The following is a 72089-nucleotide window of genomic DNA, read 5'->3' on the forward strand; positions in this document are numbered from 1 at the left end:
ATGGATGTCTTACAAAGGTCAGAAAAGAAATATTTCTCTGAAGTACAGCATTGTTCAATTACGCACCATCACGTAGTGGTCACTACCAGAGGCAGGGACTTCTGGCAAATCCTACCATGACTTCCAGCGCTCCCTATCTTCCTCCGCTCAGTGCACAATGGTCTTCATATGATTCTCAGCCTACAAAAGCCTAAATATGGAATCCTGATCTTTAAAATGTAGCAAAGCTACTGTTTCCCAAAGCTGGAAATTCCAAATAATCTGCACAGTTTCTTAAGCAAAAGTTAAGCTATTTGTATTTTTCTAAAATAACCCCACATTCCACAGACAGGGCCAAATCCCACACCAGCTCTACATTCAGGAGTCCTTCACTACATGGCTTGGAATCAGTTCTGGATCACAACTATAATTCATACTAATTAACATGGGGATGTCACCAGTCTTACAGAGGAAAGAAAGCTTTGATTCAAACTATGAGTGTTTTCCATAGAGATAATGTAGATGCAGTGTAGGGTCCTTGTAGCTCTGTATGAGACTAAGTGGTTTCTGATCCCAAAAGTTCAGCTGAATCTGTTCTTTATTTTCTATGTGGATTAGTGCCCCTCCCTCTAAAGTTTGGGGTTTGAATAGTTGAACTGAAACTCCGTTAACAGCATTAGTTCTCATGTGGTTTCAAGCAGGAGCCATTCAACACTGGGCACATTACACATTATTGTCACACAATAATAAAGTAGCCCAAGTTTGAGGACTTCATGAATTCTTTCTTTGCTTGAATTGGGAGTTTGCAGTAGAACCTCAGACCATGTGTGTTTAATATGATTTTGGGTTTTCTAATGAATGGTTTTGTACAGGTCAGATCACATCCTTTTATTTATATATGTAGCAGTTAAAAAAACAACCCATTAGGAAGTCCAGACTATAAGGAAACTGAACATTTATACTAAGTGCTGATGAAAGATGAGCTTATTTAAAACTGTACTGCAGTTTAAATTCCCTCCCCCACAAATAACCAACCAACCAAAGCAACTTAATATTAAATAGAATATATTATATTACCCTTTTATTATTGACGTAACTTGAACAGGATTTTATTGTCATCAGATGTGCCTATCACAAGGCTCTAGAGATCTTTACAACATAAAAATTAAAAATGAGACAATACAACAGCTCCTCTATATTAACTAAAGCAAACAAATCCAAAAAGCCTAGCACCTCCTCAGTGATACCTGTGTAAATAGTTTGCTCTGGAAGTAAGTATGCTTCTCTGTCATACCAAAAGACAGAATGAAATCCAGAATGGAACACCCTACTTCTACTCTCAAAATATATAAATTTGCAATAGGATCCATGTGTGTAGATAGGACTAGATGGTCAGGAGACTGTGAACTGTCAGCTGACGCATTCCAACCGACCTCAGCAGCTGAGGTAAGGCAGGGGGAAGGGAGGGAAGCAGGGCTGGAGCTGGAGGAAGTGAAACAGTCCTTAATTTATCCAGGACTGAAAAGCCAATAGAGTTCTGTTGATCAAAATCCCCATCCCCTTTGATTTCACCCAGAAATGAACTGGAACCTTGTGTCATTTTTAATGCAAATTTGATGTGCACCAAGAGAGACACTCAGTAAATGGACCGCCACATTCAGCACTAGCTAACTAGAGTGATGTTCAAATGACAGTGACGCTATCTCTAATAAAAAAAAAAGTGCATTCCTGTTCTATTCTGCCACTATTAATAAGCCACATAGTAATCTGTGCTTTAATTAAAGGAACTGAGTTTGTGGCTCCAACTTAAATATAAACCCTGAAATTAGACACCCAAACGGCAGAAAATTCAGAACTTTACCCTTTTCTTTTGTGCCTATGTAGTATATTTCAACATAAGTTGTATGCCCATACACCCATTGTTTTGAAGCCTAGGCATATCCAATTTGGTGAGGGATGGAATTTTAGGCTTACATCTGAAATTCCTGACCTTATTAGTTTCAGACAGAACCATACTTAATGGTATTTTGAAGATAATCAAGTTATTTTTTCATAGTTTATATATATATTTCAATATTTTTGGAGCCTTCTAAGCAATGTTTTTCTTGCTGGTGTCCGTCCCCCCCCCTTTTTTTTTGATCAACACTAATTTCTCCCCACATTTGCCATGTTTTATATGACTAATTTTTGTCTAATTTCAAGATATTCCATCCCAAAAACCTGACAATGTCAAACACACTTCAGGGAGCAACATTTGTTAGTTAACTCTTGATGAGGTCATGTTTTTATTGTTCCTACAAAAAGTAGTTATTTTAAAAATTAGTAAATGGTTAGCAGATTTAAATACAAGTTATATAATTAGAATCAGGAGTATTTTCCATACCCAGATTTAAAAACAGGCTGTGTGTATTATATTTTATGGTTTTGTTTTGCTTCTCTGGTGAGCTTTTTGTCCAAGGACAAGCGCAGTATAGTCTAAATATCCGACAGTGCTGTCTCTGTGGAAGAATACATCCTGCATTTGTAGAGAAATGTTGGACTCTATAAACTAACAGATCTTCCACATCTCTAACTTATATGATCTATATTTTTGGACTTCCGGCCTGACTTTTGATGTGGCCTACAGACCTCCCAAAAGCCCTTGGTTTTACATGACTGTCCCACTTTGACCTACACAATCCCCTGTGCACATTGAAGAACCTCCTGTCCTAGGGGGCTGGCTAAGCTCAACTCCTTAATTGAAGGCATAGGGACCTGGCCCCTGGTGCATGGGGTTGCAGCGCTGATCATTCAAATGTGGGTGATCAGGCCAAATTCGAGTGAGTGGGACTGCAACCCCAGGCAGTGGGGTCAGGCGGTAATGCCCAGAGCAGGGATTTGAGGCTGCCAGCCCTGCAGGAGCTGGGGCTACAGGGTGAGTGTGGGGCAAGCTCGCTCTGCAACTCCTACCCCGCAAGGCTTTCCCAGCCCCCAGGGTCAGCATCCCCCCCCTACAGTGGGAGCATCATCCATCCTGCCTTAGCCACTTGATACGGGGGGAGGTTAGCGGCTTCCTTAAAAAAAAAAAAACACCCGGCGAAGCGCTCCTTTCTGGGAGTCAAGGAGCCGAGCAGGAGCCGGTCGCAGGCTAGCAACGTGCAGCACCCTGGCTGAACCGCCCCTGCGGACTCGACGCGCTTTTCACCCGGCTACAGCCCCCAGCCTTGCGAGCAGAGGCTGCAAGGGGCCCAGCCGCGCAGGTTCGAGCCCACCGCCAGCCAGCCGGCCGGCGAGCGGAGCCGGCCCCAGCGCGCGGGGCCACTTGCCGCGGCGGACGCTCCGGTGTGGGCCCTTCACAACCGAACCGGACCGGACGCTGCGGAGGCCAAGACTCCAGCTCCCCAGGTCTACCCCCGCCCCGAGCCGCGGGCGGCAGCCCGGAGCGGGCCGAGATAGGGAGGGAACTAGACCGGCCCCGCCGGCGCGCCGCCGTCACAGCTTGCCACGACAGCTCGCCGGCCCCGCCCCGCCCCGCGGCGCGTGCGTGCGGCCGCATCCTCAGAGTGGGGGGGAAAGGGGGGAAGGCCCCTCCATTTGATTGACATCCCGCGGCAGCCTAAGAGCGGAGAGGGCTGCCACAGGCAGGGGACGTAGAGGGCGACGCTGACCAACCAGGAGCCGGCACGGGGCGGCCGGATTGACTCCCGGGTCACAATATGTCCGTTCCCTTAAAGGGCCCGCCGGCTGGTTGTTGTGCTGCAGGGGAGAGTCGGGGTTCGCCTTTGGCTGGCGGGCTGGCGGCGGCGGCGGGGTCCCTTTAAACGATGAGCGTGGGCAGCGCGCGACCATGCAATGGCGGTCGCTGGTGCTGGGCCTGCTGCTGCTGAGGCTGGGGCTCCACGGGCTGCTGTGGCTGGTGTCCGCGCTGGGGCCCGGCCTGGGCTTCCACCACCGCTTCCCCTTCGCCCTCCCGCCGCGCGGGGCCCCGGACCCGCCCTGGCTCGCGCGGGCCGCCGGCGGGGAGGCGCGGGCCGCGGGGCGCTGCGGGCGCGCCCACTGGGGCTGCCTGCTCCGGGGAGGCGGCTGCGGCGGCGGCGGCGGCCCGGCCGGGGGCGATGAGTACGAGAAGCGCTACAGCGGCGCCTTCCCCCCGCAGCTGCGGGCCCAGCTCCGCGACGCGGCGCGCGGCATGTTCGCCTTCGGCTACGACAACTACATGCGGCACGCGTTCCCGCAGGACGAGCTGAACCCCGTGCACTGCCGCGGCCGGGGCCCCGACCGCGCCGACCCGTGAGTGGCGGGCGGGGGGGGGGGTTCGGTGACGAGGCGGGGGGCTGGGGGAGAGGAAAGATGTGGTTGGGGGAGCAGGGGGGTGGTTTGGCTGGGGGCGTTGGTGCGGGTTGCTGGCAGGGTGGGGGCTTGGTGTGGAGGTGGGTGGTTAGGGGAGGGAAGAGAGGGCGAGGGTGGGAGGGGGCTGGCAGGAGGGGGGGGGTTGGTGAGGAGGCGTGGGGGCTTTAAGATGGGGTGAGGGGGGGAAGAGGGGGACTGGCAGGATGGGGATTTGGTGACAAGGTGGGGGCTTTAAGATGGGGGTTCGGGGAGCAGGGGGGCTGGCAGGGAGGTGGTTTGGATGGGAGGGGGTTTGCTGTGCATTACTGGCAGGATAGGGGCTTGGTGAGGAGCAGGGGGCTGTCAAGATGGTGGCGGGGGGTGGCAGGTGGGGCTTTGGGGAGCAGCAAAGCCTGTCCAGAGGTGAGGGAGAGGGAGCTGCTTGGAGAGACCTGGCCATGGATACCTGGTTCATTTCCCTGGCCCTTGGTGGATGTGGCTGCCTAGGGCCCAGCTGGGTTATGCACACCCTCTGCCCAAAACATGCAGAGCCTAAGGATGCTGTCATCTTTACGTGGTGCCTTTTGTGTTGAAGAATTGCAGTCCCTTTACAAACTGTACCCAAGCATTGCTTCATTGCTCATGGACATGCAGCCATCTCTGGGGTGCAGCATGGCGGTAGCTCCAGAGTGCAGAGCAGTGCAACAAGCTAACTTCTCTACTATGGCTCCTTGCTCTAGTTGCACCTATCAGTAACTACTGAAGAGCATCCTCTGTTTCTCTGTGCATTTCTTCATATTCTTATTGTTGCTCTAATATGTATGTTCCTGTTGTGGTATCTCTGTCTCTCCTAGTGTATATCTGTAGATGAAGACGTGTACAGTAGCAGCCTGCCAGCCTATGTAGTTTAACTAGACGCCCCAATAACTCCAGGAAGTGTTTAGTGTTAAACCAGTCGAAGTCCAAGGCCACCCTCCCCTTTACACCTATCTGCAGGTTGTTCAGGAGGTGAGCATTAATTCTATCCCATCTGTTTTAAAGAATAGTTGTAATCAGAGAATTGATTGTAGAAATTAAAGTTGGCAGTGCAGAGAAGTGAAGTACCCAGCTCCTAAACTTTTATAGGGAACTGTGTGTGACTTGCATTGACTATCATGGGCATAGGACAGCTAAATCCCCTAATAATGCTTTTAAATTCTAGGATTATGCCTCTTGAGTCACTTATGTTCAGCTTTCTGTAAGAAAACACAGCAAGCATTGCTATAACTGCCAAAGAGCAAACTATAACTTTTAAAAATCTTGTGTCCAGTCAAGTTATGATAAATGGCATCTTTTCAGCTTTGTATTTCCCTTCTCCACCCAATACCATGTTAGAATGTTAAAGAGCAATAATTCAGTAATATAGAAAAATACTTCTAGGTAATTTCTGACCCAAGTCCTTTACCTCGGTGTACATTACTTTTGTGTGTATGGAAGCGAGCGGATCACTTGATTACATGCTCTGTTCAGGTTTCAGAGTGGTAGCCTTGTTAATCTGTATCAGCAAAAACAACGAGTCCTTGTGGCACCTTAGAGACTAACAAATTAATTTGGGCATAAGCTTTCATGGGCTAAAGCCCACTTCATCAGATGCATGAAGTGAAAAATACAGTAAGCACTAATATATATCACAGCCCATGAAAAGATGGGAGTTGCCTTACCAAGCTGGGGGGTGGAGGGGGTCAGTGCTAACGAAGCCAATTCAATTAAGGTGGAAGTGGCCTATTCTCAATAGTTGACAAGAAGGGTGAATATCAGGAGAGGGGAAATTACTTTTTGTAGTGACCCATCCATCCACTGCAAAAAGTAATTTCCCCTCTCTTGATATTCATCCTTCTTGTCAACTATTGAGAATAGGCTACTTCCACTTTAATTGAATTGGCCTCATGAGCACTGACCCCCCACTTGGTAAGGCAACTCCAATCTTTTTATGGGCTGTGATATCTATATAGTGCTTACTGTATTTTTCACTCCATGCATCTGATGAAGTGGGTTTTAGCCCACGAAAGCTTATGCCAGGATTAATTTGTTAGTCTCTAAGGTGCCACCAGGACTCCTCGTTGTTTATGTTCTGTTCATTTCATCTGGGGCACCTAGCATTGGCCATTGTTGGAAGACTGGGCAAGATGGACCTTTGGTCCGACCCAGTATGGTCCTTCTTATGTAATAGTGAGGTTTGGTTCACCTGTTTTTAAGGCTAGTGACTTGGACAATAATTTCCTTCTTTTAATGTAGTTGAATGAACTTGTATATGTGGTCTTGATTAAAAAAAAAAAAATCCTCAACTGTTGTGAATCCAAATAGAATTATATCATGGTCCAGGTATCTTGTGATATATGTAGAGAAATGGCTTGGCTTTCAGCATTGTTTCCACTCTCAGATGTGTGCTTGTAAGGACATTATTAGTTTTTGCAAGCAGAATGTACACTTTAGTAGCACTAGCTGGTAATACTGCAAATGCTTATGTTGTTGAGTTAACATTAGATGTTATTGTTTCAGTTCCCTTAAAAGCAGCCTTAAAAAAGTGAGACTTCTTTTTCAATTAAATTTTCTAACTTTCATGCTGTAAATGGCAAAGTCTGTTTTTGTTTGGATTTTTCTATGTGGGGGGAGAGGGGGATTTGAATTGAGAATGAGTGAGGAATTTGACCTGTTAGACCTGAAGTGAGGCAAGTGTACTACCAGAAAGGATTTTTTTTTTTTTTTAAATGCTCTTCTCCTCTACAGACATCGGTAGCCTCCTTTTTGATACTGCATTTTAGTAGCATTGAGTGTTGAAACAAACATGAAGGTAAAGCCACAGGAAGCACTTGGGTACATGAAAGTTCATCTCTGTACATTTTTGAAGCTGAAAGTAGGGGTTTTTTTGGTGCAGGATATTTTTATTAGCAAGTATAGATTTACAACTATATGTATAACTTACTGGCATCCACTGCCCAGAGACATTTGGCCAACTTAAAAAACAAAAAGAAGTCACAAAAAGGTCAGCCTGTCAAGTAAATTGCAGAGCAAAATATGCAACATCCTCGCTCTACATATGATAACCAAATCAACCTTATATAAAACTATATAAAAGCTCTTAGCTTTTGTCTTGAAGAATGGCAGTCACAGGTCATCAATGGATAATCCCAAAGAGCCACTTCAGCAAATACCTTAAAAACATAAACCTAGGCCATTGCTTAGAATTGTCACTGAGTTCTAGCTTTGAGAAATGAGAACAAATTAACATTCTCTTATTCTAGAGAGAGCGGTGTTCAATCGGACATATTTTTCTTTAGAAATAGCTATTCACTGATGGCAGAAAAGAGCTAAAGCAGCTGTGCTATGAAATCTACATAGAATATTTAGGACTGCTCGGGGCAAGAATCACGTTCAGATTTCAGAAAATTTGTGCTGATAGTAGCAAGATAGCCATGGATGTTTTACTGTTGCTATTACTATGTCAGAGATCCTCTCTGGATGAAGGAAAGCCTCTGTTCACCAGCTTTGTGCAGGTTTCTTTCTGGTACTTTTGTAGTTTCTCAGCTTGTAGATGTTTGCATGCCTGTATGCTTTCTTGTATGCACAGCAAATAGCAAATGTGTGCAATGTGCTCTGTAAAGTCTCAGTTCCTACTGTTGATTTAAAACCCTGGAATGATGCCACACTTTAGATTAGCTGCCTGATTGAAAGCCCATTGAAGTCTGGACTCTGAAGAATTGTAGTCTTTTAAAAAGAAAGCTGATAAATTTTTAAAGAAATAACTTTAGAGACTTGTCATTCTTTATAATGAATAAAGACACATTTGTAGTTGCAACAGATACACTTACCCAAACAACTTCATTTCAACTGTGTATGTGTGTTACCTGTTTACGTGGTAGAGGTTTTACTAGTATAACAGGCCTGCATTTAATTCTTCTTCCTTACATAAGCTGAACATTTGGTCTCGAATGCAATACTTCCCTACCCCAGCCCCCACTTTTTTTATTTAAAATAACAATTCCAGATTTGATAAAGATATAACAAATGTGTCCATCTGACCTGTATATAATTTATGGTTCTGCTCACGTCTGACATACTTTCTGCACAGACAGTATCTTTTTTTAATTATATATATATATATATATATATATATATATATATATATATATATATATATAATTTCTTATACATAACTTAAGAAAACAGTTGATGAAGTTTGTTTTATTAAAATAAATATGAACTATTCTCAGCTGCCCCTCTACCTGGCTGTGACAAGCAAGCTACTTTTTATAGGTGTAAGGAGCTCAGATCAAGTGTAAGTAGTCTTTTGGCCTATCCAAGGCCACGATCAAGTGTCTTGATATTTTTGGTCTTTTGGCCTTGAGATGAAAACCTTGTCTGTTTTCTCTTGAAGTGAAAAAATTATCTAAGTTAAGTGAAATGGATGGCGGCAACAAACTAATCCTGTCGCCCATGTTTATTTTAATAGAACAAATAGTTCACTGTGAAAAGGCTGCACAATGAATACACTATTTTAAAAAAAAAAGACATTTACACTTGAAGTCAATAGAGAAGATGGAAGTGACATGCTAGACTTGAAAAAACAGTTTGAACTCCATCATGACTTTCTCTAGGCCCTTGGCACAAAAAAAGAAAAAAGTTGAGTAAATTCACTGTATTGTAGCCTGGAGAGAGCCTAGGCTACAATAATGCATCAGAAGCACCTTCAAATATATCGGCTTGAGTCCTGAAGAGGAGTAAGAGGCCTTTGTAACCTGTTGAAAAGTACTTTTTTGCCAGTCAAGACAGGGTCATAGGGCTCAGTTTTACCCCCATGGGAATCCAAAGCAAACTCCTTAGCAGCATCAGACCCTTACACTCCCCCAAGGTAATGTTTTATATGCGTGGAAATAATTAAATACCCAAATACATATGATAGTACTTAGATTGGCAGCTTATTCTCAGACTTTATTAACAGAGGGTGGTGCCTGGTTAAATGTTTTTAAGATTTATCTTCTAGTATGGTGATTGTAACTAGATAATTCTATCAAGTAACATTTAACTGTATTTGTTTCAGTTCAAATCTGAATATCAATGATGTCTTGGGAAACTACTCTCTAACTCTGATTGATGCACTGGATACCCTAGCGGTGAGTTGTCAAAATATAAAAGTAAATATCTTCAAATTATTAGCAGAAGGTAAGAATCCACAAATTGCAGTGGCTTAAGTATTTTCCAAGAGGACATGGATGGTGACTGGAGTTGCTTTTTGGAGGGAGGGAGGAAGGCAAGTGGCAGGGTGGAGAGGCGAGCGCACTCATTATGGAAAAGTCTAAAGGAGATTAACGGAATCTTTAAGCTCTTGTCCAGGCCGCAGTTGTTGATTGTGTTAGAGGTAATTTTTGATTGCAATAGTGCTGTAAAGCATTCTCAAGCTGTGCAGACACTACATATGTTAAATGGACAAAGCTCAATAATTTTTAAAATTGCAGATTTTTGAATCAACCTAAATAGATAGAAATCACCAGGAGAGAAAAGGGCAACATAGGAAATTGAAAAGAACAAACTGAATTTTGCAAATTGAGTTAAATTTGTTTTAATGCATCTGGGTAGTGTTGTCAAAGATGAGTCTCTTTGCTAATTAAAACCTGATGGCAGTGTCTTAACTGGGGTCAGAGGGACTGCCTGAAAAAGAGTAAAATCAGTTGGGGAGGAGGCTTGAGGGGAGAGAGACTCAAGACACTCTTGGAATACATGGTTCTCTTCCTGGCTTGGTTCCTTCACTATCCCAAGCTCCTGGGCCTTGATCCAATAAGTTTGGATCACTTTTTGTATGTCTCCTCTTCCATTGACTCCTATATCAGGCCTACTCTACCCTTAAAAGTTAGGTCAACATAGCTATGCTGTGCAGGGGTGTGAAAAATCCAGAATTCTTCCGTTGACCTAGTTGACCTCTTGGAAACAGAAAAACCCCTTCCATTGCTGTAGAAAGCCTCTATGCTATGGTGCTACGGTGCTGTTGCTCTGCCACAGTATGACCCACAATGTAGACATGGCCTCATTCTATATCTGCTTGAATGTAAGAAACATTGTTACATGTTGACCACTTGCACATACCTTTTCCCCCCCTCTTCCCACCCTTCCTTTGTTTAAATATAATACGTGATTGTGTTCTGTGTACCTTCTTGGACATCAGGCTACACTTTTACATGGTAGGCTTTTTCTCTTAACCAAAATTTTATATTTACTTCTGTGAAGAGTTTTCAAACTTTATGAAGTCCTGAGTACAGAAGGAAGAGTACTTTGCTGATTTGATACAATTTTAAATAGCCTTTCCATAGTCTCATTTTTTGCATTGCAAGATCAGGTTGGTTGTTTTAAACTGGATGCCTTGGAACGCAGTCAGATAATTACCATTTGTCTACAGCTATTGGGTGGACAATGTCTTCTGCAAATGAATTCTACAGTTGCATGGTTTTCTTCTATATACTGTCTTTCCTGAAAGATCACAATGTATTTTTGAAAACTAAAGCACTTCCTAATCACTAAAATGCATACGTATCTCTGTGGTGAAAAACTGCAGCTGTCTGATGGAACACAGCAATGGTTTAGAGAACTTAAAGCAGGAAATGAGGTGAAAAATGTTTTTTAACTGAAATGGTGGAGGGGACCTTAAAGTGCACTTACCAAAGCTTGAATCTGGCTTTCAAAAAAATGAATGTTGACATTTCTGATTTTGGTTTTAAACATAGTGTTACGGCATATTTAATGGCCACAGGTCCACTTGTGTTTTTAGTTTCCTCTCATTTCCAGCAGTATGTTGCTGTTCAGGGCCACACTAGAGCATTGGCTCAATACTGGTAGAAGAGTGCCACCTACTGAATATCCATGGGCTTTTTCCGTAGCACCTGTAGGCCGTTTTCCCGTTGAGGTCTTCAACCAACTACTAAGCCTGCTTAACTTGAAATATCATGTTACGCCCTTATTCACAAGACTCGGCTTTCTTCTGAGATTCAAACCTTTTCCTTTAGGCGGTTCTTGAAGACAGAGACTTCCTCAATGCACAGCTACAAGCCAGCCTCCTCATGCAGTAGCAGCACTCATTCTGAATACTGGCTAGTCCAGAGGTGGGCAGTCTACAGCCTGCGGGCCACATCCGGCCCACGGGGCCATCCTGCCCGGCCTCTGAGCTCCTGTCTGGAGAGGCTAGTCCCCAGGCCCTCCCCCACAGTGATGCCGCCACGCAGGTGCAGCTGGCTGCGTCTGGGCAGCGGGGCTGTGAGCTCCTGTCGCTCTGAGTGGCATGGTAAGGGGGTGGCGGGGTAGGGGGTCCTGAGGGTCCCGGGGAGCAGTCGGGACAGGGAGCGGTTGGATGGGGCAGAGGTTCTGGGGGCAGTCGGGGAACCGGGGGGGAGGGGGGTTGGATGGGGGGTCCCAGGGGGCCTGTCAGAGGGTGGGGGTGTGGATAAGGGGTGGGGCAGTCAGGGAGCAGGGGGGTTAGATGGGTTGGGGGCTCTGAGGGGGGCGGGAAGTGGGTGGGGGCGGATAAGGGACAGGGGCCCGGCTGTTTGGGGGGGCACAGCCTTCCCTACCTGGCTCTCCATACACTTTCGCACCGCAATGTGGCCCTCGGGCCAAAAAGTTTGCCCACCCTTGGGCTAGCCCCACTGTAACTCACTCGTGCCCACGTGCTATTCTTAAAGGGGCAGCTCCCATTTCTCTTATTACATAATTTATTTCACCATTAACAAAATATATCATAACAAATATAAATCAATACGATTACTAAACACAAACCATATTCTGTTTCTAAAATATCTATTCCAAGGGCCCCACAGGGTGGCACAGCTGCTAAAATAGATCCCATGTCGCTGTCACAACACTAATGCAGCTGTGTTAAGGAAGTGGAGTATGTGGATGTCCCCTTCCTCATCCTGCTAGTGGTTCGCAGTAGCCTCTAATGGCAGCATTAATATATTAAAAATGCAGTTGCTGCAGTCTGCGATACGTGTAAGACAGATTTTCTGAGTCCTTAGTCAAACACGCCTTTGGTTGTCAACACCTTTTGACTTGGTCAAGAGCACCCCAAATAACGCATTGGGTACTTCCCTAACAGAACCTATGACACTCCTTTCTTCTTTTTTTAAAGGAGCAGGTTCTAGAGCTACGTGTGTGAAGCTGGAAGTTAAGTGGGGGAGGGAGGAAAACAAGCTCTGTTTATCTTCATAGAAAACAAGTTCTGAGCTGGACTTGAGGCTTCATGGAAGGGCTGAATTCACCTCTCACCCTGGAATACATCTGGAGTAACTTCCATGATCTTAATGGAGTTACACCAGTGTGAGAGTTTGGTTTTAAAACCCTTGGTGTCAGTGTACGTGGTTGTGGCTGAAAGAACTTTATTTTATATGTTTTGTCGACTCTTGAGCTTCTGCAGGAAATGTGGCTGTTTTTATGTTTCCCTCTACATAGAAAAAATTCCTCTAACTTCCTGTCACTAATGTTGTTGAAACCAGCAATATATCTACATCTACTTGCAGGTGTAGTTAGCACAGATCTTGCTAGCATTGGGTAAAGTAAGCCAAGCATTGCTTGTATTGTATTATACAAACTGTAAGAAATGCATAACGGATCCTTAAAAACTAAACGAAGGCATATGAGTATCAACACACATGAGCGTAAATGAACAAAACGGTGCAGTAAATCTCAGTGCAGGCGACAGAATTCCAGATCCAGGGCGAGCCCGTCATCCCCCTGGCAGAGGGGCAGGCCTGCCAACACCTCGGCACACTGACGGGTTTCCGTGTCCGACAGACACCTGAGGACACTATCCAAGAGATCCTACAGGATGCTTCCAAGAGATCCTACAGGATGCTGCCAAGATCGACACCTCACTGCTACCACCGTGGCAAAAGATAAACGCCCTGAACACCTTCCTGATCCCCCGTATCTCGTTCGTCCTAAGGGGATCCTCCATGGCAAAGGTACCCCTCAACAAGGCAGACAAGATCATCAGGCAGCTGGTGAAGAAGTGGTTATTCCTTCCCCAGAGAGCCAGCAACGAGCTGGTCTATATCACCCACAGGCATGGCGGTGCCAATGTCCCCCGCATGGGTGACCTGTGTGACATCGTGGTGATCACCCACGCCTTCCGCCTGCTGACGTGTCCCGACACCATGGTAAGGAGCATCGCAGCAAAAGCCCTCCATGATGCAACACAAAAGCGGATCGGTAGAGCCCCCTCCAGCCAAGACACCGCCAACTTCCTGAGCGGTTCCCTGGATGGCGAATTTGGCCGAGACGGGGGCAACATCACTTCACTGTGGTCCCGCGCCCGCAATGCCACGCGCCGCCTGGGGAAGCGCATCGGCTGCCGCTGGGAGTGGTGCGAGGAGCACCAAGAGCTGGGAGTCCTGGTGCCGCAGATCAGGTCTGAGGACAACACCATCGTCACCCCGAGCGCCAGGGGCCTGCTGGAGAGGACCCTGAAAGCAGCCATCCACTCGCTATACATAGAAGCCCTGAAGCATAAGCCGGACCAGGGAAAAGCCTTCGAACTGACCAGCAAGTGGGACGCCAGCAACCACTTCCTCGCTGGGGGCGGCTTCACCCGCTTCACCGACTGGCGGTTCATCCACCGCGCCCGGCTCAACTGCGGCCTGCTCAACGGAGCCGTCTGCCATGGGAACCGAGACAAGCGTTGCAGGAAGTGCGGCTACTCCAACGAGACCCTGCCCCACGTCCTGTGCAGCTGCAAGCCCCACTCCAGAGCCTGGCAGCTGCGCCACAACGCCATCCAGAACTGCCTGGTGAAAGCCATCGCACCGCACCTGGGGGAGGTCGCCGTGAACTGCGCCATCCCCGGTACCGACAGCCCGCTGCGACCCAACGAGGTTGTCACTGACGAAGCCCAGAAAAAGATCATTCTCGTCGACATCATGGTCCCCTTCAAGAACAGGACCCCGGCCTTCCGAGAAGCCTGAGCTCGGAAACTGGAAAAATACGCCCCTCTGGCCAACACCCTGAGAGCGAAGGGCTACGCGGTGCAGCTGGACGCCCTGATCGTCGGAGTCCTGAGCGCTTGGGACCCCTGCAACGAGCGTGTGCTGTGGACCAGCGGGATCGGTAGATGCTACACGCGCTCATGCGGCGCCTCATGGTCTCGGACACCATCCGATGGTCCAGGGACATCTACATCGAGCACATCACCAGCCATCGACAGTACCAGGAGGAGTGAGCCGGTACAACATTGTGCACCCACTGTGGGAAAAAGACTGAGAGACTTTCCCCATTGGACCGTATGAACTGGAACCATAAACCCACTGAGCATTAAATCCCACCAAATGAGGGTAGACCCATCCACACCATCGTATCCACTCACTATACTCCGCACCTGAACATAGCCGTTATGTGGATAACTTACCCCCATATCTCAATGTCTGTACTCTGACCGGTTAAACTTTTACCTCCAGTCGGGGAGATGGCAGATTATTATGTAATCCTTACTCCATCAGCTCCTAAATCGAATTTTGCACCCCTTGATAATCTGTACTTTATCCCCTGACAATCAGAAACTTCTATGCTTGAACTCTGTACTGTTTCTTATTTCAGCATTATCTTAATAAAATTTTTAAAAAGGGCCAAAATGTGTTCTAGATACCCTTTCGTACTTCCAGCACTACAACTACTTAGTGAAGTATTCTTGGCTTGTGTAATGAGATAAGTTTCAAAAAGGTGTTGTACAGGGGAAAGGGGACAAGTTAGTGTTTATAAATAGAAACACTGACTATGAATATCAAAGCCACTATTCTCTACCCAGATGACTGACCTTTGTGGCTTAAAATAAAAACTGCATGAATTCTTTTTTCCTCTGTGCAATAAGCTGATAGACCCCTCTATGTTCTTTAATATTATTCTTCAATGTTAAAGGTAATGGGAAATTCTTCAGAGTTCCAGAAGGCGGTGAAGTTAGTGATTGACACAGTCTCATTTGACACAGACTCTACTGTTCAAGTCTTTGAGGCAACAATCAGGTATGTGGTCATAAATATCTGATTAAGTAACCGAGGTTTTACATGTGTGTGGGAATGATTCAGAGAGGTTTCTTTGCTCAAGAAGAAACTTACTGGTCCCAAAAACTTCATTGCTTCCTAATTGTTCACTAGGCATCCTTAGTCTCAGAGTGACTAGAAGGTGTACTCAGTGAACTATCTTTCAAGTGACGCTATTGTTTCTTTAAGTGTCGGGTAAAACAAAAGGCAGGTGTGCTGTAGAGATCACTTTTTAAGGTAGTCTTTCTTTTAACTGTTCTTCTTATTGAATAACTTTTAATGCTGCTTGCTTAGTCATTTCAAACTGCAAGACACTCTTTGGACAGCTGAACACTTTTTTGGAGAGTTTATTCAGTGTATTGATATAAAATATGTTGTTGCGCTCCCTAAAAAGGGGTTTCTGTCAATATACTGTAGACAGGCTTGGCATAACTGAAATCCCCACATCAAAGTAACACTCCAGTATAACTGAAGTTCAGCAGTGCCATTTGCTGTAATCTATAATCTGCAAACCGTGCAAATGAAAAGAAAAATAATTTCCTGTCATAAATATAAAGGGATGGGTAAACCCCTTTAAAATCCCTCCTGGGCAGTGGAAAAACCCTTTCACCTGTAAAGGGTTAAGAAGCTAGGATAACCTCGCTGGCACCTGACCAAAATGACCAATGAGGAGACAAGATACTTTCAAAGCTGGAGTGGGGGAGAAACAAAGGGGCTGGGTCTGTCTGTGTGATGCTTTTGTGGGGGACAGAACAGGAATGGAGTCTTAGAACTTAGTAAGTAATCTAGCTAGATATGTGTTAGATTCTGTTTGTTTAAATGGCTGATAAAATAAGCTGTGCTGAATGGAATGGATATTCCTATCTTTTTGTGTTTTTTTGTAACTTAAGGTTTTGCCTAGAGGGATTCTCTGTTTTGAATCTAATTACCCTGTAAGGTATTTACCATCCTGATTTTACAGAAGTGATTCTTTTTACTTTTTCTTCTATTAAAATTCTTCTTTTTAAGAAACTGAATGCTTTTTCATTGTTAAGATCCAAGGGTTTGGGTCTGTGGTCACTTATGCAAATTGGTGAGGATTTTTATCAAACCTTCCCTAGGAAGGGGGGTGCAAGGTTTTGGTGAAGATTTTGGGGGGGAAAGATGTTTCCAAACGGGCTCTTTCCTAGAAAATAAAACCGGTTAGACGTTTGGTGGTGGTGGTGGCAGCAGCGAAAGTCCAGGGGCAAAAGGTAAAATAGTTTGTACCTTGGGGAAGTTTTAACTTAAGCTGGTAAAAGTAAGCTTAGGAGGTTTTCGTGCAGGTCCCCACATCTGTACCCCAGAGTTCAGAGTGGGGAAGGAACCTTGACATTTCCCAACGCTACAATTCCTCTCTTCTCTCGTTTTGTTTCTTCTCCCAGACATTTGAAAAATATGTGCTGTGCAGGATGTCCTAAATATTACCTAGTTGGGACCAATGGATTGATATTGACTACTATCTTACACAAAATCAGAATAAAAATTAATTTTGGTATAACTGGTATTTCAGGCAAGGTCTCACATGGGTTAAGTTTGGATATTTTTGTCCTCATTTATAATTCCATTACAATCTCATTTTATTGTGTCTTCTCTTGAGTGAATTAACATTGTGGGAAGACACATTCTGCTCTCTAACCTGCTTTTAAAAAAATCTTTTAAAAAAAACCTTTTGATGTGGTGCATAGCCCTGTTTCATTTGATCTTGCAGATGTTGACACTGTATCAAGGTGGAGCTGTACTAACAGAAGAGCAAAAGTCCCTACCTAATCAAATTCTGAGGGAGGGAGTTCTAGGGCTCTTTCCAAGAGTGCAAGCTCTCCATTCCTTATGCTTGGTCTGTGAATCCCAAATGAGGCTCTGCAGCCCAGGACTGAAGTTATTCCTTTTTCCTTCTGCACTGTATACTTTGACTTTAATGGTGCAGGAATGTGGGGGGGCCGGGTGGGTTGTGTGTATGCGTGTGAGAGAGAAAGGATGCCACCTTCTTCCCCCCAACTCATTACAGCTTTGCAGTGGGTTACGTCCTCTCTGAATCACTCCTCTTTTCAACATATGAAATAGTCCTTCACCTCTCTCACTGATGCTTCCTTTTTGAAGCTTATTAAAAGGCACTATGTGCCAAGATTCTTATAAATGTTCTCCCAGTTTAACTAAATCTGTTGGTATAGTAAAACTAAAGAGAAAATTCACGTATTGTGAATGGAGATGTTGAGATAACTGCATCCAGTCTTAGCTAACTGAAATTCAATAAGACAGCTATGGTAGGACCTTCAGACCGATGGAGTTTTACCAGTGTTTTTTGGAGCATTAGGTATTGGCCACACTGCAAGAGGCAGGATATTAGAGGTCATATTGCGAATTCTGTAGATTTATTTTTTTAAGGTTCTGCAATCTCTTTTCCAATAGGGTTTTGGGAAGTCTGCTTTCTGCCCACATAATAATTACAGATACCAAGCAACCCTTTGGTGACATGACCATTAAAGATTATGATGATGAACTCTTACATATGGCTCGTGACCTGGCAGTGAGGCTGCTACCTGCCTTTGAGAACACCAAAACAGGAATTCCCTATCCTCGGGTAGGTGTGATACAATCTATATTGATATACGGGGGTAACTTCCTTCTACTTGTCTTTGTAAGGAACTGCAACTTCTACTTTTTACAGTAGTGAACTTTTTCTTTTGTCTGAAAGGTACAGCTCTTGGCATCAAATGTGACTTACTATATTTTCCAGTACTATGCAGATTTGTTTTGAGCCCACTTTTCCACTCTGTAGATGCCAGGCTAAAGATTAAAAACTTCTCTGATATGCCTAAACTTTTTTTGTTCAGAGAATGTAGAGTAGGTAGTTACCTTCTCCTTTACTCTAGCCAAACCGTACAGACTTATTTCTAACTCTTCCTCATTACTCAAGGTGCTACGTGTTGACTTTAAAGTACTGTATACATTAAATATCTTAAGTTACTGATACAGACAGAAGGTCCCAACTAAAATTAACTGTTATCATGCAGGGAGGCATGTCTGTAGAGTTACTTCAGTAGCATCAGTGAATTAATACCAAAATAATGCACATCCAGAATAGAAACCTGGACATTAAATTAGTTTACATTATTATGTATTATATCAACATTCTAAAATGAGAGGTAATGCGTGGCAGTTGGCTTACCACTGACATACTTACTTCCTTTTTTATATATATATATCACTTAAATGAACTTAGCTGAGTTAGAAAAATCTACTCACCTGTGGCAAGTTGAAGGGCTTATGGGGCAAGTGCCATCAACATCTGCAGAATCCAGACTTTTGCTTAAAATGTTTCTAGTCTTCAGTGTTGCAAAGGAAACATTCCAATGCTGAATAGTAAATCAATGCAGTCTCTTTTTTTCCCCTGAGTCTGCAAATTGACATTTTTGCCAGGTTCATCTGTTTGAAACTGGGATGGAGGCTAAGGAAAGAACACGAAAAACTTTGATTTTTTTTGTGGAAACTTACTCCCATGTTTTGGCCAATTATATAGCTGTTCAGAACTTTCTGAATATTGACATTCTTAAAATCCTGGAGCAAGGGAAGAATTCTTATTACACTTTTTGCAACCAGATCTGTTGTCAGTTTTCACTTTCACCTTGTTACAGCCTGTCTGACAAGTGTCTTGTTAGTTTTTGCTGTTCAGAACATTGTGGGCAGCAATGAAATTGACAAGGATTTGGGACCGTTTCACTCTGATGGGTTGCTCTTGGGAAAGTCCAGTACATCCATATAATGCTGCTCAGGAGCTTCCCCAGAGGAAGCACTCCTGAGTGAAGGCTGGGAGAGGAGAAGAGTAGAGGAGATATCCCTTGAGTCTCCACCACCATCATGGCAGCCAGGAAATGAGGGAGTGGGGGTAGGAACTGAAGACAGCACAGGTAAATTTATCTTGTGATAGACATGAAGAGGTGGACTGAAGCCAAGAAAGGTTAATGAGTAGGGCATGAACAAGAGGTTTGTGGGTTTTTTAAAAAATAACTTATTACCAGTTCACGTCCTGTTCAATAAGATTAATTTAATGGTGCATGAACAGAACAGCTGTTTCTTTACACTGTGTGTGTGCGCACGCGTGCGAAACTATGGCCGGTCAGTTGTCTTTCACTCTGGCTATTAAGCTTAGTCCTTGGGCTTGCAGGTATCAAGTACATTTTCAAGGCCTGGAATTTAGTACTTGTTAATAGTGCTGCACTGACTGTTTTGCAGAATGAATGCAGTATGGTGGGTAGCAGTGCCCTCTAGCTAATGGTGCCCTCTAGCTAATGGGTTTCTTTTTCTGGAGAGAATTCTTATAGGGCGGAGATGGCAATCCTATCTTGATGGCCATTTGTTTCTTGGCTCTCTTGTGCAGATAAAACTATATGCCATTTGTGAGGGCCTCTTGCAGCTGCTGCAGGTTTAAGTTATCGCTGCCATTGAGATTCCTTATTCGAGTGTGAAAGCTAATTTCTTGTGCAGAATTATGAGATTCCCACTAAATTGTGCTTTGAGAATGAGAACATTATCTCTGCCATAAAGTAGTCATGGACTCAAATGTGGATACTGCAGTAAGATGATTTTCCTGTGAAAGATGATGCATTCATGGCAGAAGATTAGCTCATCATTTAGGCAATTATTTCTAGCTACAACGTTGCAACTTCAGAGTGGCGCACCTATTCTGCAGCTGAAATGTGGTGTCCTGGCTGAGCCCTCTTTATTGGGATGTATTTCTCTTCTTCACAACAACCAAATTAATTTTAAAGGATTATTGTAATTATTTTTCGAGCTGTTATGTTTGCATCTACTGCATGTAGTATGGACGTGTACATAACAATGTATGTAGTATAGAGAGATTGCCAGTGTCCTTTCATTCCCAGGAACAAGGGAACAAGTTCAGGTGCACCGAAGATTAAAGCTGTAATTCACGGTTTACAAAATTAAGCACCTGAATTGCATAGGTGCTGAGCACTTGCAGTTTAGTAGTTGTGCGCTGAGCACTTCTGAAAATTAGGGGCTCTTTACTTAGGCATATGAATCCCACTTAGGCATCTAATTTTAGGGACCAAAGTTTGAACTTGGATTGCAATACATTCAGCTCTTGCTTCAAGTGGTGGGAAGTTGATCTCTTCTTGCTTTATGTAACTAATGCACACTCCATTAAAAAAACATGGCGTCTTTAATACAGCTAAGAGTGGAACTTAGAACATTGTAGCACTCGTTGCTCAGCGTGTCATGCAACTGAAGCTCCTTGTATCTGTTTCACAGGTGAATCTAAAGAAGGGAGTCCCTCCTGACAGCAATAATGAGACCTGTACTGCAGGAGCTGGCTCTTTGTTGGTGGAGTTTGGCATTCTTAGCCGACTGCTTGGAGATTCCACATTTGAATGGGTGGCACGGCGAGCTGTTAAAGCACTGTGGAGTCTTAGGAGCAATGACACTGGACTATTAGGTAGTCAATGCTCCCATGTGATTTCCAGATGTCTTAGTCACTTCAGTCAGAACAGGATGTATTAACTGTCTTGTCTCCCATCCTTCTATTTTTAGATACCCGACTTCTTGCACAGTAGTGCTTCACACATTCTCCAGTATATAAAGGGCACCACTTATCTTCTATCTGACTTTGATATTGTGGGCTCTCTACATATGTACGCTTTTTATCTGTCTGTGATATTCTGTGGATGTACAGGGAAAGCATCATAGAGATCGAGGACACAAACCCCTGATGGTTGGATTTTTCAAAAAAACCCCACAATTGTGAAATCAGTTTGAGTATGGCACAAACTTGAAGTTCCTACATGTGTAGGCCCTATTAACATAAATTAAAATAGCATGTGAGTAAAGGCTGCAGGATAGGACCTTCAGTCTTCGAATAACTGCATGAGAGTACTAAGCTTGATGATAATTAGTTTTTTGAGCAAACAAACATTAACTTTTTGGCAATACTTTTTCCTTAAAGTTATTTTGTAACTTGAATATGTGCAGATCAAGGATTGGAACTTTAAAAATGAGTTGTCGCTTGTGCTTCCAACTAAAATATGCACCAGGAAATGTTTTAGAGATAAATCTTTGTCTTTCTGTCTGTCTATCCCTGAAGGAAATGTCGTGAATATTCAAACTGGCCACTGGGTTGGAAAACAAAGTGGCTTAGGAGCGGGTTTGGACTCATTCTTTGAGTATCTGTTGAAGTCTTACATCCTTTTTGGAGAAAAGGAAGACCTAGAGATGTTCAATGATGCATATCGAAGTATTCAGAACTACTTAAGAAGAGGGTATGTTTCCCATAGCTATCATTTTCTTAAATTTACAAACGCTCCAGTGCTGGGTGATGAGTTGTATAGCGTCAGTTGCTCTCTTTGGAGAAGATGTGCTCTCAAAGAAAAATTTTCCTTGGTGGAATTATCTGGCAACTGTTGTTTTTAAATTGGTTTGAAATTTGCACAAATAAGTACTCTTATATAGATCAATTGATGGGGGAGAGGAGAAGAGAAATGGTAAATCACTGTACATTTAAACCAGTATTTACTACTTGGGACAGTAGTGAAAAAAGACAAACCATCCCAGAGGGAGGGAAGGGTGTATGGGTGAGTGCGAGAGAGAGAAACAGTACTATACATGCTCGTTTCGGGCCCAGTCTTACCCCTGTTGTCAGTGGTAAGGCTCCCATTGATGTGGTGAGAGTAGGATTAGGCCCTGAATTTATATAAATAATTAATATTATCTGGGATTAACCCTGTTTTCCTAATAAGGTATAATAACATAGGCTCAAAAAAATATTGCATCCCCACATCTGTAGAACTCACTGTTTCTGTGATAGTTGTAAATTATGGCAATGTTGTAAGAATTTAGCATTAATGTGCCTTGTGCTCTCCTGAAAATGAAACATTCATGTGGTGGTGGTGGTGTTGCTTTGTAGACGGGAAGCCTGTAATGAAGGTGAAGGAGACCCTCCTCTCTATGTTAACGTAAATATGTTCAGTGGGCAGCTGATGAACACCTGGATTGATTCCCTGCAAGCCTTTTTTCCTGGACTACAGGTAATCTCAATTTTCAGTCTTTTGGAGACTAGGTAGTACAGTGGGTTGGTTTATTAGAGATGTTCGTTCTAATGCTAGTTCTGGCGCCAAGTGAGAGTCTGAATGACAGGTACCAGCTTCTTCCTTTCCCTGGGGGTGCTCAGCCCCTGCCCCGCCCCCACTCCCCCTCCTCCTGCATGCTGCAGAATAGCTGATACGTGGCGAGCGGGAGGTGCTGGGGAGTGGTGGGGGAGGGAAGGTTGATGGTTGGGGCCACCAGTGGGCAGGAAGGGAAAGGTGGAACTGACTGCCAGTGGGTGCTAAACACCCACTAATTTTTTTCAATGGGTGCTCCAGGGCTGGAGCACCCACGGAGTTGATGCCTTTGGGCTGAACATATCCTAGAGTCCCCTGCAAACCCAGCAACCAGTTTGTCATGGCTGACTGTCTGCAAAAGAGAGGGCCAAGACTAGATAGTAGGATAACTCTCTGCCTAAGACTGAACTGCATCCACAAAGCGGTGCTGAGAAACTTGGCTTGCACTTCACTAGACTTAAACTATTCCCCAATTTTCAAGAATTAATTCTGATGCTAATCTTACCATGTAGGGATCTGTGATGTGTTGATGTGAGCTCCCTCGTGCCAATGTTTGTGGTGTGAATGAAGTAACCGTATGATTCTGCTTTTATTCAGGCCTCTTCCCTCTTGAGGCGTATGTTACATCTGGGCATCCAATGCAATATGTGGGATGAAAAGTGAATTACTGTCTTTGCATCCAGTGAAGTGAGCTGTAGCTCATGAAAGCTTATGCTCAAATAAATTGGTTAGTTTCTAAGGTGCCACAAGTCCTCCTTTTCTTTCTGCGAATACAGACTAACACGGCTGCTACTCTGTCTTTGCATAATGTGAGCACAGTATTTATTACATGCACATGTTTATAGCTGTTAATTATTTCTAGGTTTTAATAGGAGATGTGGAAGATGCTATTTGTCTCCATGCCTTCTATTATGCCATATGGAAACGATATGGAGCTCTTCCAGAGAGATACAACTGGCAGTTACAGGCACCAGATGTCCTCTTCTATCCACTGAGGCCAGAGTTGGTGGAATCTACCTATCTTCTTTACCAGGTACTTCTCATTCTCTGAGGATATGGCCTATATAAATGTTGTGATTTCGGAATGCACCTCTGCTTTTTCTGTTATGTATTTGGTAATGGTCAGGCAGCAAACCTCATGCCAGTCCATAAAAAATATTCTTTTATACAGAAGTGTCCCTGGCTAGCTGTGTTTTAGACATGTAAAACAGTATGTGCTGCTTGCTTTGAAAAGACGCTGTGCTATAACTCATCTCTAACACACTCAAAATACCGCCTTTCAGATGTCCTATGTAGCAGATCCTTGAACAAATACTTATATGGCAGAATTAATATTTAAACTTGGTGTGGCAGCTGTTACAGTGAAACAGGATCTGTGCCAGGGCAGGTACCACCCCTCCTCTCAGGCTCACTGGCACAGTTTCTGATTTAGTCCAAAGGCAGCAATAATACTTCTTTTAAACCATCAGCTTCTCTCTGCCAGAAAAGTTTCCTGCATCTGTTCTTCCAGAGGACAGGCCCGGCAGGACCTTTCCACTGGGGCAAGTTAAGTAAAGCCCCAGGAAACAGTGGGGGCACTGAATAGCCTGCCTAGCAATGTCTGTCTTGAGAATGTGCTCCAATAAACCCCCACCATAATAAATACCAGCTTGACAATATTTTGAATTCCTGACTTTTTTTCTTTCTTTTCTTTCTCTACACAGGCCACAAAGAATCCTTATTACCTTCATGTAGGCATGGATATTCTTCAGAGTCTGGAAAAATATGCAAAAGACAAGTCAGTTTTCAAAGTCCTTACCCTTCTGTCTCCTGTCAGTGTGTATTTGTTTGTTAAAGACTCTAAATTATCTGAAAATGTAAAGAGGTGATCAATATTTTTTCAGAAAGATGACAAAGTACTTAAGTTACATTTAATTATAAATTCTGGAGGTTTCTTCTTTGAGTCAGCATATACATGTGATGTAACTGGCTTGTCTTCAGGTAGAAATCTGCATCTTCAACTGGGAAGAAATATGCAGGGTGTTTTTTGAATGATTTCTAAATTTTATTTATTTTAAACAAAAAATCCTTTCAGTAATGTCTTTTTGTCTTGATACTATTTTTTTCTGAGAATTGGGTCAGTTTTTGGCAAATGGGAGGAAACCGATTTGCTTAAGTTCTCGTAAAAGGAATATTCCTACCCTCAAACCAATCTCCAGTTTAAGTTTGGACTTAATCAAAATTTAAGTGTTCTCTGATCTAGCATTTTGGTTTGAGACTACCTCCTTGTCAAAACAAAAGTTACTTTTAAATGTTGCCATTGATTTTAGAGTATGGGCTTGGTACCTGTTTTACTAATATTATTGCAGGACTCATACAGGAAACTTCAGGTAATAAGGTTTTAGACCTATCTGCTAAAATAAATACAGTGATGCCAAATAAAACGCTGTGAAATGTAGCTTCTCTGTGTTGCACAATGACCCTAGATTATCTTTCGCTTGCACATTTTTAGGCACAGAATTTGTTCTTTCTTACTTGTGAAAAGTCATCCAACCACCAAATATTTGTTCAAAACTTGTAAAATATAACTGCAGCTAGAGTAATAGGCTGAATGACAACTGCCTTTATGTATTTCTAATGATTTGTCAAGTTGTGGCTATAAGGAAGACCAAGAGATTGTTGGCAGCACTCCTCAGTTTACCAGAAGTTGTTAAACTGTGAAGTCATAGATCAGGACTCTGGTCAGAGAATGGCCATACAATCTGGATTCTTGCTATAAGTACCGTATATTATATTGCACTGGTTATTCCAATACATGTGTTTTAGGGTAGTACTGTATAACGAAATTTGTGGTTTAGTTCATAAATAACAGTACTGGCAAACATCTATCTTTTTAAAGTGTGAGATGTCTCATCTTATTTTAATTTTTACTTCAACCCATGTTTGGCATTTGGTCTGAATGAAGTTATGAATGTGTTTTGTTCCTTAATGTCAAATGTGATGGAAATAAATCCAAACTAAATTTAATTTTAGGTGTGGCTATGCTACATTGCATCATGTCATAGAGAAGTCAAAAGAGGACCGGATGGAGAGCTTCTTTCTCAGTGAAACATGTAAATATTTGTATCTGGTATGTATTTACTTTTATCACCACCACCAAAAAACTTGGGAACTTTATATTAAAAGGAAGAAGCTTCTTTGTAGGGACTGCAGGCAAGCAACAACAATAATAATAGAAATGCAGGACTGGAAGGGCCCTTAAGAGGCCATGAAACCTATCCCCCTTCCTCTCTCCCTTGCTGAGGCAGGATTAAGTATTCTTGGATCAGTGGTCACCAACCAGTTGATTGCGATTGCCAGTGGTGTAGCATGGCTGCTGCTAAGGCAGACTCCCTACCCTGGGCCCACGCCACTCCCGGAAGTGGCCAGCACGGCCCTGAGGGTGGGCGTCTCCTTCTGTGTGCTGCTCCTGCCTGCAGGCACCGCCCCCAGAGCTCCCATTGGCCGGGAGAGCTGCGGGGGTGGTGCTTGCAGAGAGGTGCTGCAGGGGCGCGTTGGCCTCTTCTGGGAGCAGTGTGGGACCGGGGTAGGGAGGGAGCCTGCCTTAGCCTCGCTGCGCCGACCGGGAGCCGCCAGAGGTAAGTGCTGCCCAGCAGGAGGCCGTACCCCAGCCCTGAGCCCCCTCCCAGAGCCAGCACCCCATACCCTCTCCTGCACCCCAAGCCCCACCCGGAACCTCCTCCCAGAGCCAGCACCCCACACTTCCTCCTGCATCCAAATACTCTGCCCCAGCCCTGACCACCTCCCAGAGCCAGCGCCCCATACCCCCTCCAGGGCCCCAGTACTCTGCCTCAGCCCGGAACCCCCTCCCACACTGCGAACCCCTCGGCCCCAGCCCAGAACCCGCACCCTCTCCCAAACTCCAATCTACCCCAGCCTAGTGAAAGTGAGTGAGGGTGGGGGAGAGCGAGTGACTGGGGGGGTGGGGTGGGGAATGGAGTGAGCGGGGAGGGGCTTTGGGGAAGTGGGGCAGCCGCGGAGTGGATCCTGGGTTGCCCTTACATTCCAAAAGTGATCTTGGGTGTTAAAAGGTTGGAGACCACTGTCCTAGACCATCCCTGACAGCTGCTTGTCTAACCTGTTCGTAAGAATGTCCAGTGGCCTAGCTTGCACAATGCTGGAGGGGAAGGGAAAGGCTGGCTGCCATAATGATTCATGTTATAAACTTATGAATTCCTCAGAAAAATATCTTTTGTCTGCACACCTCATGTAAGCACTTACTTTAGTGCAAAATGAATGCTTAAAGTATTCAGCTCTCGTACTGAGTAGTCCTCTTCTAACTACCACCAATTTTTCTGCTTTTAGAATTAAAAACAACCCCCCCCCCCCAAAAAAAAAATTATAGTTTCCTTTTACTCTAATGGAAATCTGTGCCTCCAATCTCAAAAAATCTAACAAGATTGTTTGGTGTACTGACTTGTTTAGTGTCAGTTGAATAATTGCGCATGCATTTGATGAATGTCCTGATAACAAACATGAGTTTCATTAGATGGATAGCGTCATGCTTTCTCTCTTTTCCCTGCCTCTTGTTTAGTTGTTTGATGAAGAGAATCCAGTGCACAAATCTGGAAATAAATATATGTTTACTACTGAGGGGCACATTGTGTCTGTGGATAAACGTTTTCGTGACTCGCTCTGGCAAGATACCTTCCCTGAAGAAGAGGAAAGGAATGCAGAAAAACTAAAGCCTAACGAATTAAAAGCCATGAACTCCAGTTCTAACGTAAGCAGTGTATAAAGTGTCTCCGGCTGTGTGGTTGGAGAAAAGGGGTGGTGAAATATTACACCTTGAGAGATCGGGGAGAGGAAAGCAACTTTGAAGTGGTAACTAATGAACTTTGTTCAGCAAACCTATATTCAGATGTTTAAAAAATCCTGAACCATCTCAAGAATTTGAAAATTAGAGTGACTGCCTCTCGGAATGGGTCTGGATGGCTTGGAATACAGGAAATTGCACAACCTGTCAAATTGTAGGTCCCTTGCTCCAACTGTCCTCTCTTTCATAGTAATTGAAAGTAATTGTCATCTGATTGTTAGGGGATGTGCCCAGAGTAAATTGGTGCCCTCCATTCATTTCCTAGAGGTCAGCTTTGTGCATTGCCCAACCGCCGACTCAGACTTTAAAGCCAGAAGGGACCATCCTGATCATCTAGTCCGACCTCTTGCACGTTGTAGGCCACAGAACCTCACCCATCCACTCCTGTCATAGACCCTCTAACTTCTGACTGAGTTACTGAAGTCCTCAAGTCACGATTTAAAGACTTTAAATGGTGGATTCTCAGTAACTTGCTCTAGTTCAAACTTGCAAGTGACCTTTGCTCCTCCATGCTGCAGCATGTGAGAAGCTCCAAATACAAACCAAGAGAACACTACTTGTTGTGAAGTTTGCCTAAGACAGAATGTGCGGGGTACTAATCAAGGTTCAGAAGGGCGGGAGAGTGAGGCCCCGAACGCTACAAGGCACAGCAGTACTTACTGCCACAAGTAGTCCTGCTGGTCAGTGAGACCACTGCATCTGGTGCTAAGCTCTACACTTGTTAGTGTTTGCAGGGTCAGTGCTTGAGATTGTAACACTGCAGTACGGAGAATGTACATGATTGATTATACAGGTTTTTGAATTATATGATTTGTTGCTTTGTTCGCAGTGCAATAGGGTTCCTGATGAGAGAAGATATTTGTTGCCGCTGAAGAGTATTTACATGAGACAGATTGATCAGATGGTGGGTTTGATCTGAATTTGTTCTTCAGAGTAATGCTTCATAATATGCAAGGAGGAACGTGGACTCTGATTCTGATACAAATATCTACAACTGTACACCTGCGATGCGTCCTTACATACACTGAGTCACTTAAATAGCCACTATGTTTCTTAAGGATTTAACTATAAACTATAATAGTCTTCTAAAGTGAAATGTTATAAAGCAAAGGGAACTCTGAATACAATTTGATCAGAGTTCTGTCCTGATAAAATTTCATACAGTAAAGCTTGTATTGCAAATGAAGGCTGGATAATCTTGGAGTACAATTTTTTTTTTTTAATTTAAAAAAGCAACTGGCATGTGCCATGAAAATCATTTTGCTACCTTTTTGTAGCTGTATTGTAAATGATGTTCCTCTGGAAAAAGTTTAGTATCTAAGTTGAAAATGTTTGGAGTTTTGATGGAAAGGAAAGGGAATGTGCAATTTTATCACCAAATTTAATCATTTGGATTGTTCAGACTAGCAATAACAATGCTATTTGTTCCTCAGGTAGAAATATTTGTAGTGGGTTTTGGTTGAAACAAAGCTTTGTTTAGAATAACAGCTTTGAGAGGCAACTCCTAGTCATAAAAGAAAAGTTCTCAGTACCGTCATGAGATGTTTAAAACAGTGTTCTTAACATGAATTTGCACGTTCACAAAAGCAGACTAGCTATAGAAACCAATAATTTAAGAACAAGGTGCCTTTGTTTGTAGGGGAAATGCACAAGCCACTCTGAACTCTCTGAGCTGCTCACCTTGTATTGCTTAGTTGAACAGATGTTCAAAATATTCTTTAGGTTCTTTCTGTCATGTATCTAATCTAATGCCTTTTGTAAAGAGATCCTGAAGAAGTATACAATTATCTGACAATATGAAAACAAAGTAATTATACTTTTGGTAGTGCTTTTGGGGTTAGTGCCTTAATAAGCTTACCTTCCCTCATGAAAAAACCTGAGCTTTTCTTTGAGTCGGAATATATTTTTGTTAAATTGAATCAGTTACTTTTGGAGTGCCTTGGTCATACAGTGTTGAGTCCCAAAGAAAATGAAGTTGGTATTTTAAATACTGGAAGGATGTTGCCTATTATGCATATCCCAAAGAATGTTGAATTCTTTACACCTTTTTTTCTGTGAATTCAGTCAAATATTGTACTGTATGTGCTGATGTGTGTTGCCATGGTTGAGGAATTCATACAAAGCCTACAGCATGCTGAGATCCCTCTATCGAAAACAGTAGCAGTGGAGTGCATTCATCAACTTTCAGGAGGTACACAGCACTTCACAGGTCAGGCCCATAGTGGCTAGTAACACTGAGCTCAATCTTGCCTGTGAAAGTCCCTTTTGAGCCTCCATGATGAGTGGCGGTAGGGGGAGGGAAGAGTGGAAAACTAGCTGGTTGCCACCTGCCCCTCAGCTGCACCAGGTGCAGCTTAGGCATGCTTGAGGATTACACGGTGTGAATACTTGGGAAGAAAGCAAGTGAATTTGGGACAGTTTGTCATGGAGGGGAAAAAAATTCCTTCAACTGAGACTGAAACAAAACTTATTTTAAGGGTTACTATTTTTAGTGCTTCTCATCAGTTAAATCTGTATTTTAAAATCTCTTTTAGACTGCAGTTAAAATGTATTCAGCTACCACATTGTTTCCTACTTTTAAGTAGAGCTAAAACTTAAATAGGAATTTCAAAGTAACAGAGCCAAACTTAATGTGTGTGTGTGTGTGTATATACAGATCATCTTAGTCTTGTGACAGAAATCCAGTTCTTCATAAGCCATATGTTGCTTTCATAAAACATTTCTAACAAACATAATGAAGTCCATGTATTTGAGGCGCATGCTTAACTTAGTATACAGATGCATCTCAGGGACCTCCAACTAGACTTCTGTGTTCTTGCTAACAGATTTATCATGTATTCAGGAATCAAAATCTTGTCTTCCTATTTTTACCTGGTAACTTTTGAGGATGGGGGAGGAGGGGGCGACTTGTTCCCAAAACATACCTGTATAAGGGTCTGGTGCCTTTTTGAAGTTAGATACACCTTGAGCTAAAAAGTATTTTTTCTTAATTGTTCAAAACTATTACTGGAATATTTCATAGTCACTTGAGTGCCTATTTTAAAGCAAAACATGCTTCCAAGGTGTTATGATCCAAAGATGTATTAAGGGAATGCAGGTGACACAGTCTTAACTGGGGATGCCAGTCAGCCTCAGTTGCTAATTTAAGTGCAAAGGGTATTATGGAAGAAGCCTATTCTGTCTACTGGGGAAGGCATAAGCAAAAATATCTGGGCATTCAGAGATGCTGCTACCTGGGCGAAGTCTCTTACCTGCCAGTGATTTGAAGTGAGAAACTTTAATAAAGTTAGTAATGTGAAAAGAAACCTACATAGAGCCTCCAAAACGTGCAGCTTACAATTTTATTGTAAGCAATTAGTTCATGCCGACAGGTATCCTGGTGACTTCTTCTGCTGACAGCAAAACCTCCCCGATCCTCAGCTGAGCCCTTTGAACACCCATTATATGCCCTGCTACTTACAGTAGTGTTTGTGCCTTCTGAAAAATTGAGCCGAAATGCAAGTTCTGGATGGAGGTTAAGTAAAAGTATATGTTAAATTTGGGTAATTCTCAAAAGACCAGTTGGTTTAACCAGGCTGTACAATTTTTATTTTTCTCAAGTTTTTAATTTTAGGATTATACTTTTCTTAATTTTTACGTGAATTGCCAAAATTAGACTGACCTTCTTGAGTTGTGGAATTGGGCCAGCGTGGGCAGCGGCAGTGCAGGCTTCTCTGCTCTGTCCAGCTGGTGTGCCTCAGCCTTGAATTAGATGAATAAATTTATATCTAGTACTGAGAAGAGTTGGCTCTCCAGGACTTTTCAGTGCTTGTTGTCTCAGAGCACTAGCCACAATGCCAAATGGGATGTAGTCACCTGTCTGCTAGAAACAGGGCTGAAGTCACCAATTTGCTTTTCATAATCACCTAATAGCCATCATCCAATAGTAATAAACTTGGGTTGCTGTGGTACTGGATTTAATCTGGTGACCTGAAGGTGAAAGACACAGTCTCCTCAAACGATCCAATTTCTCCCTCTCCTTGCACCTCCCCTTCTTAAAAGTATTTTTGAAATAAAACATGTCAAAACACAGGCCATGTCTTATGTTTGGTGCACTAGTGTGAAAATCTATTTTTAATTAAGTATTAGAGCCAAGTTGAAAACACTGCTGAGATGACTTGCTTATACTTATAATGTTGTACGTCTCAGTGTAATGTGCAATATAATTTTTCTAATTAAAATTGCATTGTATGTATGTTTAATTGTTGTAAAATGTATTTAACTGGGGGAGGGGAAAGACTTGTAAAAGGATCAAATGTTCTTTTATAAATGTCCTAAGAAATTTTGTCAAAATTGCTTAAAGTAAGGTTTTACAAATTTGTATTAAAAGGCTATCTTTGACCTTTCTGTTTGTTTTTTTGTTTTTTTTCCCCCCTCTTCCTCTGAAGAGGGATGTAAGAGGTTTTAACAGTGTAACTTTGGGAGTACCATGGTGCAGTTTTCAGATTACACATCTTCATTTCTTTCATGGACTATGTAGTCTGTACATTTCACCCCCCCCCCCCATCCTGTACACTTTCCAAAAGTCTTGCTTAGTTGTTGGCTGAGAAGGCTGGACTAGGTTATGAAGTGGGAGTTTTCTGTAATATTTTTATTAAGCCGATGTATGCCTCAGTTTCTCCTATATTTCGCAAGGCTACCCAGTGGGCAGGGAGGGCATTAGGTAAAGGACAGTTTGCTCTCAGGACAGGGTAAGAGAAATAGATGTGAATGTTTACTAGCTGTCTGAGCTTGAATGGATCATTGATACGAGGAAGGTCTCAGCCAGTCTTTTTTCAGTGGAGAATTTGAGAAGACCATGGCAAATCCAATCTCCAGGGCACTGGGCATTGGTTGTTAGGTGTCAGAGGACAAACAACTGGGAAGATGTGAGGTCGGAGGGGGATAAGAGTTGGTTGCAGGAGGGACTTGGGCTATACTTTAACCTTCATTTCTCTGTGCTAACCCAAGGACTTCCTAGGCTGTGTTTCAATTGACTAATAAACCTGACACTTTTGACAATGCTATTTGAATATCACTGCAAATGCTTGGTGAGGTACTTTACTCCCTGAAGAGTGTATGAGTCTCTACCAGGAGTCTGTCTTAGCGGGCCTTGCTGAACAGAGCTCACAGTGTGAAGCAGAGGAGTGCTGAAGCCCCAGAGATCGTCCAAGGAAGTGATGAGGCTATATGCTTTACCCAGTGAAGGAAGAGCGTAACACCCCTTGGGCTGGGGTCTGGCACATTGAAGGGGTTCTTCCTAGAGACTTTGAAAGCTGGGGCCATAGCCCTGATCCGGTGGATCTGTGATACAGGTAAAATCAATAGAACTAAAAGCCCCCATACAGGGAGAGCTGTAGGTCTTCTTACAGTCTCCTGTGACAGCATTCACACCCTCTTAGACAATATGAACAAAGGGAAGCACAGGACGGCTATTTCTGCTGCCAACAGTGTTGGGAAAAATGAAAAGCTTGTGAAAGTTCTCACAGTACGGAGGAAAAATTTAGGAAAAAATATTTTTTTTCCTATATTGCACAGTTTCCCTTAGCTTGCCAGGTGTCTGAACTAGTGTTACCAGCTGTAGCCTCTCAGGTATAAAAATGCCAATAATGAGCATATTCTTCCTATCCCATATGGGATTCATGTTGGGGGTGGGAGAGAAGTATGTTTAAGGAATTGTTTCATACTGTAAATTTAACTACAGATCCAGTCCCTTTAGTCTTCCATGAAACTGCAACCATCTAATCCCTGGCCAGTGTTCTGCCCTCCTACAGCCAAAGAGCCAGCTGTCATCCTTGCTTTCTCAACAAGCTGAGTGCATTGAGACCTGAGTTTTTCTGGGGAAAGGGAGTGGCTTAAACCAAATCTTGTAACTTCCATTTGCCCATGGGAAAAGGCAGCCTTTTCTGCATGTCCCTGCTTGCCTTTCTTTCCTAGGCTATACTTTGCTTCCATTGCTTTGGTGTGCTTGTCCCTCCTGCATTCTCCGCCTCCCTTGCCTCACTTTTCTATCAGTTGCTATGGTTGGGTCCCAATGCAAAACTATAGTAGGGTGTGTTGGCAGAGGAGTGTTGCTCTGAATAGTTGCTCTGAATAGTTTAGTAGGCAGCAGGTGTTGCTCTGAGTGTGTTGCTCTGAATAGTTTAGTAGGCAGCAGGTTTAAAACAAACAAAGTATTTCACACACTGTACAGTCAACCTGAGGAAGTCCTTGCCAGAGGATGTTGTGAAGGACAAGACTATAACCGGGTTAAAAAAAAAACTAGTTGAGTTCATGGAGATAGGTCCATCAATGGCTAGTAGCCAGAATAGGCAGGGATGGTGTCCCTAGCCTCTGTTTGCCAGAAGCGGGGAAGGGGTGACAGGATGGATCACTTGATGGTTACCTGTTCTGTTCATCCCCTCTGGGACGCCTGGCATTGGCCACTGTCGGGAGGCAGGATACTGGGCTCGCTGGACCTTTGCTCTTCCAGTATGGCCTTTCTTATGTTGTTAGTTGTAGGCCCTTTAATGAGTGCACCTTTCTTGCCCTGCAGCAGGCTATTACTGAAGATATGGGACAGCTCCCAACCATGATAGCTGGGAAGAGAGAGAATGAATGCAAGTGGGTGGGGTTTCTGTAGTGATGCTGTTTTTTCTCCCTCCTACCTGTCCTGAAGACTGCATCCTATCCCCTTAGACACAGAGCTGGTCATGGTGACCCCTGTATTTGTGACCTTCAGGCTCTTTTCATCACAGCTTATCTAGGCCTAAAACCGTGCAACCTGAAAAAGCTTAGCAAGTCAGGCTGCTGTTTGCACTTCTCCCCACCCACATTCTGCTCTCTGTGCTTTCTCCCTACTGAATAGAGTCCAGTTCCAGGTCTGTCTGATATTCAAAGCCTCTATGGGATTCATCAAGCTTATAGGAAAGAATGCCATAACATTTCACAACCCTGACCTTCCACTGGAGCCATGAAACACTTTTGACAACAGGAATCCTGTGAGTGCAGGTGACAGGATTTTCCCAGGTGCTGGATCTACACTGTGGAACTTGCTTCTGCAAGAGCTAAGAATAACCATGTTCTTTTGTAGCATTCAGACCTAAAGATAAAACCTATTTCTTTGATGTAGCTTTCCTTATTTGCTATACCCACCCCACAGCAAGTCACAGCAAACATAATCAACTAAAAAGCCCTATTAAACCAATCAAGCTGTTTCCTCTTAAGAAGGGACCTAAATATTTGTAAATATTTTTATGATAGGGAGGGAGGGAGGGGGAAATGTCATGGGGTCATATAAGTAGCTTGACAGACTACAGCTGCTTTGAGGCTGAATTCTGGAAAAATCAGGGCTCAAAGTGGGCTGATACACACCATATGCCCACTGGTACCGCTCCAGTGCACCAGCTACCTTGCCCTGTCACCTTCCTTCGGTGATAGCTAGTGATGTTCTACTCAAAAGTGCAGCTGCTGACCTGGGGTATTAAAGCTTCATCTCAGGCAGCTGTTGTAGCTCCTGGAGCGGTAGAATCACCTGGCACCATTAACTGTGGGAGGAGAGAATGAGCAGCAGCTGCCCCTGCTTCTACAGACTCCTGACTGACCAGCAGTTGCTGTTGCTCCTGACCAGGGTAGGGGTCTGGACCTTCCCTTGTTGCAGCCCGTGCTGCTGTTTTCTAGCTGGTCGTGAAGAACTCCAGGCTACTGCTCTATCCCAAGAGGCAGCAGTGGGTGGGGCTGGAGAGTGGCTTGGCCAGGGGTGGCAGTGTACTATTGGAGGCCCAGGACAGTGTTGAGAACATAACCAGGGTGAGTACTCTCGCTTGTTTGTTTCCAGTGAAACCTGAAATTGCTTACCCAAAGTTATCCTAAGCAGAGCCTAGCGCGTGCAGGGAATTTAGCTTTCGAAGCTGGACTTTGTTGCCGTGTTCCCAGACTGTTTGAGTCCTTTAGTCTGGGTTACGATGATTGGAAAGGGCTGTTGTGAACAGCCTGGGGCATTGCCCATGGTCTCAGAAATGTAAGATTCAGAATAGTCTTGAAGCAAGGCTTGGTCTTTACTTTTTGTTTGTTCACTCTGTAGCCTTCTCTACTTTTTATTATCTGCGCTGTGGACCCGACCCAAATCCCACTGAAATCAATGGGGAACTTTCCATTAGCTTCAGTGGGCTTCGGATGAGGCCCCAGGTTCCAGATCTATTGAACATAAAGTCTATCAAACCTCAGACCATTGCACTGGGATTTTGCAATGTACCTTAGATGGTCCAGGATTTTGTCTTTGCCTGCTCATCTAATACCATTGCTTCTTACTTTAGACAACTAGATCTCACTTCAGATCCACTTCCAAACTGAATTTAGCAGGGCCAAAATTTTGTCAGCTTGAAGAAAAGAACACTAACCCTGGTCTGACATCCTTCAGATAGGTTGCTCACCTATCAGTTGCCCAGAAAAGAAGCACTTGTTCATGCCCCCTCCCAACACCCCACTTCTTTTCCTTATCCTTTTTAAAAAAATCTGTGTTTTGAAAGTAATTTATTTGTCAAACTGTATAGCTTTGTAAGAAGGCTGAGTTTATTGAATATAGCTCCTGTTAATATTTCCGCTATTTAGGAAAAAACATAAGAAAGAAAAGCTGGTTTTCTAGCTTGCAATTTCTTGGAGACTGGAGAAAATGAAGGCCACATGTAGTAAAGGAGTTTGGCCCAGACTTTTAGACGTATTTAGGCATTGCTGTGCTCAGCATTGCAACACCTAATTGCTTTAGGAGCCTAAATGTCATTTTCGAAATGGATTTAGGTACTTATGAGCCAAAATCCCATTGACAGTTGATGAAATTCTGGCTCCAAAGTGCTTAAATACATTTTGAAAATAATTTAGGCAACGATGAGCCCAGCAATGCCTAAATGATTTTAAAATCTGGACCTTAAAGCCTTACAACATGAGAGAAAACCTCTAACGCTTTGGGAGCGTTGAGTGAATATTTTCTCAAACTATCCCCATTATGAGCCAATAGAATCAGAGCGAATACAGAAAAGGGGGAAGATTTTTCAGGTGGCCTCCGTTCTAGTCTATGACGTTTAGCATTAATGTTGTAGATGTGATGTGCTTCCACAAGAGACCACTCTTGCTTCACTGTTTGAAACCTTGCTGTGCTTCAGACATGGGGGAGGGGCGGGGGGGAACCAATTGTAATAATATCTTTTAAGATGAGTGTTTGGAAGCGTAATTTCATGGTTTTCATGAACCTTTCTTTTCCACCAAGTGGGTCTGTGCAAGGAGCTGCAAAATCTTAATGGAAAGATGACTGACAAAAGCTAAAACGTAAATATTCAGCTGTTGGCAGACTGCGAGCCATGTGGTCTCACTGGAGGATTTGGCCCTATAGCTATATGAAAGATTGCTCCCCTTAATTGGTAACAGTGTTTTATCTAAAGAGAGATCAGAAACTATTCTCCAAAAGCTGTTTCCTATTGCTGCTCTTTTTGGCTTGTTCATCACTTAAACTGATCAGAGGGGCATTTGGTTGTAAAGATCAGATCGGAATAACATCTGTTTTCAAAGGTAAGGGAATTTTGCTGCCTTGAATGTCACTTGGCTACAGGTAAAGAATATTGCAACTTGTGGGCATGTGCACTGGAATCCATTGTAACCTTATTGACATGCCTTGGCAATGAGATACTTAACATAACTCAATTCCTCTTTGCAAGATGGGAGACCTGAGGGTTTCACACCCGTTTTAAGGGAGCATAAGTCCACTGACTTCAGTAGAGTTACTCCTGCTTTACCTTGGTGTCAGTGGAAAAATTAAGCTAACTGAATCTGTTGATGGGTCTGATTTGAGGAGTTTGCTGTTCTATGGACTAGGAGGTAGCAACTATAACTATCAAAATGGAGGTTGCTGAAACTGACCCCTACAGCAAGATGAGGCTATATCTGGATGATTGTAGGTCATTCTTCTTATGTACTCGCACGCGCTGCTGTAGTCTAAGAAGCAATTTGTGGGGAGGAGATATAATTGATTAAATGGATTGAAGCCACTGTAGAAATGATTCAAATGGGTTCTATGTATGTCAAAATACTTGGCAAGCTGAAGGACGTGGCTGTTAGTGCTGATGAATGTTTCAAATAAAATGTCATCCCTAGCGTTAGTAATTCTGCTAACGTGGATTATAATTGCAGTCTGTTAGAGCTGCTCATGGGAGCCTGGCTTGTAAATCTCAGCGGGAGTAAAGTGGGGGGGAGGGAATTGTCTGTGCCTGTCAAAACCATCATTCTATGGAAAAATGCTAATAGCAGAGCATTTACGCCAAGCCCTCAAAAAGTCGGTGGGGTTCTGGCAGATTTTTTGCCTCAGGCACATTCATTTACTGTCAGTCAAAGTGTTGGGTGCATACTGTACCTTTCTATACCAACTGTAATTGGCTGAGATACCTTGGCTTAATGGGAGGTGGATGCAAGTCAAATGCATTAACCTTGTACAAGATGACCGGTCCCTAGCCACAAAGGTACTTGGGCACCTGTGTCTGTGATTTAGGTGCCTAAATCACAGTTTTAGGCTCCACTGTGATCTTCTGTTGAACACTGTAGATGCCTAAATTCACTTGGTGCCTACATTTTCAGGGAAAAAGTTCCCTTAATGCCTAAGTTTCTGCCTTTGGGCACGGCCATAGGTGTTCCGACAGCAAGAGTGAGACCTCAATCTCATGCCTAAATCCCAGAGCGATCCACAGTCGGGGAAGAGAGGCATTCAATCACCTGCACCCCTTGTGGGGCCCAGCCTGGTAGATGTGTTCAGAAGTTGCCGACTGAATCTGGGCCCATTCAAAACCTGCCACCAGGTGGTGGTAACAATGCTGGTGCCGCCCACCTTAGACATTTTAGCCCACTGGTTAGAGCACTTCACCCTAACCTTTGGATTGCACAGTCGCTCTCTCTGTCTCATTCTCTGGCCCAATGAGTAGTGTCTTCCTCTCCTGCTGATTCAGTTCCCCTATTACTCATATGATCATGAAGGCCTCTCAGCTGAGGTGAGCCAAATCCTCTTTAGCTAAACGGGGACTATTGCTATCACTTTTTTTACTAGTGAAGGCACAGTCTTAAAGGAAGGATAAAGAGCCCAGTAAGAGTTGAAACTCCTTTTATTACCTGCTATTCAGGGCTTCCTTGCCTCTTTGAAGGTGGTAGGTTTGTGTTGGTGCTGCAGGAGGGAGGATTACATGCATAAGGGTTAAGTATAATTATTATCGAGTGAAAGTAAGCAAGCATTTAATTGTTGTAAATAAAACATCCAGAGAGATCAGCTGATTTTGTGCAAAAGTGGCCGTGGAGTTCTCATCAGAACTAAAGAGTTCTGAAATGCTACCTTGCATATGCTGAGGCCTATGTGAGAATCGCAATGCTCTGTAGAGGGCAAGCTTGAAGCCGAGGAGTCCATAAAACCATATGGCATCTCCAGTGCACTTTTATCCAGACATCAGGAAGCCTCACTTGTGACATATGAAAGAGCCGACAGGCCATGGCTTAATCCAAGGATGGATTTATTTACAATGAGCAGTGAAGGGTACTTCATTATGTTTCGCAACTATACCGGGATTGCTAATAGATAATAGAGCTCTGAGGCGTTTGATGCAATAGAGTACACTGCTGTACGGCAACATTTCACCAGTCCTGGAATTTCCAGAGCTGCAAGTGCCAACAACAGACCACCTTTCTTCACTGGTGAATTTACAATATTATCCGAGCCCCCTCCCATATTGTTGAGATCAGTTACTTCTCTGGGAGTCAGGTTTTTTTCCTTTTTTCCTTTTTCTAATCCACCTTAACGGGACCCAGGAGCCCCTGAGGATGTCATCAAGGCATCATCTGTTGTGGTGTCAATAGGACCTGATTCTCTCTGATCTGAACCCAGGTGATTATTTAATGGCTGGGGGAGAGTTGCTGGTTCAGAGTTTCATCCATCCCAAACACCACCTTTACATTTGACATAAAAGATAGACCTGAGTTTGTGACATTAATGGGATTTAACCGTAGACGAGAATAGAGAGACTTGGATTGCTGCTGTTGTGTTTTAGTGTAACTGCATAAATGAAAGAGTTGAGGTCTGACAGCCATTAGAGGAAAGAGAAATTAGAAATGTCAGTCTGACTCATTCAAGAGAGAACACATGTAATATTTCTGTCACTCTGACTCATTGTTACAATTTCTGAAACTGAAAGGCATCCCTTCCAGAAATAGAAGTGATCACTGTCCAGACAGCTTTATGACTGCCCCAGACAGATGTCATCGTCTGCTGTTTAATAGATGCCTTGGTGAACCCAATTCAAGCCACCTGATGGCAGCTTTTAATATGGAAGGGGAGAATCTGTTTCTCTGTGTGACCTTAATTCTCTTTAGTGGCTTCAGAAGTGTGTTATAGCTAGAATGAAGGGACCCCGCTAGCAACAAGTGGTACTATCTGCCTCAATCCAGGGGCTTCTCATGATTACCTGTGTATGTTTTTTATGAGACTGCAGGGGTCTGGAGCTGGAATTAAATGGTGTGTGTATGACTGGGGAGGGGATTAGAAATTAAGGAGCACTGATGTGTTTTGGGAATGATGGGAATTGAGCTTTCCTCGGCCAACCTCCATGACTATATCCACGATACGTATGTCATGTGACCTACATCAAATTATACATAAAATGTCAGAAGAACAAATTATCTGTAATCACTGATGAGCTGCCAAAAGCTGAAGAACCGGCTCCTTCAGTCGCTCCGGGTCTTCGGCGGCACTGAAGGACCCGCCGCCGAAGTGCTGCTGAAGACCCGGAGTGCCGCCGGGTGAGTAAAAATTAAAAAGGGATTCTCAGGGGAACCTCCCCAGCCGAGAGCTCAGGCGAGCCAGATGGGACGGTCCCGCGGGCTGGCGTTTGCCCACCCCTTTAACAACCGGTTCTAAACCGGCTTCAAAATTTAACAACTGGTTCGCGCGAACCGGCTCCAGCTCACCGCTGTCTGTACATTAAATAAGGATTTCAGCAGGGTACAGCTCAGCCTTCCATTTCAGTAGCTTATTGCTAGTAATCCCTCTTGCACTGGCAGCAATACAACCGAATACAATAAAACAAACTCCTTTATCACCAAGTTTCCTCATGAGCTCCTGGCATATAAAGTGCCATGATGGAAACAAGATCCAGGTGAAATTGCAGTGTCTTCTCTGATCCAGCAGTACCTTCTTCCCCAGGAAATCAGGAAAGTAATCATTGGCTATTTCAATCTGAATTTTGCAAGTGATGGTGTGTGCCATCCACCTCCTCTTTTGTATGGCTTGCCCAGGTGGCTGCATGAGTTATCACGGCAAGGTGAATACAGGGCCTGATCCAAAGGCTGTGGAAGTCAATTGAAGGACTCCCATTTGTTTCAGTGGGCCTACTTCCACTGAAGCACAGCTGGACTCACTAGAGAGGTTTATTGTTTCTGACAAAGGCCTGTAGTATAGACATGGACGGAGTCTGCAGCGGTGTCACTAAATCTGGTTAATACTCGGGTGGGTTTCAAACAATATGTCTGCCTCTGGGAGGAAATACCAGCCTCATTCATACAAAAGGGCTTGTGTGAGGTACTACTCTCAAAGCCACCTGAGCTGACCTAGAAAACTACTCCGAGCTTAATAAAAGCATTAACGAACTCTCCAGGGTGTGTGTGGTGGCTCACTTGAACACGGTTGGCTCCAGTGTAGGAATCTTTCCCAACTCACCCATTTCAATCTGATCCCTTTGGATTTTTGATCTTGTATTTGTACTTTTTAATTGTCCTGTGTCCTGTGTGGTTGTCTTGAGTCTCAAACTTTCTTTGTGGCAGGGCAGTGGCTTGCCATCCAACCTGTTCAAAATGAGTTCATACACTGTAAAATCTTTCTCTCAGGTCCTTATCTAGCCCCCATTGCCATAATATCTGAGCACTTCATTGTCGTCTTTGTGTATTTTTGCTCAACATCACCCTGTGAGGTAGGGAAATGCTATTATCCCCATTTACAGATGTGGGGAACTGAGACCCAGACCTTCATAGGTACTTAGGTACTTAACTACCTATGACTATCTGGGCCTGAGAGATTGCGTGACCTGCCCAAGGTCAGGCAGAAAATATATGGTGGAGCAGGGAATTAAACCTCGTTCTAACCATTGGACCATACTTCCTTCCATTGACTTAAATGGGAGAAGAGTTAGGCCAACACTGAGAGCATTGGAAAACTCCATAGTTTTCCCATTTTTTATAAAATAATGGGTCAGCATCATTCCTTTCAACAGCTTGGTGTAGTCTCCTATTATGAACAGCACTGAGATATAGTCCATCTCTACATTGCAACCTTAGCTATAACTATAAACGGAAAGGATATTTAAAACAAAGTCATTTAAGCCAACATTTTAAATAAAAAAAAATAAAGAAGCATGCTAAATCTATTGCTATTAAGTGCTACATTTCAGTCTGCAAAAAGAGCAATTAAAGTCTGCATGGAAAACTCTAATAATGTGTGTGAGAGAAAATATTGACATACCTGTTTGCAAACTTATCTTTTGAGAACATTGTTACATGTTTCTGGAGCCATATGACAATAGATTAAAAACAAGCCGTTTACCTACCGTAGCAGACCAGCATACAACCTTAAAAAGCAGTTAGAAAATAATCAAGATCTTCCTTTATTATTTTTTAAATAATAAAAATTATCTCCATCTTAAGGCCCAAAGGGTTTTACAATACTTGCAAGCTGGATGCCATTAATTTTTCATAATGTTCATTTATTGTAATTTGGTTTTCTTAACACTAATAGTTCTTGAAAAGTACCATGTTCTAGAATCAATTACCTTCATCATGTAACAGCAGCTGTGGCAATGTGGCATTCCATGTTTGTGTCAAAGAACTGCATTTGTTTAACCTCAAGTGGAATAAAAAAACAGAGGGTTTGAAAAATCTTTCCAGTTTTTTGCTCCTTTTACAGCAGAGATTGATTTTTAAATCAGGCTTGGGGCGCGGGGGAGGACTTTATTTTTACTCCAAAAGGAGATTTAAAATAAGCATTTTTAATAGAACAAACAGTCCCCATACTTTGAGATGCATCTAAATGAAAAACAAATTATACAATAGCTATTGATTTTTTCTTCACAATAATTATTCTCTGTCAAACATTCTTATTATTTTACCTCCATCTGCACAGCTCAGTATAGTATAACTATGTGACAGCCAGGCTTGTATTTGTCCTTAATTCTTTCCATCCCTCTCACAGAGGAACAGACCTTTTGTCTTTTTATTAAATAATATGACCCTTTGTAGAGCAAAGGGCAATAACAATAATTAACTCATAAATTAGCAGAGGCAAAACCAGATCAATACAATTTCTCTAAACAGATTTTTTTTTTTAATGGTGACTTTTTTGCTTTATAAACCAGTCTTTCCCACATGATTATACGATGGGTACATCTGAGTTCTTTGCTGCCTTTAGGGGCTGAGCATGTTGCGTGGCATTAAGAGGTGTTATAGCAAGTGACATTTTGGGGGGGGGAGGGGGGGGTTATGTTCACCGGATCACCAAAATATGGTAGCTGCTGCCCAAGATTGCTAGAACTGAGATTCTGTTGAAGAGGTTGGGGCGAGGTAGAGATGAGAAGTTTTTAAACTAATCATCTACGTGCAGCTGTTTGGGACAAATTCTATACTCGCCCCTTAAGATTAGACCAAGGTTTATTGGAAGAGGTTCCACAAAGCCTGGGCTAGATTAAGAGACCTATCCTGGTTATTTTGTATTGCTCTGACAGTGTAAATCATCTGTAAAACCAGCAGATCCAAGCCCACAAGAATTTCATCCTGCTCAGGGGAATCCTCAGGTGGCTTCTAGGAGCCATTGTGGCTGCTAACTCATTGTTCCTTCTGAGTAAGTGGGTAACCCCTGGCTGCTGTAATGGCTTGTGCATGTATGTTAATACCACCTTTCTCACTCCCCACCCTTGTCTTGGACCTCTATAAGCAGCAAGTTACCAGGATGAAGTCCATCTTGTAACTTTTCTCACGATATGTAAGAATTTACCTCAAGGAAACCCAGTGCCTGGCAAAGAAGTGGCCAGTAATTATGTATGAAAAGAGTGAGGAGCATGAATGAGCATACATGGAGATTGTAAGGGCCAACACACAGCTCTAGCAAAGTTTGTGAGGGGGGAGTAATTAAATCTTAACTCTGAATTTCCTGGGTGTTACCACTTTAGAGCCACATTCTGTTTTTAAAACATTTTGATTTTTTTTGTTGTTGCTTCTATGAAAGAAAATAAGGGGGTAAAAAATAAGGAAATAAAATATTTTTCCCTGATGTAAAATGACATGTCCCTGAACAATTACATAAATAAATCGCCTCTAACTTGAAATAGATTCCTATTACTTAAGTAGAATCAAAGGCAATGAGGGTAAACCAAGATTAGCAGCAAGCCCTGGCTAGCTAATGGTCTAGAGAAGTTCTATACTGCCCCTCAAGGTGATATCAGGTGCTAGGTATGTATGCGTGAGTATGAGATTATAACAGGGAACTCCTCAGATCTCTGTAAGGAATATTGAGGTTGCTCAGTGGTAACTCAATAACTTGAGGATTTTTTTGATGATTTGGTGAAAATTAGGGGGGGGTGGGGGGCGGGAAGAGAATTTGTAGGCCAAGTTTCAGCCTGAAGCCAATCTATTATGACTCTCATATAAGAAATCCTATTTTTTTAAAAAGGATGTATTATGGAAACAGTAAGAGAACCTTATCTATATTGCTGAAGTAAACCAGCTCCTCTTCATTAATGCCTCAGGGATATAACACAAGCTGTTCATTAGGTAGTGAATTCAACCCACATATATGAGATAATCTGAAATGTGAATACACTCCTAATGTGCTGGGTTATGGTTTAAGAATTCATGTGTAGGACACTGTACAATGATTAAGTCAAGCCCAACAAGGACAACTAACTGGAGCCTCGCACTTCATTTACCACTCTGAGATGTTTCACTCCAGCCCTCCATAAAGCAGGCATATGTCAACTTTAAATAATATATTTCTGTTTTTCTCTCTGTGTTTCTCATGTGCCTCTCCCCATAGTATCTATGCTCCACCCAGAGGAGAAGAGAGTCGTCTGGCAGCGTGTTAGCCTCCCTCAGTTATGATGTGTGCCTGTGGACCTTTTCAAAGACAGGTTTTGGTGGAAAGAAAGTCTCCGCAGCCTTGTCGAAATCTCCACATTGTGGAAAGACCTGTACAAAGAGGGAGACATTGCAATATGCTCTAGGGGCCGAATCCAATGCCCACTGAAGTTAATGGAAAGATTGCTGTTTACTGCAGTGGGAGTTGGATTGGGCCTAGAAGAAGGCCTGGGTAGGGACCGTCGAATCGTGGAAGTCAACGAATGGCTACGCAGGTGGTGTCGGAGAGAAGGCTTTGGATTCTTTGACCATGGGATGGTGTTCCATGAAGGAGGAGTGCTGGGCAGAGACGGGCTCCATCTTACGAAGAGAGGGAAGAGCATCTTTGCCAGCAGGCTGGCTAACCTAGTGAGGAGGGCTTTAAACTAGGTTCACCGGGGGAAGGAGACCAAAGCCCTGAGGTAAGTGGGAAAGAGGGATACCGGGAGGAAGCACAGGCAGAAATGTCTGTGAGGGGAGGGCTCCTGCCTCATACTGGGAATGAGGGGCGATCAACAGGTTATCTCAAGTGCTTATATACAAATGCACAAAGCCTTGGAAACAAGCAGGGAGAACTGGAGGTCCTGGTAATGTCAAGGAACTATGATGTGATTGGAATCACAGAGACTTGGTGGGATAACTCACATGACTGGAGTACTGTCATGGATGGTTATAAACTGTTCAGGAAGGACAGGCAGGGCAGAAAAGGTGGGGGAGTAGCACTGTATGTAAGGGAGCAGTATGACTGCTCAGAGCTCCGGTACGAAACTGTAGAAAAACCTGAGTGTCTCTGGATTAAGTTTAGAAGTGTGTGCAACAAGAGTGATGTAGTGGTGGGAGTCTGCTATAGACCACCGGACCAGGGGGATGAGGTAGATGAGGCTTTCTTCTGGCAGCTCACGGAAGCTACTAGATCGCATGCCCTGATTCTCATGGGTGACTTTAATTTTCCTGATATCTTCTGGGAGAGCAATACTGCGGTGCATAGACAATCCAGGAAGTTTTTGGAAAGCGTAGGGGACAATTTCCTGGTGCAAGTGCTAGAGGAGCCAACTAGGGGGGGCGCTTTTCTTGACCTGCTGCTCACAAACCAGGTAGAATTAGTGGGGGAAGCAAAAGTGGATGGGAATCTGGGAGGCAGTGACCATGAGTTGGTTGAGTTCAGGATCCTGACGCAGGGAAGAAAGGTAAGCAGCAGGATACGGACCCTGGACTTCAGGAAAGCAGACTTCGACTCCCTCAGGGAACGGATGGCCAGGATCCCCTGGGGGACTAACTTGAAGGGGAAAGGAGTCCAGGAGAGCTGGCTGTATTTCAAGGAATCCCTGTTGAGGTTACAGGGACAAACCATCCCGATGAGTCGAAAGAATAGTAAATATGGCAGGCGACCGGCTTGGCTTAACGGTGAAATCCTAGCGGATCTTAAACATAAAAAAGAAGCTTACAAGAAGTGGAAGGTTGGACATATGACCAGGGAAGAGTATAAAAATATTGCTCGGGCATGTAGGAATGAAATCAGGAGGGCCAAATCGCACCTGGAGCTGCAGCTAGCGAGAGATGTCAAGAGTAACGAAGGGTTTCTTCAGGTATGTTGGCAACAAGAAGAAAGCCAAGGAAAGTGTGGGACCCTTACTGAATGAGGGAGGCAACCTAGTGACAGAGGATGTGGAAAAAGCTAATGTACTCAATGCTTTTTTTGCCTCTGTTTTCACTAACAAGGTCAGCTCCCAGACTGCTACGCTGGGCATCACAAAATGGGGAAGAGATGGCCAGCCCTCTGTGGAGATAGAGGTGGTTAGGGACTATTTAGAGAAGCTGGACGTGCACAAGTCCATGGGGCCGGACGAGTTGCATCCGAGAGTGCTGAAGGAATTGGCGGCTGTGATTGCAGAGCCATTGGCCATTATCTTTGAAAACTCGTGGCGAACCGGGGAAGTCCCGGATGACTGGAAAAAGGCTAATGTAGTGCCAATCTTTAAAAAAGGGAAGAAGGAGGATCCTGGGAACTACAGGCCAGTCAGCCTCACCTCAGTCCCTGGAAAAATCATGGAGCAGGTCCTCAAAGAATCAATCTTGAAGTACTTGCATGAGAGGAAAGTGATCAGGAACAGCCAGCATGGATTCACCAAGGGGAGGTCATGCCTGACTAATCTAATCGCCTTTTATCATGAGATTACTGGTTCTGTGGATGAAGGGAAAGCAGTGGATGTATTGTTTCTTGACTTTAGCAAAGCTTTTGACACGGTCTCCCACAGTATTCTTGTCAGCAAGTTAAGGAAGTATGGGCTGGATGAATGCACTATAGGGTGGGTAGAAAGCTGGCTAGATTGTCGGGCTCAACGGGTAGTGATCAATGGCTCCATGTCTAGTTGGCAGCCGGTGTCAAGTGGAGTGCCCCAGGGGTCGGTCCTGGGGCCGGTTTTGTTCAATATCTTCATAAATGATCTGGAGGATGGTGTGGATTGCACTCTCAGCAAATTTGCGGACGATACTAAACTGGGAGGAGTGGTAGATACGCTGGAGGGGAGGGATAGGATACAGAAGGACCTAGACAAATTGGAGGATTGGGCCAAAAGAAATCTGATGAGGTTCAATAAGGATAAGTGCAGGGTCCTGCACTTAGGACGGAAGAATCCAATGCACCGCTACAGACTAGGGACCGAATGGCTAGGCAGCAGTTCTGCGGAAAAGGACCTAGGGGTGACAGTGGACGAGAAGCTGGATATGAGTCAGCAGTGTGCCCTTGTTGCCAAGAAGGCCAATGGCATTTTGGGATGTATACGTAGGGGCATAGCGAGCAGATCGAGGGACGTGATCGTCCCCCTCTATTTGACATTGGTGAGGCCTCATCTGGAGTACTGTGTCCAGTTTTGGGCCCCACACTACAAGAAGGATGTGGATAAATTGGAGAGAGTCCAGCGAAGGGCAACAAAAATGATTAGGGGTCTAGAACACATGACTTATGAGGAGAGGCTGAGGGAGCTGGGATTGTTTAGTCTGCAGAAGAGAAGAATGAGGGGGGATTTGATAGCTGCTTTCAACTACCTGAAAGGGGGTTCCAAAGAGGATGGCTCTAGACTGTTCTCAATGGTAGCAGATGACAGAACGAGGAGTAATGGCCTCAAGTTGCAGTGGGGGAGGTTTAGATTGGATATTAGGAAAAACTTTTTCACTAAGAGGGTGGTGAAACACTGGAATGCGTTGCCTAGGGAGGTGGTGGAATCTCCTTCCTTGGAAGTTTTTAAGGTCAGGCTTGACAAAGCCCTGGCTGGGATGATTTAACTGGGAATTGGTCCTGCTTCGAGCAGGGGGTTGGACTAGATGACCTTCAGGGGTCCCTTCCAACCCTGATATTCTATGATTCTATGATTCTATGATTCTAAGTGAGACAAGAGCAGCTTCAGCACTGAAGAATTTGACATTTTGGAACCCCTTGGACACCTGAGATGTCAGACCAAAAGCCTATTGCAGTTTGGGGGTTGGAAGGTACCCAATGAGGGTCTCTTGGGCTGATGAGGGTGGTGACAACATAAAAATGATACTTTTAGCCTCCAAGGGCCTGAGCTTTTCCCCACTTTGAAGTCAATGGCAGTTTTCCTACTGGGGCCCCAAGTATGTCTGCTTATAGCATAGTCTGCGCTGTTTTCGCAGTCCACTTTAGGTTGGTTTATGAAAGTGTGTGATAGACTCTTCCAATGCCATCTGCTCTGGTGAGCTGCCACCTGCTCAATAAGAAAGGGTAAGAAGAGCACCTCATATCGACACTGCCCTTCCATGGTTCTCTCAAAGTCACTGCTAGAGGGAGAGCTTTCTTAACATGCACAGTCTGTAGCCTGCCGTGAAAACTGCAAGCAGGCTGGGGACCAGAAAAAGAAAAAAAAAGAAAAGAAACTTGGGTAAACATATGTACGTTTTCCTATTTCCAAGCTATTGAAAAGATATTGCAAACATTGGAAAATGGAAAAACTCCTGAGTTCTAATACCAACACAGACATAGTGTGCCACATGAATACCAGTCTAACTTAGCTGCACCTGTGCTTATGAATTAAGACTACTTTTGCAAATACAGCTCGGTCCTCTGCTTTGGTTGCTTGGCTGTTTGATAAAGCTGTTGGCACTTTGGCTAGGCTAGCTGGTAAGACTGGAATGTGCAGCATACATTCAGGGGCACTGGAGCAGGTGCTTCCATGTTCACCCTTAATTAAACTGCACAGCCAATCGGTAAAGATAGCAGGTGGGAATGGAGCATAGAATTGGGTTGACAGTAAATAATTTAGGTTTGATTTTATTTTCTGATTTTTCTTTTTCTGCATTGGCTTCACTTTCCCCGAATGGCAGAATTCCCACAGTCTCTGAGTGACTTTAGGTGACTTAACCTTTCCGCCTCTGTTTCCCTTTCTGAATTGGGATACTAGTTTTGTCCTTATTAATAACAATTTGTTACTTTAGCACTTTTCATCAAAGGTCTTTTTTTGGTTTACACAAACATTAACTAATTAACCCTCACAATGTACCTGTGAAAGTAGCTACAGTAAAAACTAAGTCCATATTTTACTTCACTAAATCCATATTTTATATATAAAATAGTTCAACCATTGAGACTTTCACCTCAGTTTAAAGAGTACATACTACAGCAAAAGAAATAATAAATTTGATCTGCTGTCTGAGGAATGTTTATTACCTAGGTTCCCCTCATACAGCCTCTTGGGAGGTGATGAGCGATGACCATGTTTGCTATCATTCTTTTAAGTTATACTATAGCTGGGCGAAGTCCTTGCTAATGGTCATATTGGATTAGTCAGAAGGATGCCCGTACCGCTCCAGATATCTCATTAAGAAAACTCGGTGTAAATCATGCTTTTGTGGAAGCATGAATGCATTGACTATCCACATTTCCAATGAAAAATGACCCTCACTCTCCAGCTTTCCCAGTTGCAGGTTGTACTGCTCCTCAGTTGTTTATTTCTTTGAGCAGAAGTTGAATATACTCACTAGCACTTGACTTTAATGATGACGTTTCTGTGGAGGCATTGGTCACTTGCAACTCTATAGTTAAACCTGAGTTCTATTTTGTACTGAAAACACAGATTCAGCCTCTTCATTATGTATTAAAAAAAATAGCATATTCTCCCCAATCTTACAGCAGTCACTCTTTGAGCATATTTTTCTGAGAATTTGAAAGCAGACCTGTTAATTGAGTTCAAATGAATGAAACTGGGTTCTTTAAGGAATTTAGTATCTGTCAGTTTTTTGTCCCAAATTATCTTAAAAATGTAATAATTTAGACACTTCAAGCCTACTTCAGAATTGAAATGTTGTGCCTAGATTATATTTAAATAAATTAGTTTTTAATTAAGTTGTTAAGGGAAATTTTTATCTCATTGCTGTGATTATTAAGGCTACAAACAGGGTCAGGTCTACAGCTCAGGTTAACTTAAGTAGGGCCATTGAGTGATGTGTCTGTCACAGTCATCATCATTCTGCGGCTGCTAATTTGCATACCACAGTTCAATTGGTCGTAGTGAGACAAGGGTCAGAGGAAGACTGAACACATGTATTAAGAGTTTTCACTGGTTCATTACTTGGCCCAATGGTCACTGAACTGTAAAGTTTCTGTGGTTGCAAGCTAGCTGGAGAATCCATGCTTGCAGGGCTGTTTCTGTTAGAATGAGAAGCTGGCGATATGATTCAGGTATATGCTTGGCGTAAGCTTGTTTATTTACAAAAAATGTGCACCAAGTCCCGTTTCCCTGAATGCAGTACAAATGAACAAGAGCAGGCAATTCCTTGCTCGGAAATCTGAAACCCTCCAGCAAGTTCTATGCCTAAGAAGCTCCATTTTTTTTCTGCTTCCTCTAAGGGTCAAACTCACAACTGCTTCTTCTAACTTTCTGCCTTCAGCGCTCCTAGCCTGAGACGCCTAACCAGGAAATGCCCCCTGTTCACGTGGCTTTGTTCTGACCTGCCATGCAGTCTAATGGCTCAGGTGGTAGCTCCCAGCCATTGTCTATTTTTACTACATTAAAGGGGCTTGATTGCTCCTTCTGTTGAGCCCGAAAGGCACAGCTATTGACTTTAACAAGGGCTGGGATTGTTTTTTCATCGATGGGTATGTCTTCACTACGAGTGCTAAAGCGGCCCAGCTTCTGTCAACCTTAGCAGTGTCTATCCCAGTGCTTAGGTCAGCTTATCTGCCTCTTGAAGAGGGGTGGATTTCTCATAATTCTGAGTGAAATAGCTAGGTTGAAGTAAGTTGTGTGTGTGTGTTTGGTTTTTTTTTAAGTGTAGATCAGGCCTAAGACTCATTTAATGGTAGTTACTTGCACTTTTCTGTCTTTAAAACTAATTTGCATCTGGTATGAAACTTAAAATGCTTTAATCATCGTTTTGTTATTACAAGCATCACTACAGAACAGAGTTAATGTTGTTGTCTGAGTGCTTTGACAGTACATTTCCATATGCTAATATGTTCTGGATTTCTTTTAATAGTAACTTTAACTCTGGATTTGTAATGCTTAGTTATGGAATAATTGTTGCAACCTTATAATGCCTTTTGCCCTTAAGTTTCTGAGATGTACCCTCACCCTTAACTCCATTGTAACTTAGGGTTGTTTGTTTTTTGTCCTGGAATTTACATAAGTGCTTAAAAACCTTTTGAGGATCTGGGTCACAGTGCCTTTCGTCTGCAGGCCTCCCCAAACACTTGGCCAAGTTAAGAAAGTAATACAAAAACAAAATACGGGGATCATGTCATCGGTCAGTGAAATGCAGCCACCTCTGGAGTGAAAAGTGGCAGCTGCTGAATCGCACTCGGCTTTACAGAACAATTAGGATAAGAAGTGAATAATGTGTTGTTTTGTTTCCAATTAAAATAGCAGAATGTAACTCTCTGAACTGGAATTTGGTCAAGACACAGTGCTTTTCCCATGAGAGAGTATGGATGTTGAGTGCCACAAGATCTTTAATGACTGCAAGAGCTCCCAACATCAGTTTTACATTTCCTCCAAAAGATGTTAATTCCAGTGGTACAGTGCCTCCTGCAATAGTGGCTCAGTTCTGACTCCGTGGGAAGAGTCCAAGCTATCAAATGATACCAAGTGGGCTTTACCTTAGAAAATTTGCATCTAAGTATTGACCCAGGCCCTACTTAGCTTGAAGATCTGATGGAATCAAAGCATAGGTAGAATGAATGCAACCTTCAAAGTTCTCTTGAACCTCCAAAGGTGATTAATATGAGATACAATTAGAGTGCAGTGATACTATCAAGCATCTCATGGTAGAGGAAGTTTTCATAAAGGGTAGTGTGGCTCTTCAGGTTTTGCCCAAACAACTAAAAAAGCCAACATCTGGAACTGATTGATTAATAGTACGATTTCAATCAGTAGGGGGAAAGGGAAAAACAGTATTCTGTGCTGTGAACTTGAGATTCATTGAGGCTAAAGAGGTTAACGCATGATGGTAAGTAATCATGCTAAGCATGCAGAGTCTTCTGAATTTCAGAACCATGTTGATTTCTGCATACTTCACAGACTTCTTTTGTACCAAAACATAAACCAAACAAGCAAATAAAGCCCAAGAAAGAATAATATCATTGAAGAGGGCTTTCAAATGGTAGGTTTTGGACTTGAGTAATGAAAATGATATTAAAAATATATTATTTATAATGTGAAAAATGCAGTCTTCCTCTTCTGTTGACACACAATTATTAGATTTTTGGAGGATGACTGTACCTGAATTTGTTTTGCTACTGGCACAACATAAATGGCATCAGAACTTTTTGAACCAAGGAAGCAATTTAGGAATTCAATACTGTGGTAAAGAAAAACAAATAGGTCTTGTCTGTTAGCATACAATGGCCCTAAAAAAATACAACTGCAATTTTATGGCTGACCTGTGCTGTAATTTGATACTGGTGGTTCATTAACTGAATGCACATTTATACTCCGGATGCAGAGCAGTTAGAAAAACAAGTATCTGTGCAGATCTCTTTGTAGGACCTATCAGTCAGAGAATGGAAGCCAACGCAATACTTAAAGACACTCCTCAATATGCCCATGCATTGCCTCTTTTTTTTTTTTTTATTAACAAAATCCCTGGAGACTTGAAAGCAGATGAAATGTTTTGCTTCAGGTTTTGGAGGCTGATTTATTTTCAGGTCAACTAACACTTGGCGTAAATGTGGTTGCTCGAGTGCTGGGGCAATATTAAAGCACCAGGGCAACTCCATAATATGGGCTCAGCAAAGCAAGCATGAATGGCAGGAAGGACCAAGAACCACTGAGAGGATTCAAAGCTTGTCTATACGGGAAATTGACTAGTGTATATATTTAATTATTATTATTTATTTATTATTATGCCGTTATAGCTATGCCAGTAATAACTCCCCTGTGTGGACACTTTATTCCGGAATAATTACTCCATTTCCAAATGTTATTGCGCTCTAGCTATGCTGGTCAGTTTTCCCACATAGACAAACACTCAGTGAAGGTTAGTCGTTGGACTCCCATTGATGTTAGGAGGCAGCCTGCTGTCGTATTCTAGCAAACGTCTCTGAAAGAAGGCAGACTAGGACTTTTGACTCTCAAATGCTATATAGGCTTTCAGAGAGTGTCTCTCTCTCTCTCTCTCTCCCCCTCATTTTCAAGCCATTTAGGCTGGGAATACACCTTATGTTGCTATGTAGTGATCCCCAGCTCACTACGTCATTAAAATCTTAAGAGTGAACCACGCACAGACATCCTTGACCAGAGGAAGTGAAGCAGCAAATACAGTAGTGGGCTACATCCAACTCCCAATGAAGTCAGTTGGAGTCTCTCCATTGACTTAATAGGAGATGGACTGGGCTCTAGGAGCAGGGAAAACTTAAAGTGTGGGATTTAAATTCTGGGCTACACTAATAATGTAGCCGTGTCTCAAATCTGTTTTAAAACTTGGTTCAAATGCTTACTGAACTATTTTCTAGTATATGACCCTACCCTGTGAAGTGTTGAGGACTAGCACACAGTAACCCTAGAGAGACAATGCAAAGCTAGCCACATCCATTTTCAGGTCCATTTACCATGCACCTTAATTTTTGGTTTCCTTACAGATCCCACCTTTTTTCTTATCCACTTTCCCACATCCATAAAGGCCCTACGTAACCTTCCTACGTAACCTTCGAGTAACCTTCCTGCTAACCGAGGCTGAAGGCAGCTCCCGGGATAACTGAAAAACACTGCTCAAAAGTAACTCAATGCTAGAGCCAGTCAAAAGCAATTCATTTTCCCCCTCAATTTTGTTTCTTAGATATTTATTTCACAGCCTTTTGCCCACAGAACTAAATGCACCTCCCTTCCCCAGGGCGGATCTTGCTGCCTGTAAGTGATCCCAGCTACAGGGAATGAAGGTAGGAATTATGTTGTTGGTTTTCAAACGTGATCGTCATCATAGCAGTGCATGCTATGCATAGAGATGAGGGCTCACTTGCTTCCTTACCTTATTAAAAGGGATTTACAAACGACAAGCATCTCTAAAACATAGCAGACTGCTACTTCCTCCCTGAGTGTTAACACTCTCCAATCATTGTAGTATACAATTCCTCTCTGTTAATGGGCCTGATAAACTCTGTAAACTGGCATATTCCGTGTCCGATTTTTTTTTTTAATGCTGAAACAAAACTGCCTAGATCAAATTGATTTTACTGCTATTATATTTATTATGCCGGAAGAGTCAGACCTAGTTTGATAATATCAGAGTTCTTGGTTTGCACAATGCAATGAAGAAACAAAGCTCTTTATTGATGGGGAAACCATACAAAGAACCTGAACAGAGTTTAATGATTTTAAAAAAAACTAAAGGGAGAAACATTTTAACACTTTATAAGTAGATCCATGGATTTCATTAACTTGCATTCAGGTTTTTCTGGGGTGGGTTTTATTACCTTATTCATTAAAACCTGACCAACAACATACATTAATTTAATACAACTCAGTTGTTAGCTGTTTAAAACAGCTATACTAATTAACCCCTTAACTCATACATTTCTCACCCACTGAGCAAAAATTATCCTGGCATTAAGCAAGAAGATTTTCTTAAAAAATAAGGGAAAATAAAAGGAGGACAAAAAGGATGTGCTGAGTGAATTCTCCAGTTCTAAAGATTTCGTTCCGATGAGAGAGATGTTTATATAGACAGAGAATGTATGTTTGATGTATATTTTGCATACAATATGCCAGCACCAGAAGGGTATGCACTATAAGTTTAACCTAGAAATCAAGTGGTATTCATGCAGTCTCCATACCCTTCAGATTTTGGGTGGCCCTTGTGGGATTTGACCAGGAACGCTATAACGACTCCAGAAGGTTGGTCAGATTCATATAGCCACTGCAACAACCAGATGGTTCCCATCTCAATACATATTGGTTTGCATACTCTGGAATTCAGTTTGGGGTTGGGTTTGGAGGCCAGATGCTATCCCTTAATTAATCCTCTGACTGTCACCTCCTTTAAGCAGAGGTAAGGGCCCATTTTTACACTGTTTGGGGCAATGAAGCTAATTTTCTCCCTGAAGAAATTGATGGACCAAGATAGGTTCCACACTTCTCTAAGGGAAAAGCACTGTAGAAAAAGAACCACATTATCACTGGCCAAATACAGTATTATGATTAATTTTTATCCTCTTCTGATTTGCCATCAACTTCAGCTCGCAGCACAGCTTACAGGCAGTGATGCTGAGCAATTGGAGTCTGATCCTGCTCTCATTGAAGTCAATGGCCAAGCTCTCATTGACTTCAAAGGGCAGAATTGAGTTGGCATTCCTCTGCCGCGAGGGTGCGTTCATGCAATGTTCTGCCGTTTTGTATTCCGCTAACCCTGCTACTGAACATGGAAAAAGCAAGAGAGACTGGCTTCATTGCCATCATCAGACCCAAGAAAATACAGTTTCTTTGCTTTCCCATTATAGTGCCTGGAGGTAGATAGGGTCTCCAATGAGACCAGTCTGGACTGAGCTTCAGCCAACCACGCCAGAAGCAATACCAGTATGGGGAAATAGGAGGAAACAATGGTTTGCAGTATTGTGTTGCAGCCACACCACTAGATGGGCTTTAGATTGCCTTTGCTATAGCACCCTATGTACTGTCTCAACGTAGCTCGAGGCAAGGCGTTAGATAACAGAAACCATATTCTGATGTAAATTATACTTGTGCAAAATTGAAGCCGATGGGATTGAGTGGATGTAAATTAAAGGCCCTGGGAGTGTAATAACTAAGACAATGGATCAGTAGCTAACACACACAGCAAATAATTCAAACTTTTCTAAGCATCTTGCACAGACTGCAAGCTTTAACTTATTTTTTTCTTTTAGTCTAATTCATAAATCCTAAAGTCCCTTTTGTCCTGGAGAAGAGATTCGCTTTGTAGATCTACAAGTAACTGTTACTGAAATTCATTCTATCAGACATTAATTTGCATGTGTTAGCTTGGGGATATGATAAAACAGTGGTTTGTTTTTGTTTTCTGATTAATGGATTTAATTATTTTGTTTTTGCTTTCAAAGACTATGGATTTCATTGGGATTCTTCATGGTAAAAGTTCAGCAAAATCACTCCAGGCCAAGTTTCCAGGGCATATAACTAAAAGAACCCAGAGGATTTACAGAACAGATGGATATGTGTTTGTTTTTTTTTTTTTTTGGAGGAATATTTTTCCTTCCTCTGGTTTCAAAACCTTTATAAAAATGGTTGGAAAATGTGGGGAGTTTTTAGGTGTTTGCTGGTTAGGCCCAGATCCATCAAAACCCTCATGCATGTGTTTAAAGTTAAACACATGACTAGTTTAGTTGTGGCCAAAGTTAGACATGGCCCCTTGAGGGCTAGAGGTGCAAAGGGATTTACGCACCTAAAGATGCAGCTAGGCATCTAGTGGGATTTACAAAACATGAAAGCAGGTTAGATGCCTCTCCCACTGAATTTCAATCAAACACATTCAGGTACTCTTGTAAATTCCACTAGGCACCTAACTTCCTCTTTAGGTTCCTGTCACCGTGCCTCAGTGGGTTGTAGCTAAAAAGATGCCAGATTCAGGACAAACGGATGAGAAATAGGGCAGACTCACCCCAAACTGGTGATTATTCTGTTATTATTATTCTATTCTATTATTCTAATACCAAGCCAGACACAAAAGTATACTTCTGTCTTACCACACTGGTTAACAAGAAGTCCAAAACACAGTCTCCTTAGGCATCCCAGCCCTTGTTTCACCACCCAGACACTAGACTTGATGATCAGTGGTTATTGAAAACTGATCTTCTCAAACAAAGGGTTCTTCTGATATCAAAAGATCAGACACATAGCCAGGTCAATATATAACTCCGATCTTACCTAATAATCACGCTGTTGCCAATCCTATAATATCTAATATTGAACTGTTTGTTTATAAGAGAAAAGAAGAAGGAGAAAGTTAAAATGGTCAAAGAAATCATACGCATACAATCATTGCAAAGTTCCTGGATCAGGTTTGTAGCAGTGATGGTACAGACTACTGGCTTGTAAAGTCTCTGGTAACTTCCAAAAGATTGGAAGGTCCTCAGTCCATAGTCAATGCACTCCTTTTAGTGTAAGTCCAGAGATCAGAGCAGGAAAGAGGCAACATGGAGATGATCTAAAGGTCTTTTATATCCTCTCTTTGAAAAAGAGACCCTCCGGCACATGGCAAAACTCACAGCACAGTTTGTGGAAAATTACAGGCATAAGATGGAGTCCAGGGTCACATGAGTAAGTCACATGCCCTTACATGGCTTGATGACTCATAGCAGCCATTACCCATATTCTGGCTAAAGTGTCCACAGGAAGGCTCATTGGGCAGGGACAAGGTTCTTCTATGGCAAATTTTGAGAGTTAAGTGTTCTTTAATGGGCCATCAACTAGAATAGTTCATTCACAAATGTGCTGGCCAGACTGGATGTAAGTGCCCTTGTGGGTGTTATCCCAGGAGCAAACATATTTTGAAATATAGATCTATATAGCCAATATTCATAACTTCCGATAAAGTGATGATATATGGATATAAACATACTTAGCAAATCATAACTTTTCCATTGACACCTTTCATTATGTACTTTTGTACAGGATTTGTTGCAATTGTCTAACAGTGGCACTATTAATGATATAAATGGTCAATCTCAATCATACAGCTCCTAAATCCCTTTGTGAATCCGTCTCCAAGTGCTTTGCTGAATTGGGTCCAACAGTCCATTGATTTCAATGGGATAACTCTGAGTGAGTTACTACTTTGAGTGAAAGTTGCAGAGTCCATCCATTCTAAATTGATTTTTAATTTTAAAATGAGTTAAAATGCAAATCATGTATAATAGTTAGATGAAGCCAATCTTCATTGCTTTTGTCTCAGTCTACAGCTGTCCTGAATGACCATTTTAGAGTAGTAGGCTAACATTAATAGATACAAGTAAGTCTGTAATCTGATTTTCCTGGAAGCAGTGGAGAGAAAATTGATTCTAAAGATTTTCTCCTCAAGCTAGGAATGAACCAATGCTTGACTTACAGAGCCCATATACTTGCACATCATCTTCACCTTATGGGAAATCATTAGCGTCCACAGATACGAGCTATTATACACTAAACTTTGGGGAACAATGCACCCCCCAGGGATCATACTTCCTTCTTCTCTTCTATCTTATAAAAATGTGATCAGAACAAACACTCACAATGTCTTTGGATGTGGTGTAACCCAGTCACCATATCTGTATTGATCACAACAATAACATTAATTTTCCATTTGTGTTGCTTCTCCAACTGTGCAAGCACTGAGTCCTCTCTTTCTTTCTTTCTTTTTCTTTCTTTCTTTCTTTTTTTTTGACAGTAGCATGGAGTTTTAAATCTACACTGCAAAAAAAAAAAGTTTTGTTCTTAATTCAGGGTAGCTAACCCTTGTTTGTAGGCGCCGACTCCATGGGTGCTCCAGGGCATGCTCCCCCCCGCAGTGCCTCCCATCTGCCGCTGGCCCTGCCAATCAACTCCTCCCCCTCCCTCCCAGTGCCTCCCACCTGCTGTGATCAGCTGTTCCACGGCATGCAGGAGGGGCGAGGAGTGGGTGGAACTGGGCAGGGGTAGAGGCTTGAGGGGGTAGGGGTGGAGCCTGGATCAGAGCGGGGGTGGGAAGAGGTGGGGTGGGAGGGGCTTGGGGAAAGGGGTTGGGAGGGGGCAGGGCTGGTGGCAGAGTGGGGGTTGAGCACTCCCGGGGCCCAGAGGAAGCTGGCGGCTGTGCCCGGGTTAACTAATTCTGGTTAAAATAGCAGTGAAGACACAGCAACTCGGCTTTTAATTCGGGTCAGCAGCTCAAGTTCAATCCCATGCTCCGCTAGAAGCTTTTACTTGATCTGCTAACCCTAGATGCCCTGTTTTCACTGCTATTTTAACCAGAGTTAGCTTACATGGGTTATGGCCACACCTTTTTTTGCAGCACAGACATACCTTCTGACAACTGAATACTGGGTAGTGTTATGCTTGTAAGAAGCACACGGGATCTTTATCAGGGGAAAAGGCAATGCACTGTGTTTATTGAGGATACAACAATTAGCATACGCATTTGAGATCACACACACTCACTCACTTACTCTGTCCCGCCAGTTGATGTTATAGTTACCAGTCCAGAGTCCGGATCAATTTAGTGGCTAGCTAGGTTGACCATGGGTAGGTAGGAGCCGGGTTCTGTCGGTCACAACATGATGCTCCGGGGAAATCTTTGCAGGACGAACCCAAAGTTTCATGGCCAGGCCCCCTGTTTATATAGTGATTTTCCTTCATTGCGACCAATGAGTTTTGCACCGTCATGCTGTAATTGTTGTTTGACAAGTGCTTGTTTTCTTTAATTGTCCTTGTTGTTCTTTATCTTGTCTCTCAGGGAGTTACCCCATGCTGGTTTTGATCACAACTATATTGTTCCCATTCATAGGTGCCTGTCTCATCTTTAGAGTCGTCAATCTGCCCTTCTCTGACATTTCAATAGTTGCAACCCTCTGGCGCCCTTGCATCGGTCTTCAGTTCCTCCCTAGAACATCTGGTTCGGTGGTGGCCTTCACACTTCTCTTCTAACACATACGTTCCTCATGCACACACAAAACAGAATTGATTTACACAGAACACTTGAAAAGAAACATTAAATTGCAATGCAAGAGAAAAGCAATTATTGCGTTTTTACTTATTTTAAAATGCTAAACCCACAACAAAGTGGTGATTCTAAAAGGTCTGTTACTGCCTTGAAATCAGCTCAGACACAGATTCCGGCTTATGCATCTTTACCAAATGGCCCATTAGGCCATTCCTTTCTGCTACTCAAAAAGGGTGGCTGGCAGGATATAATCAAATCATACACCAGTACATTTAATACCTGCTACATTATTCTTCCTTATCCTTTATTCGAATACAAACATAAAATCCTACTACTACAGTAGCACCCAATTCTTTGAGCAGTTCCACTGAAGACAGTGGGACAACTCCTGAAGTAGATGCTACTTATCAAGATGAAGGGCATTGGAATCTGACCCATCATCACGATAAGATAGAGTTGTGCTTATTAAAGTCCTATTTGTTGATCCTTTTCAATCATAAAGCCTTTTAGTTAAAACTAAAAGCTTTAGTTCTTACGGTGCACTGAGTTAAAAATACTGTGAATTTCACAGTATCAAGCTGGTTACATCTTCTGTCTCGTTACTTTCTGTGATTACTGTCCTCAGAAAATGCAAAAAATGTCTGTTGGCAAAGGGGTGGGAAAGTGTTTGAAACCTCAGAGCTCAGTTAGAGATGCTTTTGAAATTGCATGCTATTGCATAATTTAATGCTACCACTTGCAAGAGTGAGATCGTTTTTCTGATCTGTAAGAAAAAAAAGGTTTAGTTTAGTTTAGTGATGCAATGTGCTGTATGATTGCTGCAGGAAAATAATATTGATTTAAATTATGCATGAAGTTTTAGGGCCTGAAAAAGCCCTCTCAAGTCAGTGAGAGTTTTTCCCTTGACTTCACTGGACTTTGGATCAGGCCTTTAGGGATAGGTGTGTGTGTGTGTGTGTGTGTGTGTGTGTGTGTGTGGAGAAAAAGAATTATGGGAGTAATAACAAAGTTATTAAGCAGCTTGACATTCCCCCAGTCAATCAGTCTTTGCAGATAGCCTTCTCTTAGGGGTTTTTGTTTGTTTGTTTGTTTTTAAGTCAATGGCTGTAATTTAAAGATTAAACAACTCAAAAGTATTCATAATTAGTCATTTGATCACCATCACAATAAAAATATGATACTAAAAAAGTTAATTTTGGGAAATGCTGTTTTATACCTCACAGAATGCCAGAGCAAACAGTAAAATTTGAAAGCACTGGGACACTACACCAGAATATGTTAAAAGCTGTTTCAAGTTTGTGAATGGGATGATATCTTGTTGCTCAAAATCGGATGTCTCATGTGAGTCCTTTGATTCACAGGCCTTAAATTTGCCAAAATAACTGTGGGTCAGTGCAAGAGGTGGCTCAGGTCTGGGATACCACATCTGTAGATGGTATAACGCTTGTTTGAGAGCCCTGGAATAGATGTATGGCATAAATGCCAGGGCACATACTGTTTACTGTAGCAGCATTGCGCTTAGAAAATTATCTCCATTTGTTAATGTCATGTTCACCACAGGATATTGCTGGTAAACTGGGGTGCGAATGTGTGTCTATAAATATCATACTTTAGCTACACCCGTGCTTGAATAATAATTATTATTCATTAATAACCACAATACTTATATTTGATGTAACACGTTTCATCCATAGATCTCAAAGCACCTTACAAAGAACACAACATAGAATTTTAAAAATGTCAGAAATCTAGGGTCAGACTCTGATAATCTTACCCAGGCTGTCGTTTTATAGATGGGAAAACTGAGGCAAAGAGGTGAAGGGACAATAGAGAAGATGTAATTATCCCAAAACCAAGGCTTACTAAATCCAGGGCATACAAAGTGAAGGTTACACTTAAAAGAAAACCAAATATGTTAAGTTAGGGAAATGCACAATTAAGGCACCAAACAACCTTAGCTTTGTCCTGTAGAGACGCTATGAGAAGACAAAATATGGGGGGGAGGGAGAGGGAAGAGAGAGGTTTTAAAAAACAGCTTAATCTAATCTGGTACCACAAACAAATGCCATAATCACAACTGGATGGTTATTGCATGGTACCCTTACATGATAGAGTTAATCTTGTTTATGTGCTTTAGCTGTTTGGTAGGATATCTTCTTTTAGATAGATCCTTAACTCTGAATATCCTGAGTTTATAATGTTTGCTTTTGATATAATCACAACATCACTGTAATTTTTTTTTTTTTTTACCCTTAGGTTACTGATACATGAAGATGTGGATAAAGATGGGAGTATGTATTATTTTTGCCTGTGAATCTTTGTGTGTACACACACAAAACAAATTAGAGGTATAACCCTCCCCTCCCCCCACATTAGGTCATCTAGTCCATTTATAAGATGTATTTAGAATGAAAATCAGATCAGTTCTGGGCATTTAGGTAGCCCATGGTCTGAGTTTTAAATGAGCAATTGGGAATACTTCAAGTGCTCTCAGCTGCACCAGGAACCCCTCAGCATCCCAGGCTCAGGGACATGAGTTCTTCCCCTTGCACCTTGCGTTGGCCTCAGTTCCTGTGCAGCAATGAATTCCCTCCTGGGTGTCACTACAGCAACTACTATGCAGTTTTACATTTGGACCAAACTAGCATTCCAATTACAGCCTGATCCGGCTCCCAATGAAGTTGATAGAAAGTCCCTCCCCCCTTGTCTTCAGTGGGAATTGGGTCAGGCCCTTAGGGTATGTCAAGCTAGCTCAAGTAACAACAGCAGTGAAGCTGTGGCTGCATGGGCTAGCCCAGCTGACCTAGGACCCCGGTGCATATTTCAGAAGCTGCTCCCTGCGTTGCTGTGGCTTCCCTGCTATTATTGCTCAGGTTAGCTTTGATCTTGCTCAGGGGTAACCAATTATTTTTTGTCAAGGTCCAAATCCCTTGGTCTAGGGATTGTCAAGGTCCAGACTCCAGAAAAAGCAATATAAAACCAATAACAATACTGATAAGTAAGTAAATAGACATCACAGTGCATTCAAAAGCATCTGGCGGTCCGGATTTGGCCTACTGTCCACCTGTTGACTACCCTTGAGTAGCTAGATCAAAGCTAGCTTAGCTTTGTCTACACACTTCTGTTTACAGTGTAGACCTACTGATGCAAGAATTCAGTGTGACTTGAACTGCGGCAACAGTCAATGGGACTGAGCTGCTGAAATGTCAGGAACGTAGCATATAGTAGTGTACATCTCTTATTCAAGCATTACTTTAGTGGGAACTTTGGCTTCCATCAAACATTGAATGAACAATTTCTATCCTAGGTAACTTTCAATACGGAATGGGGTTGCCATTGCTTTTAGCACAGCAAGCATGCTCCCATTCATTACCATAGTAGCTCCCTTCTAACACCCTACTGTGAGTTCTGTCTGTTGGCAAAGCATTCCCCTTCACCTTTTATTTTATTATCTGCTTTTTTCAGTTTCCCCGTGAAGGAGGAACAGTATAAAAACAAGGGTGCACTCTAGATTCAAAAACTATCGGTTTTAAGTTGAAATTAGGGAATAAATTGAACTGAAGCGGAGTAGAAAAATGTCATGCCTGCAGAGAGATTGCATTCGCTTTTCTAATATAACAGTAACAGGCACAATAAATTATAGTGGTATCTTGAAATTAAAATTTCTTATTCAAAAATGTCTATGCTTGTGCTGTTGAAAAAACAGATCATGAAGTAATTATCTGGTGATAAAGCTTGTGGGTTTTTAATCAATAGAGGAGGTTTGCTTTTTTAATTTTGAGGTTATGATTTTTAAAAGCTATTCTACAACTTCTTATTAGATTTAGGACTTCTCCAAGGTCTGTGACCAGGGAACCTTTTTACTGATCTTCTTCTTTGGGTGGTTTGAACATTGGCCTGCTAAACCCAGGGTTGTAAGCTCAATCCTTGAGGGGGCCATTTCGGGATCTGGGGCAAAAATTGGGGATTGGTCCTGCTCTGAGCAGGGGGTTGGATTAGATGACCTCCTGAGGTCCCTTCCAACCCTGATATTCTTTTGTGGAGGAGGGATAGCTCAGCGGTTTGAGCATTGGCCTGCTAAACCCAGGGTTGTGAGCTCAGTCCTTGAGGGGGCCATTTAGGGATCTGGGGCAAAAATTGGGGATTGGTCCTGCTTTGAGCAGAGGGTTGGACTAGTTGACCTCCTGAGGTCCCTTCCAACCCTGATATTCTATCTATTCTATGATAAGATATCGGAAAGCATTATTATACACTTTCTTCTATTGCCCATTCACCAGAGACTGGGCAATAGAAGAAAGCCAGTGTACGCCCTCAGAGACACTGGCTTTCACGCTTCTGCTTCTTACTCTTGCTCCCAACGATGAAGTTTATAGCATAGCAGCTAGCTCTGCATTAATCTTACATCCTTGAATTATATCACTTATATTTGAGTTTGGGGAGTTTTTTATTTATTTTATTTTATTTTTTGCATCGTAAATGCAAAATATAATCTAAAGGCAGAACTTTTGTTTTCTGGGATGTCACCTGCAAAGACTTTAGGGCTAAATTTATGGGGTTTCATGAGCTAAACCACTTGCATTCATTTTCTGCTAATGGTGATCCTGGGACATTTGCTAGGTCCTGACCAACCCTGTCCTTTCTGGCAGTAGCAATGCTTCACAACCAAATTAATTTTAAAAATGTGTGGCATGTTGTGCTAGGAAACCGCATTCAGAGTTTACAAAGCTCATTGTAAAATGGATGGATCTGCAGTTATGTTGAGTTACGTCACCAGGAAATGTTGGTACAAATTAGGAAAGTTACTTCTGGAGCAAATACTTCTCTGCAAATTGTCTGTTTAGCCTTCTAAAGCTCTTTGCTGGGCAGAGGGAAAAACTATAACCCTAGCTGTGAACATTCAACCTAGCAACCCCTTCCCCATTTCCACTTTTTAATTAGACAATCTTTTTTTAATGTGTGATCCACAGGATCACATTTGACATCTATTTGGACATTAGCACATTGTTATTGCTCAGCTACTGAGAAGTTAGGGCTTGATCCTGTTCTTACTGAGTTTAATGAGGGTAGCAATGGGCCTTTACCGTATTAAACTTTTCTGTTGTAATTTCAAAGCTATTGTAGTATTGAACCAGATACTGTAATTACAATTTAGGACTTTGCTTTGGCACTTGGATATTGCAATATAATTCCCCGGGGGGATAATCTGAAGAGTAACAAATGTGCAACTGTGAAAGTTACATGACATATTTAATATCTATACATATGAAAGTGAAAATAAACAGAAGCATATTAACACACATGATTCTGAAAGAGGGCAATATTAGTGCCTTCTAGTATGCAAGTCCTTTACTTGGACTGGCTGCAATCTGGGATGAGTTTCTGTGCATTATGGAACTGTAGACACTCCGATTTGCTGCAGCGCAGAACTTTAGACACCACGTGCCTTCAAAAACATGGCTGCTTCAGCTTCATATTTCATTAGCTGACGGAAGAAGTTAAAAAGGGCAAGCGGAAGGACTGTTGGAGAGACAGAAAAGCGTGTGGGGAGAAGGAGGTGGCAGATCCAGGCCCTTCCTCCCCAAAAGAAGATCTGAATGGCTGGGAGGAACACTTTAAATATTGTTTTACTAAAGCTACGGCTTCCGGCAGTGACAGACCCCCACGCTTTTTTCAGACCACTTTGCAGAGGGAAAAGGAGAATGTTTTGGGGAAGACAGGGCTCCTGACTCTAGCTTCCTGGGTGAGGGAAGTTGGCATTTGTTGCTCTTTTTTGGTAGTGAGAAGACTTACTCTTCCTGAGCAGTCCTCACTGCCTGCTACTGTTCTGTCTCCACACCGTCATTCCCAGCATTCCTGACAATCTGGCTGCTTCATGCCATGGTTTAGAACTTTTAAAGCTAAGCCTAAAACCAACTGAAACTCACCTAGCTTTTGGGTTCCTCTCAAATCTGCAAGGCAAAGCAGTCTGGCTGAAAGATTTGTAGACACTGATGCAATCCTGGGACCTGTTTTACATAAACCCAGGGATTGATTTATGGTGTCAGATGGAAACCATTAAAAACTGTTTTGTTTTATTTGTGTGGGAGGGGGGAGAGGGGACTTTTACAGGAAATAAGGCAGAACTTCGTGTTTGGGGTGACAGGTTTCAGAGTGGTAGCCCTGTTAGACTGTATTAGCAAAAAGAACGAGGAGTACTTATGGCACCTTATGCTCAAATAAATTTGTTAGTCTCTAAGGTGCCACAAGTACTCCTTGTTTTTTTTTCGTTTGGGGTGAGTGTTCTTTTCGGTTGGTTCAAACCCAAAGCTAATAACAAAACTCGGAGTGAGAAGTCTCTCATTCTGTTCAACTCCCTCTAACAGAAACTTAAGAAAATGGTCATCCAAGCCTCACTGAACTGGCACTAGAGGGACTTGCATGGTCTTTCAACTAGGCAGTAATCTTATATAATCAGATTCCAGGATTGTCACCGCTCTGTGTGTCACTCTGAAGCTTAGAATATCAGAGTCCGTGTGAAACGATGGAAACCGTTACAAGCATTGGTTGAGAACTCTTTTTGTTCAGAAGAGTACCAGGCTGAATTATTACTGGGTTTCACGGTCTGCTACCATCAATTTTTAAATTCTGAGCCGTTTTGACTTTATGAATTACAGCTGTGCTACAGCAAGGCATGTATTTATGCCATGCCAAGAGTCCTAGACCACTGTGTGGGGTAACTCCAGCCAGTCACCGCCCTTATTCGACAGCTAATGTACATGCGACACCATTTCTCTGGTTGCATGAAGGTGACTGCACAGATGTGGATTTTTTTTATTTTCATTTTTATTTTTTTTGGCCCAACTGTCTCAATATTGGGTTTTTAGCTACTAGTAGTAAGATACCAGCTAAACTTGACCAAATTTAGCACGGCTTTACATACCATACAATAACCTCATTGGCTTGAATTTTTGCATTTCCCATGAGAGCCTGATATAGCCTTCTGTCCTCCAGCCCTATTTCAGCTGAACCCCTGTGTAAGGTCCAAACAGGAGTTTAACCGTTTGTTTCCTGGAAATCAGTTAAGGCCTCTGCAACCTGTAAATTGACCACTGGAAAAATCTGGATTAGGATTTTGAACCAGGTTTGGGGCCTGATCCTCAACTGGTACAAACCAGTTGATTATTGATATCTGCATCATGGTAGCGCCTAGAGTCCCCAACCAAGATTTGGTCCCCATCATCCTGGGCACTGAACGTACATTAGTAAGAGACAATCCCTGCCCTAAAGTGGTTACAGTCTAATTGGACAAGACAGAGCAAAGATGGGAGGGAAAACAGAGGTGAAGTGACTTGCCCTAGTTCACACAGTAGATAAGTAGATGAGCTGGGAATACAACCCAGCTCTTGAGACTCCCAGGACAGCGCCCTATTCCCTAGGCAATGCTGCCTCTCAGAGTGGAGTTCATACCGCTTTTGGTAAGCAGAGGATCTGGCCTTCGGATTTCTAACAACTTCAAAGATGATGAGCTAGTTTGTGGATGAGAAATTTGAATTGGGATAAAATTTGGCACTTTAAAATTCTGATGAATATTAATGAATTTTGGTTAGTTCCCCCTGCTCATCCAGCTGAATAGTGTGGATTAATGTGTCCACTAAAAGCATCTAACTACATTTGGAATTTTAATCCTAAGTGAAGGCTTTCTCCCTTGCTCCTCTCCACCACTGACTCACTTGCTGATCCTTATGACTGGCTAGCTAGACCGCCGCTCTTTGCCTCAACCTGTGAATGCTTTGGTTAGCTATTTCCTAATAGGTGGAAACTGATGAACAGATTGTTTAGGTGACCATCTGTGCAGGTTTGTAATTACACATGATTTTTGCAATGATGAATTTAACCCAAATGCTGATGAGCTTTGTTTTGAGGGTTTAAAAATCTCAAAGTGAAGCTCGGTGGGTGCAAACCCAATTCTCTTCTCTTTCCCATACCAAAAGTGGTTCACAGAAATTTCTGAGACTCCAGCAAACATCTCCAATTTGCAATACCAGGTTTATTGTAGCTGTTTACCTCGCTACAAAGCTCATGATTTACTCTATTGAAGGATGGCCCTATGATTAAGGGGCTGGACTGGGATTCAGAACATTTGGATTCTGAATTCAGGTCCCGGCTGTGTCACAGATTTTTCTGTTTGACCTTTGTCAAGTCTTTCTCTGACTTGGTTCTTTATTAGTAAAATAGGTGGTAGAAAGGAAAGTTGTCCTACCTTGTCTATTTAGGCTGTAAGCACATTGGGGCAGGAGCTGTTTCTTACTATGATATTGTTCAGTGCCTCACATACTGGGGCCTCAGTTTTGCATGGGACCTCTAATTGCTACCATAATAATAGTAATAAACTTGGGACTGATAAATTGTTGGAATGGGTGAAAACTAGGGCATTGTTAAGATGGATGGAATTAGGTTTATCTTGAGTGTTCCTTTGTAGATGGGGTTCAATTTTATTAGGAAACTGTGATGGAAATACAAACACTGGTTTAATTGAGTTTAGTGCTGGTGAAAGGGGACAGGTTAACAGATCTGTGGGGTGACATGCTCTGTTAAAGTGCCGATCAGTTACAGCGTGGACATCAGCAGTACAAGTTTACTATGCCATGGTGCAAAAAACCTAGATATACACACGTCCTTCCAGGATGCAGATGCTTAAAAATAGATCTGCTTGAGGAGCTTCCAGTGAAAAGGGAAACTCCTGTTTCTATATGTAAGCAATTTTTTAAAAATGGATTATTTAAAATGCTCTGATGATAAAGGTATAAAACTAATTAACAGCTCTGATTATAATTGGAATTGTTAACTTTTTCAAACTACCCAGGATAATGCTGAAGCAAAATGTAAAGTTTCACCTTCTGCATGATGATTTTCTAAATCAGAACAGAAACAGCTGATGAAGACAGCTCTAAAAAATGAAAGTTTTTGCAAGATAATTAGGAAAGGAATTTAAAGTACTTTTCACCGAGTAAAAATATTGATGACCCTGTTCATGTACTTCCCTGTATGTTTGAGTGGGGCAGCTAGGTCCAGTGAAATCACAATAAGCTTTGCATTCACAGGAAGGACCAAGATTTTGATGGACTTTGTGGTAGGTTTAATAGTAGTCAGCCGTGCATAGAGCCCGTGGCCAGAAACTGCCTCTAGAGGGCAGTGTAATAACGTAAAAAGTTGCCATTCCTCAGAGCAGTTTGTATTCTAAGGCCGATAATGAAGGTATGAACTGTTATTAGGCCTTGCAGAATTCGATTTTTTATTTTTTATAATTTCCAGTGGATAATATTTGATTATTTTTAAGCATTTTTTGATTTGTATCGATTTTTACATGTTCATAGCTGTGGGAAATTAGAGGGGGCTCAGACAATCATTTAATGACCGTGGACGTTGAGATTCGAAAAGCTAAAGCTTTATAACTGTTAAAACACAGATTGTCAACATCCAAGTATACAAAATAAATAGCCGTAAATCAAACTGCCGTTCTCAAGCAGCATTTTACTTCCTGTGCCTGTCTGTAAATTTCAGTTATCATCCATGGAAACATTTTTTCATCCATTTTTGTGTGTACAGTGAAACTGATGTTTACTGACACTTACCAATAAAAATCCAATCCTTCAAAAGCTAATTTAGGACACTGAATTTACTTAAAGGAACAAGATGAATTTATTAAAAAATATTTTTCATGGTATTTTTGCTATTCTTTACAAGGATTTCTGCTATAAGCTGGGACGTATCAGTTGGAAGCGATGGAGGAGGAAGAAGATCTGGGTGTATTGGTTGATTCCAGGATGACCAATGTGATGCACCCGTGAAAAAGGGGAAATACAGTCCCAGGGTGCATCAGGTGAGAAGTGAGCTGTAGCTCACGAAAGCTTATGCTCAAATAAATTTGTTAGTCTCTAAGGTGCCACTAGTCCTCCTTTTCTTTTTGCGAATACAGACTAACAGTAGAGATAGGGAAGTAGAAACCAGTAGAGATAGGGAAGTGTTATTAGAATTATACAAGGTACTGGTGAGACTTTACTTGGAATATTGTGTGAAAATCTGGTCACCCATGTTTAAGAAAGATAAATTCAAAGTGGAACAGGTGCCGAGAAGGGCTACTAGGATGATCAGAGAATGGAGAACCTACCTTATGAGAGGAAATTTAAGGAGTTCGGCTTGTTCAGCTTAACAAAACAAAGCCTGAAGGGAGATATGAATGCACTCTACAAATACATTAGGGTGATAAATGTCAGGGATGGAGAGGAGTTATTTAAGTTAAGGGCCAATGTTGACACTAGAACAAATGGGTATAAACTGGCCACCAACAAGTTTAGGCTTGAAATTAGATGAAGGTTTCTAATCACCAAACAGCCTTCCAAGGGGAGCAGTGGGGCACAAAACCTAAGTGGTTTCAAGACTGAGCTTGATAAGTTTATGGAAAGGATGGTATGATGAGATTTCCTACAATGGCATGTGGCCCATCTTCGACTGCCAATAGCAAGTATTCCCAATGGCCTGAGATGGGAGACTAGATGGGGAGAGGGCTCTGAGTTATTACAGTGAATTCTTCCCCATGTGTCTGGCTGGTGGGATTTACCAACATGCCCGGGGTCTAACTGATCACCGTATTTGAGGCAGGAAGGAATTTTTCCCTCCAGTCAGATTGGTAGAGACCTCGGGGGTTTTTCTCCTTCCTCTGCAGCATGGAGCACGGGCCACTTGCAGGGTTGGATGTAGGGCACCTAGGCACTACTGCAATACAAACACTTGTTCAATATTTAAGATCAGCATCAGAAGACAGGAACCTCCTAGCTGTATTGATACTAAAAGGAGTGATACAGTGCAGAGTTTCGGCTGCAAAAAAAATTCTAAGGAGCATTTTTTTTGACTGATTGCAGCTGCAGTGTTAGGAGTGAGAGAGACTCCTATTCCCATCAGCTGGTGTGAGTACCACTTGTGTTTAATGTTAATAGCAGTTTCACAGTTTGCTGTGACAATAATAGAGTTATTGCTGGGAGAGATGACAGGTTGCTTGATTTTAAAAAATTAAGCAAACTAAGATATAAAATATTTCAAGGGATAGTTAACTTTGTATTAGGCTCAACGTTTTGGTTATTTAAGAAAAATATAGGTTTTACAAAACCTACTATGAATAAAGTCCTACTCTTGTTGTTCTATTATTTATTTTACTCTGGTAGCGCCTAAAGCCACCAAATTGGGATTAGGCCCCCATTGAGAAAGGTATTGTGTACACACAGATTAAAGACAGTCCATGGTTACAATGTCTAATCTGAAAGATGATATACTGGACACTCTCACACCCCTTCTCTCCCCTCTAGCACCATTCTGGGCACTGATTCAGTACCTGACCTTCAGAGAAAAGCACTTGAACTGCCAGGTACACTTTCTGTAGTATTTAGCTCAAAATGTGTACACTGGAAACAGTGTTTAATGCCATTCACTTCACGGTTACAGCTTTACTTCCTGACAGAGATCAGTGCAATTAACTTATGCCACCTCTGTAGTTTGATATCTCAAAGACAAAATCTATAGTACTGTAAAATCAGTCAGGAAATTTCACACTCTGCTTCATAAACACACTGTGTACAATGTATAAATGTCAATTTCTCATTCAACTACTGTTGAAATACAGTGTTGGCATGATAATGCTGTATATAAATGGCGACATAGTCATTAAAGTTTAACTGGCACTACAGTGCATTATCAAATTAATTGAGCTGAGGTGTTTCTCAGGAAACAAAGATATAATTCACTTTTCCCACATCAGTTTTAATGGTTTAAAATAAAAGTAACATCCTTACATGTGTTACTCTTAAGTAATTGTTCCTTGTTCTGCTTTCTTATCTAAAAATGGGAAGTTATTCTCCACTCACAGCTTTGTCACTTCTTTCATTTTGCTGTTTTATGAGGCTGGTCCAAAGGCCCACTGAAGTTAATGGGAAAACTCCCACTCCAGTAAGATTTGCATTAAGCCCTGTATTTGTAGTAGCCTCCCGCTCTCCATGCACTTTCCCTCTCCTCTGTACAACCCTTTTAGGGCCAAATTCAGCCCTGGTGCAATTCCACTAACTTCACTGAGTTAGTGTGATGAATTTGGCCTTTCACAAAGCCATAGTCTGGTGCTCCTCCCCATGGTCTCTGTTCCCCATCTGCTGCTTTGTGGTTTAAACTACTGTCCCATGACTTATTTTTGTCAGTTGTAATGTCCTTTGTAAAGGACGCTGTATGCTTTTGGGGCTCTGTATATCATGATAATGTCCAACACTGTACCGCAGTGATCCGTCCTTAGGTGGGGAAAAAAACTCTGAAGCAGACAACAGCCAAAACCTAGGGAACATCTATAGTATCTGATCATGAAGTTGGTTTCTGAAGCACAAAGCACAGCATTCTACATGCAGCAGGAGAACTGAAATTATGCTCGGGACCTGAGCATCCTCTCTTCTTGACATCTCCATAGCTTTTATCACT

The 72089-nt window shown here is 42.6% G+C and overlaps 1 protein-coding gene across 1 annotated transcript; it reads left to right on the plus strand.

Annotated features, from left to right (window-relative positions):
- The first annotated feature begins 3682 nt into the window (after positions 1-3682).
- Positions 3683-31703, plus strand: EDEM1 (ER degradation enhancing alpha-mannosidase like protein 1). Its single transcript, XM_077821235.1, has 12 exons — positions 3683-4248; positions 9365-9437; positions 15214-15317; positions 17763-17934; positions 20625-20808; positions 21454-21628; positions 22273-22393; positions 23331-23501; positions 24172-24245; positions 25481-25577; positions 27042-27230; positions 28153-31703. The coding sequence occupies exons 1-12, from the start codon at positions 3806-3808 to the stop codon at positions 28240-28242; spliced, it is 1893 nt and encodes a 630-aa protein (XP_077677361.1). The 5' UTR covers positions 3683-3805; the 3' UTR covers positions 28243-31703.
- Positions 31704-72089: the final 40386 nt, after the last annotated feature.

The sequence above is a fragment of the Eretmochelys imbricata genome, chromosome 7, assembly GCF_965152235.1.
Source record: "Eretmochelys imbricata isolate rEreImb1 chromosome 7, rEreImb1.hap1, whole genome shotgun sequence".
Classification (NCBI taxonomy): domain Eukaryota; kingdom Metazoa; phylum Chordata; order Testudines; family Cheloniidae; genus Eretmochelys; species Eretmochelys imbricata.

Bases quoted from the DNA above. Each gene is read 5' to 3' on its own strand.
- EDEM1 (XM_077821235.1), top strand. From the start codon at position 3,806: ATGCAATGGCGGTCGCTGGTGCTGGGCCTGCTGCTGCTGAGGCTGGGG. The intron at 9,438-15,213 runs GTGAGTTGTCAA...TCAATGTTAAAG, and splicing joins ATGCACTGGATACCCTAGCG to GTAATGGGAAATTCTTCAGA. The intron at 20,809-21,453 runs GTAGTCAATGCT...CTATCCCTGAAG, and splicing joins CAATGACACTGGACTATTAG to GAAATGTCGTGAATATTCAA.